General features: G+C 35.7%; 6 protein-coding genes across 7 annotated transcripts; 4 read left to right on the top strand and 2 right to left on the bottom strand.

Annotated features, from left to right (window-relative positions):
- Nucleotides 1–3,152: 3,152 nt before the first annotated feature.
- On the top strand, nucleotides 3,153–15,990 carry LOC120125581 (mechanosensitive ion channel protein 2, chloroplastic-like). The gene is made up of 15 exons (XM_039143982.1): nucleotides 3,153–3,302; nucleotides 3,564–3,793; nucleotides 3,887–3,946; nucleotides 4,544–4,707; nucleotides 5,028–5,151; nucleotides 5,266–5,363; nucleotides 5,492–5,605; nucleotides 5,830–5,890; nucleotides 6,147–6,296; nucleotides 7,272–7,382; nucleotides 7,578–7,666; nucleotides 7,704–7,782; nucleotides 7,888–8,001; nucleotides 14,828–14,884; nucleotides 15,003–15,990. The coding sequence occupies exons 2-15, from the start codon at nucleotides 3,716–3,718 to the stop codon at nucleotides 15,936–15,938; spliced, it is 2,235 nt and encodes a 744-aa protein (XP_038999913.1). The 5' UTR covers nucleotides 3,153–3,302; nucleotides 3,564–3,715; the 3' UTR covers nucleotides 15,939–15,990.
- A 541-nt stretch (nucleotides 15,991–16,531) lies between these two features.
- Nucleotides 16,532–20,650, bottom strand: LOC120125580 (O-fucosyltransferase 39-like). The gene is made up of 10 exons (XM_039143981.1): nucleotides 20,280–20,650; nucleotides 19,614–19,676; nucleotides 19,395–19,476; nucleotides 19,170–19,240; nucleotides 18,935–19,023; nucleotides 18,630–18,833; nucleotides 18,132–18,402; nucleotides 17,628–17,855; nucleotides 17,332–17,529; nucleotides 16,532–17,145 (listed from the first exon to the last, which is right to left on the bottom strand). The coding sequence occupies exons 1-10, from the start codon at nucleotides 20,418–20,420 to the stop codon at nucleotides 16,936–16,938; spliced, it is 1,557 nt and encodes a 518-aa protein (XP_038999912.1). The 5' UTR covers nucleotides 20,421–20,650; the 3' UTR covers nucleotides 16,532–16,935.
- Nucleotides 20,651–33,226: 12,576 nt separating this feature from the next.
- LOC120125542 (MADS-box protein SVP-like) lies at nucleotides 33,227–35,323 on the bottom strand. Of its 2 annotated transcripts, none has more exons than XM_039143948.1 (8): nucleotides 34,916–35,323; nucleotides 34,420–34,498; nucleotides 34,119–34,183; nucleotides 33,947–34,046; nucleotides 33,821–33,862; nucleotides 33,704–33,745; nucleotides 33,465–33,616; nucleotides 33,227–33,375 (listed from the first exon to the last, which is right to left on the bottom strand). In XM_039143948.1, exons 1-8 carry the CDS (start codon nucleotides 35,095–35,097, stop codon nucleotides 33,357–33,359), a joined length of 681 nt encoding a protein of 226 aa, XP_038999879.1. In that variant the 5' UTR covers nucleotides 35,098–35,323; the 3' UTR covers nucleotides 33,227–33,356. The 2 variants fall into 2 exon arrangements, with proteins under 2 accessions (XP_038999879.1, XP_038999880.1); XM_039143949.1 differs by having other exon boundaries at nucleotides 33,230–33,375; nucleotides 33,465–33,607; nucleotides 34,916–35,316.
- Nucleotides 35,324–37,726: 2,403 nt separating this feature from the next.
- LOC120125533 lies at nucleotides 37,727–38,952 on the top strand. Its single transcript, XM_039143942.1, has 4 exons — nucleotides 37,727–37,809; nucleotides 37,896–38,159; nucleotides 38,283–38,407; nucleotides 38,516–38,952. Exons 1-4 carry the CDS (start codon nucleotides 37,727–37,729, stop codon nucleotides 38,950–38,952), a joined length of 909 nt encoding a protein of 302 aa, XP_038999873.1.
- Nucleotides 38,953–46,644: 7,692 nt separating this feature from the next.
- LOC120125532 lies at nucleotides 46,645–52,441 on the top strand. The gene is made up of 3 exons (XM_039143941.1): nucleotides 46,645–46,997; nucleotides 52,188–52,337; nucleotides 52,414–52,441. Exons 1-3 carry the CDS (start codon nucleotides 46,645–46,647, stop codon nucleotides 52,439–52,441), a joined length of 531 nt encoding a protein of 176 aa, XP_038999872.1.
- A 4,912-nt stretch (nucleotides 52,442–57,353) lies between these two features.
- On the top strand, nucleotides 57,354–59,673 carry LOC120125554 (cyclin-D4-1-like). Its single transcript, XM_039143958.1, has 5 exons — nucleotides 57,354–57,991; nucleotides 58,327–58,413; nucleotides 58,528–58,828; nucleotides 58,928–59,049; nucleotides 59,166–59,673. The coding sequence occupies exons 1-5, from the start codon at nucleotides 57,668–57,670 to the stop codon at nucleotides 59,385–59,387; spliced, it is 1,056 nt and encodes a 351-aa protein (XP_038999889.1). The 5' UTR covers nucleotides 57,354–57,667; the 3' UTR covers nucleotides 59,388–59,673.
- The last annotated feature ends 1,275 nt before the right edge of the window (nucleotides 59,674–60,948 follow it).

Here is a 60,948-nt window from a genome sequence, read left to right as displayed (position 1 = left end):
AAATTCACTTTTATTTTAATTTTTGCATTAAATGTGATTTAAAATAAAAATAAAACATATTTATTAATCGATTATAATATTTGTTTATATATATTTTATATTTTTCATAATGTTCAGTTATTTAATGTTTGAGTCCTTATAAGGTCATTTATTACCATTAATTATATTATAAATTATATAGATTATGTTCTGTATACTTGACAAATTTAGTGGTCTAGCTTAATGGTTAGAGCACTCAACTTTTTAGCTTATGTCCCAAGTTCAAGCCCCATCAATAACAGTTATTAATATAATTTATTTTTCATTTATTCAATTGGTGACATGTGACATCATTTGATTGGAAATAAAATTTATTAAATAAAAAATATTTAAAAAATCTAATCACATAGTGACACATGTCACCATCAGATTGAGGATTAAATTTATTTAATTAAATAAAAGTTATGACAAAATTAATGGAATGTGTAAGTAATGAGGACTAAATGTATGAATATATAAATTTTATTAATTGTCACGTCACCTCCTCCGTTAATATTTAACGGCATGTAACTTGATTAACAAGATTTAAATAATTAGGTGATTCGATTGACATAATTGAAAAATTTGTGGTTAAAGTAAAAAGGGTAAATAGTTATGTGGTCAATGATATAGTTTACCCTAAAAACTAATGTTTTATAAATATTGTATTTTAATCAAGTTACTTTTAGATTTTTAACTAATTTATAATTCTACGTTTAGTACTTTATAATTTAGCGTTTTATATATTAATTTAATGGTACTTATTATTAAAGATGCTCATCCATACTCATCGAGCGTGGCAGTATCATCCTATTTTTATACTATTTTTAAACAAATAAGTTTCAATTTTATGTTATATTATTTTTTTAATAGAAGTAGCTTGTTTTATTAAAAATGAAATATTTATGATTATAATGAATGTTTACAACTATAATCGTAAATTAAACACATACTTAAGATACTTTTCTATAACTATTAATATAATAAACTAACCACTTAAGACCATACAAGGACTATATAATGAAAATGTTAAAAATCCAACCAAAATACTCGATCAAATATAATAAATATAGTTGACTGCATCGACAAATGTATCACAAAAGGGATGAAAACTACTAAAAGATAACCAACAAACCGTATATCAGAGTTAAGCAATGTGAGAAAACTATGCACGAATACAACCGCCTATCCCAATCCAATTCGATAGTCCAAAACATGAAATATCATTAGGATAACAAATAAACATCATCTTGATCAGCCAAGGAATCGTCAAATCTAATCCTGAGAAAAATATAAAAAAACGACTAAACAATAAAAAGCATACCAAAATGCATAAAAATATTTCATAAAAGCAGAGAAAAACATGTAACAAAGACATGATCATTAAAAATTTAAAATCAAAAAGAAAATAAAGACTTCATATAAAAATATAAGCGAAATAAAAAAGTAATATCGATCAACAGCCAACACTAAAATTAATGTTGTCGTCGACCAAATAAAACTGAAAAACAGTGAATGGGGCAAAGGAAAAAACCTGGAGGGTGAGCGACACAAGGAAAATGCTAATTTTTCTTGTTAATAAACCAAATATTAATTTTGATTTGTTTATTTGCATGTGTTTTTAAATTTATGATTTTAAAAAAATTTATGATTTATATTTTTTTTGCAAAATAATTTTTTTCATGTAAATATAATTTAAATATATAAATATGTTCTACAAATTAATAATTATTTTACTTATTTTATAAAATTATAAGTGAAAACTTTATACTAATTAATATGATTTGAAATGGTGTAAAATTGTGATTAATATATTTTCTTAGTTTTATTTTTCCCCAAAATCTTACTTGTTTATCAAGTATTACAATAAGAATGTATTTATATATGGATGAGTATTACTTGTTTATATATTTTCAGTGTACAATTCATATCGAAACACACTACTGATATGACATACTGAAACATACCATTAATTAAATTATTCTTATTATGTAAATAATAAAAAAGTAAACTATACGTTTAGTACATAAATGATCACTTTTGTTTTATTTTAGTATCTAATTTTTTTAAATCATATCTAACGTGTATTTTAAATCTCAATTTAATACATTGTCATTAAAAATTAACGATAATACTAACGTGGCATGATATGCCAAATTTTTTTATTTTCACATCACTTTTCTTTTTCTCAATCATATTTAACTTGTATTCTTATTATGTGATGATAAATGTCACCACCTATAAGGATAAAATGAAAGAAATCATTCTTACTCCCACTATAATTGAGTAATATTAAAAAAAGATCCACACTATAATTGACTAGTTAAGCTTTTGGTCATTAATTTAAAGTGTATTATATTCGAATATTATAATTATCAAAAAATATTTCTTTTATTTTTTTGAATAAATCGATTGTATTATATCTAAATGAAAAACAACAAGATGCTACAACGAAAAGAGTATTAACTTAAAATTTGCAAAATCTTCCCTATTAATGTCTCAATCATATAATCTATCTCGTATAGTGAACTTCACTAAATAAATATTAACTTAAATGATAACTTGACTTGACTCAACGATTGAGTGTAAAAATGATTCTTCCATTTTATTCTTATAGGTAGTGGCACATATAACTACTTAACCGATTGAATAAAATTAATTAAAAAATTCTAATAGAGAAAAAGAAAGGTGATGTGAGAATTAAAAAATGACATGTCATACCACATAAATATTATCGTTAAATTTTTAACAATGAGTATCAAATTGAAATTTAAACAAACGTTAAGTATGTTAAAAAATACAGTTTATCTACTAAAATAAAATAAATATGATAATTTAAATATTAAATATTAAATATATAATTTATCATTTAATATTTATATAATAAAAATAATTTAATTAATAATGTATTTTGATACATCGCATTAATAATATGTTTTGACATGAGACGTGCTGATTTCCCATATATATATATATATATTCATATTCCATCTTCGGATCCAATTTATTTCTCCGCCATGGAACACAACGTGGCAATCCACGTGGCTTAATATTCACCACCTTTAACAAAAACAAAACAAAAAATAAATAAATTTAGCGAGAGTATTATTTTGCGAATAGAACGGAATCCTTGTTCGCTCTTTCCTTGTGCCATTTCTCCTCTACGAATCTCCGCGAGGGGAGAAAAATATCAAGAAAGAGCCAATCTCGAAATTTCTGCAAAAATATTGTCGAAAACTGAAATTCTCCGCTTCAGGATAAACTGTCATTCCGTGGCCTTTCAGGTTTTCAATTTATGCTTATTTATTCTCTAAGAGATTCTTCATTTCCTTTTATGGAGTTTTTTTTATCGTTATTTATGTAAATTCGTTCCCCCCCCCCCACAAATTACTGCTCAAAATTATGTTTTATCATATCTGATTGGTGGAATTTTGAAATTTTCGGTATAAAATTTTCTCTTACAGGTTCCAGGAAAGTTTTATTGTTCTTGTAAATTGAATTTTAATCTTCTGTTGGCGCATCAAAGTTTTAATTTTCTCTTGCAGGCTCGAGGCTTGTGAATTGTGAGAAATTGAACAAGAGTTTCACTTTAATAATACCCATTCTGAGTTTGAAGCTTAGCTTTTATTGGAATATATTAAGATCTTATTGTACTGGTGATACCCTGCAAACGACTGGTTTCACTTCAAGTTCAACAATGTCTCTTTCTGGTTCTTTGCAGTTGTCCTATGATTTGGGACTGTGCAGGAACCAGGTATACAAGAAAAAGTTTAAGGTACAGGATTCCCCATGCCCATAAAGCATTTTGTATTCTGCGTTGCAATTTTATTTGTATATTGAAAACTTATTCTCTCTTTTATGTTTTCAGTTTCCATTTGGAAGGGGGAAGCTGGATTTATTGAGCCCCGACCTCTCATCCCGTGATTCGGTGTGATTTCGGTGCTTCTTGTTTAGGATACTATTTTTCTGCTATTTGTTAACTGTGACCATGAACATTGAATTGTTTAAAACAAGAAAAAGTGTCACTTGATTAATGCATGCATATGTGCAATATACACGCTGGATTTTGCTTCTGAAGTATTCTTAGCATTCTTATCTTGCTATTTGTGGTTTGTGTAGGATTTGGTTTAAGCCAAATTTATAATGGATGTTTTTTCTTCACGTATGAACAGAAATATGATATATTTTTTTCTTCTTGATATCACCATTTTAAAGTGCATGGAACTTGTAATTGTCTATTTCAATCCCTTAGTCTCTCAATATTTATCAATGCTGTGATTGTACCATGTTGTCATGAGTTTGCTGGATCTAAACACTAGATTTACGTTCTGTTTTTAAATATCATACAACATTGCATTCATAAAAGCAGAAACTTTTCATTCTTTTGTCTATATTTGTGATTACTCAATTGCAATTGTACTTTTAGATATAAATTATAGAGAGATTCTTTATTTAATGGCATTGGTGATTTATGTTCTTTAAGTGATGTTTGGGGATATATTTTCTTCTTCACTTCTTGCCACATTTCGTGCGACAGGATGCCTGGAGAAGTCATCTCTCCAACAATTTGTACAGGACAATGCATTCTGTTCCATACAGAGACAATGCCTTTAGGTGTCATGCTTTTGGAGTGCCTCCCCAAATTCTTGAACTACCTGGTGTAAAAACTGCGTCCATTGCATTGACAAGGTGCTCTTTTTCCCCTGCTCTGTCGTCAGTTTAAGTGTGAAGGCATATATACTGAACCTTCAGATTGTTGTGATCATTTTCATACTCAAAATGTGCTCGGTCATTAGTTCAGCGTTTCAAGTGTTAACTTTTTATTTAGGTTCAAGTTCTAACATATGTCTCTAACTATTATTTAAGAGATTTGCTTTGTTCTGCTTTAGATAATTGATACACATGGTTTCATGTTTCTTAAAACAGTACTGCTGCTGTGGTGATTATCTTTATGTTTAGTGACTACAATGTTTTTGTATGCATTTAATAATTAGTCCTTTGTAATACAGGTCATACAATAACTTACAAGCTAGTCCTACTGTTCTTAAGTTGATTCCAGCTGTTAGTATTATAATTTTTGCCCTATGTGGTGTTGAACCACTTATTCGACAGGGCAGAAACTTACTTCTCCATGTAAGTATGCGCCTGTGGGCTCTACTCATTCTTTTTTTGGTTATTACCATGGATCAAGAAACATTTAACCAGATTGGGTCAATGCATTATCTAATATTCTACGATTACCTGCAGAGGAGTGAGAGTAGTTGGAAGAAGAGTAGAACACATTATGTTACAACTTCTTATGTTCAACCTTTGCTTCTGTGGACTGGAGCAATACTCATGTGCAGGTTCCAAAATATTATATATATTTATATATTGAATGTAAAACGTGTCCTATATTTTTACTGTTATAAAATGCAAAATCTGTTTTCCAGTTCTTCAACTCAAGTCCATGTTATTGGTGTACTTCTTGCAGAACACTGGATCCATTAGTTCTCCCTACAGAAGCTAGCCAAATTGTTAAACAACGGCTTTTACATTTTGTAAGATCATTGTCAACTGTGCTGGCCTTCGCGCTTTGCTTATCGAGGTGAGCATTCATTCTTCTTTTCTTTTTTGGTTCTTGATGAGGATGGTCACTGACTTTTAAAATGATGAAGTATGAAGTACAGTTTGATTTGTTGTATTTATAGTGTTTCAGAATCTTATTCAACTGAAGTTGATATTTTATTGTTGATAATGCTTTTCCTAGTTGTAGTCTCCATGAAAGTTGTTTTGTTGACCACTAAACATGGTTAAATTTTTTTTATACAGAACAGTTCAGAAAATGCAGAGATTCTTCATGGAGACGAGTGAGATCAGTGATACAAGAAACGTTGGTGACATTGCTCTAACATAAACAAATTGATATTAATTGCTAATATTTAAGTAATTGCTATTGTTTGTTGCTAAAAATAGAAGTGTGTATGAAGTGCAACTCTGATGCCTCACAGTAGAGAGATACCTACAATACAAATTAGTTCTCTTTCATTGATTTTCTTTATTTACATATTTTTATGGTTGTTGCTAAGACATCCTGAACTGATGTGTGACCCTTCTAACTAAATCATCATCTCTTTCTTTTTTGGCAGATGGGTTTCCAGTTTGCAGGGAAAGCTATTTACTCTGCAGTTTGGGTCGCTGCTGTTTCATTGTTCATGGAGTTGCTGGGTTTCTCTACACAGAGGTGGCTAACCGCTGGAGGTCTAGGGACAGTTTTGCTGACTCTTGCTGGTCGTGAGGTACACCTGAATAACATTTTCATGTTAATGCATTACAACTTATATGCACATTGAATGTATGTTCTCCTTGATATCAATTTTTATCAATGTACAGTTCTTTCTTTTCTTTAGATAGTATGGGACTGGAATGTAAACTTAGTAACTTACAGATTTCAAATTGGTGATTATTCAATTGGAAAGAACTTTTCGTTGTAGGGTTTAATTGAGTAAGAGAAGATAGTTACCTTTGCAGGTTTGTTTGGAAAGGAACTCAGCTTTGAGAGTGAAAAACCTACAAATGGGAAATGACCTACCTGTCGTCTTGGTTTTGGAAGCTCTAACCATGGGAAATGATTAGGGTTTGCAGTTGAAGCTTGTAAATTGCTTTTGGTGTTTGATTTGGTAGAAGTTTGATAGGTTTAAAGAGACTGATTTAGTGTTCGCTGTAATTTTTGAACAATGCTAGAAAGATGGATAAGAAGATAAAGATAACACTTCACACCTACAGCTAAAACTTTCTTCATACAATTGGAAGGCATCGTAACTTATCGTGCATCAATAGCATCTTTGAAATTATATTGTTCTTGTCAACTGAAAGAGTTTACATACTTATGGTGTTCTACTTATACAATTTAGTGATGGGATACCACTGAAATTTGTTCTCTCTTAAAATATAACAGAAGGAAACCCCAAAATAAAATCTTCAAACTCAAATCATGAGATTTTTCAGCAAATTTAGAGATCGGCGAAATACCACTGAGAATAAACCCCAAGAAAACAAGAAATGATAATCTCATATTTTAACCTAAGGAAACATACAATTAGTTTTTGTTCAATCTTGTTCATTTCCTAAATCAGTCCAAGGTCAAACAAAGATCAACGGAGTTCCAAACTTTTTTGTTCCTATTCTATCCTGATCTCTTCTTTGATCCCTTTGTTACCTGTTTCAGTAAATGCATTTTCCAAGGCTTGACATTTTGTTTTTTGTTGATGTAGATATTCACAAATTTTCTTTCTAGTGCAATGATTCATGCAACTCGACCTTTTGTTCTGAATGAATGGATTCAAACAAAGATTGAGGGATATGAAGTTTCCGGTACTGTTGAGGTTTGTATCTGAGCCTTGTCTCTGAATAAGTTATTTAGAAAAAAAGGCGGAGCTCTTAGATATATACTTTACGGTTATAGTGCTGGTATTAGATATCAAAATTATGATTGGGTTTGCATGATGTAATTCCCTTAGTCACTTAAAAAAATGTTCCATCTGAGGATTTTCTTATGTTCTATCTTTTGCCATTTTTAGCATGTTGGTTGGTGGTCGCCAACAATAATAAGAGGGGAAGATCGTGAAGCAGTACACATTCCAAACCATAAAATGGCTGTCCCTTTTTTCCCATATGTATGGGGTAAGGGGGAGGTAAGATAGTAGGCTGTCCCTTTTTTCCGGTACTCATTGGCGCATTAAAACTCACCTGGCCATCAGTCACGTGGATGTCCATAAGATTAATGTAAGGAGTTATTTTACCATGTCAAAGTTTCTACTGCACCTATCGGAGACATTCAATTGCCATTTCCATTTTTATAGTTTTCTTGGATTGCTTTTGTCTATGCAGAATATAGTTGCTGACATGCGCAAGGTCTTGGCTAAGAATCCTCAGGTCGAGCAGCAGAGATTGCACAGAAGAGTATTTCTGGAAAATATCAATCCCGAGAATCAGGCTCTTTTGGTTTGTATCTTTAGAAAACCTTTCTTTATTCGCCACTTGATAAAAAAAAATTATAAGCCATGTCAAGTGACGCTAAAAGAATTAGCCTCATCCAGTGTCCTTTTTATATGCCGGTAATGTAAGTGTGATGTGGTATCATGCCTGTTCCACTCAAATCTAACCAACCAAAATGACATCTTTCAAATTGTTTACACTAGTGGGTACTTTATTTAAAAGTCCAATCATATTAACCTCTTAGTGAAAAATTCATTTAGAAAAATCAACTTCAGGAGGGTACAGAGAAAATGGAGAGAGCGAGAGAGCAGATATTCTGATGGCAAAGATGGAGAGGTTCATGGAGGGGGTACTTGGTCTGCGTTCGTTGATTACCTTAGTAGAAGAGTGAACAGAAGAACATTAGGGGAACATTTTAGTTATCATGGAAAAGTTACTAGGGTGTTTATTCCTTTTATTAACAACATACCAAAATACAAGGATTGTACGTTTGCATTCGTCCATTTTGCTAGCAGGAAGGATCTGTGCAATGCGGTGGAGAAGATGAACAATGTCAGGATCGATGGGAAGATAATTTCTGTTTCAGTTGCTAAATATGACAAGTTAGCTGGGATGAAGAATCGTGAAGGGAATACTGAGGAGGGCTTCAAAAGGGTAGAAAAAGGGGAGCGGAAGGGCAGACGAATGGCTTCTTCAGCACAAGTGAATGAGAAAATGGAACGAATGAACAAGTTCAATGATGGAAGAACTTATAGAGACATTGTGGTTGGGGTGAAAAAAGTTCCAGAAGGTCATCAAGTAAACAGTCAAAGGAATACAAAGGAAGAGAAGAAATCTTTGGATGTCTTTATTCCGATGGAAGAGAGATTATGGTTGAAATCTTCACTTACTGGCATTTGCAAAGATATTTTTGAAGTAGAATTTGTGCAGAAAGCCTTACGAAATGAGGGCTTCAAAGTTAAGGTGATAAGGTGGGGATGTGCGAAGAATGCGTGTCTGGTGGTGTTTCAGTCGGTTGATGAGAGAAGAATTGCAATGGAAGAAAAATGGGAAGCTTTAACGTTCTGGTTTGATATATTGGAGCCGGTGGTAGAGGAGGGGGGTATCCCATTAGCTTATTGTGCGATTTCAATAATTGGTGTCCCATTAATTTGTTGGTCGGTCCCGTTCTTTACTAGCTTAGCATCCAGATGGGGTAAGGTTGTAAAAATCCAAGATCAAATTGCGCATAGAGTGGATTGCAGAGTGGCGCAGCTGCTACTAAGGGTTGAGAGTCCTTTTGACATTCCAGAACAAACCATCATCACTACGTATGGGAGAAAATTCATGATTAAAATTAAAGTTGATGGTGCTGAGGATTTTTTCCCAGAATTAACAGATATGGAGGTAGAAGAAGCTGCAGAGAATCCATGGGAGGAAAGCTCTTCGGAGTGGAGCAATGAAGACGTGCAGAATCAGCAAGAAGAGCAGGAGGCAGTACAGGAGCTGTCAGTACCCCAAAATAGGATTGAGTATGGGGTTAGAAGTTCTCAACAAGGCAAAAACACAACTACCGAGGGAGGTTTGAATTTAAACATAGGAAGGGAAAATACATTTGACTTGTGCAAAGAAGTGACAGAAGTAGGTGATGTCTCTACACAGCGGGAAAAGTCAGAAGAAGTTAATGAAGGGAGAGAAAATGAGAAAAGTTTGGGAGGTGTCCTTAGAGAGCATGATATAGTTGACTGCGAAAATGGGCTTATTAGGGGCTCGGTTTTAAATTTCAGGAGTGGGCTGGAGCAAGAGGAGGAGAGATTAAGCAAGGGTGGCTGTTTCGAAATAACAGAAAATAATGCTGTGCAAGGTCAAACTCCTGTGCAAGTGGGATCTGTTTCCCTGACCTCCAAAAGAAATTCGGGGACTGTATCTGGGAGTAGATTGAGGAGGGGCATATACAAACATGTTTATTCAAGATCTAGGTCGAGGGGAACTAGGAGCTGTTTAGGTACAAGTTCGGATTATGTATTTGGCAACGAGGAGGAGGAGGGGGCAGAGGCATTGGAGAGCTGGAATGTTAGTAAATTGTTAGGGGTCACATTTAGAGGGGGGGGGGAAAAACTTTTATGAACAGAGCAATTCCATTGATTAAGGAGAGAGGAGTACATGGGGGAAATTAAGGGGTGATGGTTTCCAAGGTTTTGATAGGATATAGATGATTAGTTGGAATTTACTGACTTGGAATGTTAGAGGTTTGGGTAGGAGGATAAAGGCTAGAGCTGTAAGGAGGGTTGTTGATGAGATAAAGCCTTTAATTTTTTTCATTCAGGAATCAAAAAAGGAAGTGTTGACCCCGTCGGTAGTGAGGAAAATGGGAGGTAATTTGTTGACAGCTTCGGTAATTTCAGCAGCTGAAGGTTCTGCTGGAGGTCTGATTACTTTGTGGAATGAGGTCGAGTGTAAGGTTATAGAGGAGGTCATTCATAGGAGATATGTAGCAGTTAAGGGTGTTATTGATGAGGCACAAGGAGCATGTTGGTTTATAAATGTGTATGGTCCAAGTGTTGATTCAGAAAAGGAGGCGTTTTTTGGGGAGCTGTTATCATTCTTAGAGAATATAGACTGTCTAATGTGTCTTGGAGGAGACTTCAATGTGGTAATGTCAGAGGAAGAGAAGATCGGAGGTGCAGTTAACTTAGCTACAATGTTTGCTTTCAAAGATTTCGTGAGCAAAGCTAATCTTCTGGATTTGCCTATGGTTGGAGGCAGATTTACATGGTGCAACAATATAGATATCCCAACTTATGAGAGGCTAGATCGTTTCCTAGTGGACCAAAGATTTTTATCTTTGTTCCCTATGATCACTCAAAGACTCCTAGAAAGGTCTGTTTCTGACCATAACAGCATCTTGCTGGAAAATAGGGGCTGGAATTGGGGCCCTAAACCGTTCAAATTGTTTAATTATGTCTTGGAAGAGGATGGGTTTTGTAAGATGATGGAGGGAGAACTTGTCAAGCTTTGTGATGTGGAGAATAGGCAACCAATCTCTAGTGTACTAAAAGGAGTGCAGGGAGCAGTGAAGAAATGGTCTGGGAAGGGCTATCTTGAGATCCCTGGGAAAATAAATAGGTTGGAGAAAGAAATTCAGGTGATGGAACTTAATTTGCAACAAGGTCTCTCCATGGTGTCTATGAAGAACCTAGTGGAAGCAAAGAAAGAGCTGTGGGACTTGAATAAAAAAGATGAACTGATTTGGTTTCAAAAGTCAAGATTGAAGTGGAATTTGAATGGGGATAAGAACACCAGATTTTTCCACCAGTGTGCAAGAGGTAGAGGAAGGAGAAATAATATCAAATCCATCAAAGTTGATAATGAAGACATTTCAGATCCAAAACTAATTAAAGATTCGGTGGTGCACTTTTTCAAGGGGTTGTTAAACCAGGAAAATACATTGGAAGTTGAGGAACTGGACTTGGATTTTTTAAAGCTCTCGAATCAGCAGAGTATGGCCCTCGAGAAGCCTTTCTCTGAAGAGGAAATTTGGGGTGTAATCGCTAATTCGGATAGTAACAAAGCACCTGGCCCTGATGGACTGAATTTAGGCTTTTTTAAGAAGTTTTGGCCAAGTCTGAAGGAAGTTTTGCTGCTGTTTTTTAAGGAATTTTATGAGGGAAAGGAATGGGACATGGAAATCAACCACTCTTTCCTCTCTCTTATTCCAAAGAGGGACAATCCGGAGGGGCTTGAAGACTTTAGGCCTATTAGTCTTGTTGGGGGTTTCTACAAAATTCTTTCAAAAGTTCTAGCTAGAAGGTTAAGCTTGTGTATTAATGATGTTATTAGTCCATCACAATTCGCATTTATTCCGGGGAGACACATTTTAGATTGTACGTTTATAGCAAATGAAGGCATCGATTGTTGGAGGAAAAAAGGATTGAAGGGAGTTTTCTTTAAGGTGAACTTCAAAAGAGCTTTTGATTCGGTTGATTGGAAGATCTTGTTGAAAATAATGAGTAAAATGGGGTTTGGAGCTAGATGGAGTTCTTGGATGTATAAATGTGTTTCAACAGCTTCCATTTCAGTCTTGGTAAATGGCACTCCTACGGAGAAAATCAACATTACTAGAGGTCTAAGGCAGGGCTGCTCGTTATCCCCTTTGTTGTTCAATTTGGGAGGGGAATTGCTACATTTAATGTTGGTGAAAGCAGTGAACAAGGGGCTTTTCTCGGGGTTTGAATTAGGCTCTAATGATCGTTCTTTCATGTTATCTCATTTGCAATTCGCGGATGACTTAATAATTTTTAGTAAGGCTTTTAGTCATGATTTGGTGAATATTAGGAGGGTGCTTCTAATTTATGAACTGCTGGTGGGTTTGAAGTTGAATTTGTCCAAGAGTAGAATTTTTGGAATTAACGTGGGAGAGGAGGAGTTAGTTTCATGGGCAAAGGAAATAGGGTGTGTAAAGGGAGTTTTTCCATCGAAGTACTTAGGTCTTCCATTGGGGGCCAAGAGGAATTCTTTTTCCATGTGGGAACCGGTCGTACAAAAATTTTATAAGAGTTTGGCTGGTTGGAAGGCCAAGTCTTTATCTCTGGCTGGAAGGGCTGTCTTGGTCAAATCCGTGTTGTGCTCTCTTCCAATATACTACCTTTCTATTTTTCGGATCCCTATTAGCGTTCTCAACAAATTAAACTCTATCATGGCATCGTTTTTATGGGGGGAGCATCAAAGAAAAAGAACATTCATTGGATCAAGTGGGATTTGGTGTGTAAGCCAAAGAAGTTGGGGGGTTTAGGGATCCCGAATCTGTTGTTATTAAACAGGGCTCTTTTGGGGAAATGGGTGTGGAAATTTGCTGCAGAGAAAAATTCTTGGTGGAAATCTGTTGTGTGTTGTGTTTACAATATGGATCCTAATTCTTTGATGATCCGGAATTCTTGGACAGCTCGTACTTCTTGGATTTGGAGAGGAGTTGTTAAGAATTTCTTTTCATGTGATGTATTTGGAGACTGTTTTAGGAGAAATTTGTGTGTTAGAGCAGGAAATGGAGAAACAGTTAAGTTTTGGCATGATGTTTGGTTGGGTTCGGTTCCTCTTAAAGATAGGTTTCCAAGGTTATTTGCTCTCTCGAATAACAAAGAGGGTAAGGTTGCAAAATTCAGATTGCATTATGATGCGGGTTGGGTTTGGGATATTCAAACGAGAAGGAATTTGGTAGATTGGGAGGTTGAGCAGTGGCTGCAAATTATCTCTCTGTTGAACAACTCTTCTTTGTCCCTAGTAGAGGAAGATTGTTGGATTTGGTTGGGAAATGGAGAGGGCTGTTTTACAGCAAAATCATGCGTGAAAGCTTATTTTGATAGAGAGGGTAATGTTGAATTAGAAAGCAATTGGGAAAGATATGTTTGGAAAGGAGTAGCTCCACCACGTGTGGAATCTTTCGTTTGACAACTTGCTCATCATAGAGTTGCGGTGAAAGAGGAACTGCTGAAGAGAGGAGTTACTGGGGTTGAAGACTCTGTCTGCCCTATGTGCAGGAAGTACAATGAGTCGGTCGCTCATTTGTTTCTTCACTGCGAAGTGGTATGGGTTTTGTGGGCTAAGTTTTTAAAGTTAGGAATGTTTTCTTTATGGTTCCTGGTTCGTTGATGGATTTCTTTATGGCCTGGGATGATCTAGTGCCACTATCTCACATATGGAAGTTTATTCCAAGAGCAGTGTTGTGGTCTGTTTGGAAATGTAGGAATGAGGTGATTTTTCAGAATGGGAAGGTTGATCCAGCCTTGTTGTTCTTCATTACACGTTTCAGAACTGTTTCTTGGTTTGAAACATCAGTTAAGGATGTTCACTTTCATTTCGATTCTTTGATGGGGGATTTAAAACTAGCAGATCAACTTGGCAATTCGCATAAGAAGAATCTTCCTTCTTCCAGGTGGAGTCCTCCTCCGGAAGGGTTTTTAAAAGTAAATGTTGATGGTGCAATGGTTAAAGATTGGTATAAGGGTGGAATAGGTGGCTTAATTAGGGATGGCAGCGGGTTGGTGCTTGGGTCATTTTCAGAGAAGGTTGGGAGAGGTCCTCCTTTACTCGCTGAGCTTTTGGCTATTAATAGAGGGTTGATTCTTATTGAGGAAGTTGAAGCTGATTTCTTTCCAAATCAGAGGATCATTTTGGAATCGGACTCTTCTAATGCTCTGAAGTGGATTAATAATCCGAACCTTAGTTCTACTTTGTTCCAATCCTTGGTAACGGATATAGCTTCTACTGTGGAGAGGAAGGGTATTATCACAAGGCACATCTCGAGAGCAGCTAATTGGGAAGCGGATGAATTAGCTAAAGCTGGCATAGGCTGATTTTAGTTGTGTAATTGTTAAGGTGTTTTGTCTCGGTTGTTACTATTTAAAGTGTATTAGGGTGTTTTATGCTTTCAGAATTATGGTTGTTCTATTTTGTAAGAAGTTGTTGTTGTTGAGGTGTGGAGGTGTATTATTGTTCCTATTAATAAAAGTTAGAGGCACTCTTTCCCTCCTTCCAATGTCCTTCATGTTATGTTTGTAACATGGAGGATAAGAAGGGGGTTTTAATGAGGCCTTATTCTATCAAAAAAATATTAACCTCTTAGTATTGACCTTTTCCTAACGCCTTTAAGTATTTCCGAGCACTTTATAACCCAAGAATGTCCTCTTCTGGTAATGAGGAACAAATCTATTAGATTTTGCTAAACAGGAAAAGAAGAAATGTGCCCCTTGTTTCTGGCCGTGATACCTGACATATAAGATGTGTTAGTTGTGTTACTGTTGTCTCTATAGTCTATGCCTTATCATCCTTCTTTCCCCCTTTCTGTCTTGTTTGACAGATACTGGTGTCCTGTTTTGTAAAGACTTCCCATCTTGAAGAGTACCTATGTGTCAAGGTAAGAATCGTCCACCGAAGCTTATACATTTCAATATTCCCTGTCTTTGACAGTATCCTGAGTTAAGTTTGTTATATTTGAATGGATGCCTTATAAGTCTCTTTGGTTGATAATGCAGGAAGCTATACTTATGGATCTCCTTAGAGTCATCAGCCATCACCGTGCGCGGCTTGCCACACCAATTCGCACTGTGCAGAAACTATATGGTGATTCCGACTTGGAGAATATACCATTTGCAGACTTAATGTATAACCGTGATGGAGGAGCATCTAACAGGCCACTTTTACTGATTGAACCCTCTTACAAGATTAATGGTGAAGACATAACTAAAGGTCGTTCCTCACGTCCAGCTGGAGAACAAGACAGTAAAACCACAGTGCGGCCTACTGCAGACGCTAAAGTAGACAACAAAGCAGGAACGACACCAAAGCCCGACTCCAAGTCCAAAGGAACACCGGCAATTGAACCTGAAGCAGATGCCAAGATTGGAGAAATTCCAAATTCCGACACCAAGGAGGAATTTAAGGCAGCATCCGAATCAACATCCGATCCCAGGACAGATGATAAAGTGCCCTTGAAATCACCATCAAAATCTGTCCCCAAAACAAGTTCTAAAGCTGCAGAAGCATCTGGTCCCAACCGAAAAGTTCTGGATTCAATCTCTGATAATCTGCTCAAAAACAAAAAGGTCACTGACAAGCAACAGAAAATTGCAAGGCGGAGTAGCAAGTCGGATAATCCTTCAGTATCCTCACCAGAAACTGGTATAGACAAAGTTGGTGTACCACAAGAACAGTTCCAATCAAAGCAGGAAGGTGAGAAGCTGGCGGTCTCTCGGCCACCAAAAGCAAGACATGACTTGGAGGAAAATATGGTTCTTGGCGTAGCACTAGAGGGCTCAAAGAGAACACTACCTATCGAGGAAGAATTGCCTCCATCCTCAGCAGATGCAAAAGAACTGGCTTCTGCAGGCCGGAATGGAAACGGATCCACTACCGAGGACAGGAAAGATGGTCAGATACGATCCACTCTAAAGACCCTTGATAATCAGTGATGTATTCGAGACGTGACAATCGATCCTCAGAGGTAACAACCGATCTCTTCATGGATTTAAAGAATTGAATCAGATCAGTTACTTAAACTGGGAAGTGGCAAGTATATTTATTTTAAATTCAACTGTTTCATGAAAAATATTTTTAATTTTTAATATTAAGTGTTTAGTAAATTTTAGACTTCAAGAGTTGTTCGAGGCAAGCCAAAAAAAAGTATACATGAATAAAGAAGATAGAAAATTTCGAACCACAACCCAATTCAACATAGGCCGTGATCTCTATGTATATATTATTTTGTAATTGAAATTTGAACATTTGATCTTTCAATAATATCTATAAATTAAATAGATTTTATCTATTTTAATATTTAAATCCATTTTTGAATATTCGATTTCTATAAGGGAAATGGTCGGTCAAATTGTTTAATTCATCTGATGGAAAATTACAAATTGCTATCAACAAGAGCGAGCGAAGCATCGTTCATGTTCTGCATTGTCCATAACTACTATGTTGTCTACAAAAGTTCTTTCCTCTCCAGGTCTCAACAAAATAACCAGAACAACAGCATATTGCTTCCATCTACTGCGTTAAAACATCAAAAAATCTGTTGCAAAAAACATAGACGTTTGATGCAATTTTGATACAATAAAAAAGGTTGTACAGACAGCTTCACCGGTGGAGATAAGCAACAAACAAAGCTGAGATCCATCGACGACTTATGTAACATACTCTACTCCACAGTCCATGCTAAATAGGATCCCCGATAAATTTGATGCCGATAGCCCCCTTCTCGATGTAAATACCACTGTCAATACGCTACAACAATACCTACTAAGAACACTAAATGTAATGCATATATCCAAGGGAGAGAAATTGGGCTACCGCTTATTCATGACATCAATAGCACAAGCTGCAAATAATAGCTGCAGTAGTAAAATCAACAAGATATTGATAGTAATCTCACTTCTTTTAGCAAATAGATAACTGAGCATTAGGAACTTAAGCTCGGCACATGCAATCAGGCGCAGGATATGTATACAAGGACTGTTTTGGTTTCCTTAACCTGAGTTGCCCTAGTCTGTTCTGGTGCCCTTCTGCCACTGCCTGACGGAATTCAGACCATGTAATGTTTTTGTTAAGGAAGAGTTGGCCCAACAAAGCCATATTTGGTCTTATGGTCTTCTTGTTCTCGAAAGTTCGATGTCCCACCTGTTTGCATCATTGCAACTGTCATCTATTGTGCAACGGTTGAAATATATGCCATTTATTTAGCACAAGGGAATAACAACTATAGAATCACCGAATTTGCACAATATCATTTGAAAATTTAATACTGCCCTGCGGATTGCAACAAAATAAAGCACTGTTGCCTGTGCATTGGACAGAAAAACTCACCAATGCATTGTGCATGTTCCCAGGAGATGCAGAGACAAAGATGTCACTATGCACACCAACATAGTAATCAACTGCAGCTAACAAAGAAGCCTTTCCGTTTATATGAACCCTTTCTTCCGAAGAGGCAAGGCTCTTTTTGTTTTCCATCAGCGGAAACAGCTCACGTAGGGTGGAAATCCTAGCTTCCCCACCATATACCTAAAATGAATGGCCATTCGGTGAATAGATTGTAGGAAAACTGGACGTTATGTTTGAAGATGAGGAGATTGAAAATGAAAATTCCTACGATAAAGGACCTTGTGCGAGGCAAGATAAAGTCGGGTACTATTGTCGAAACCCAAAGCTGCTAGCAGCAGTCCGATTTCTTCAGGAGTCAACGGGCAACGCCCCTGGCTTCTCAACTCTTCATCAGTAAACTGAGAATTGAGAACCCTCCCTCCCCAAATTGTTTGTCGATACTTGGCCAGAGCCAATTTTTCAGCTTTACCCCCACCAAAATCACAGGCTGAATGGGCTGCCATATCCTGCACATGTAAAAGGCTAGTGAGTAAGCCGGTGGCCTAAAAGTTGCATGCATAAGTTATGCAGGCACACTGTGTACGATTTTTGAAAAATGAAATATAAATTTAACCAATAGAGTTATAGATTACGAGCAACAAAGCTTAAACATATGGAAAACAAAAAAATTACACTTCCGGTCTTTTAATAAGTTGAATCGCATTTCAAGGTAAAGCCTATGCAAAAACCGATGCCACCTAGTTAAAAACAGGTATACTAATCTACATATGAGCAGGGTATACCTTATCAAACCGAAGATGTACCACAACAAATTTGTGGGGCTTTTGTTTTTCATATTGATCAGTGGTCGCCCAGAGATAGTTACTGCTAACTGCTTCACTTTCACCAGGAGGATATCTGAGGCGATGGACAATTGCATCTCCAAGTGCTCTGATGTGCGGAACAAACACAAGAGCTTTAAAGTTGACTTTACAACGTAATTTCTGGATCTCACTCGGCATGTTGTCAAAAGATAAACGGTGAGAGAATGGAGAAATCGCAGCAATCCCATTACTACACAAAAATAAGACAAATTCATTAGATCGGACAAGTTGGCAACTGAAAGGAACTGAGCTAAAATCATTAAACATGCAAAACAGGTCAGCACACGTTTTCCAAATGGTCCATGACAGGAACAGGCATGAAAGTGTACTTGATTTGGACCAAAAGTCCTTAGGCCCGAAACTTATAAAAGAAACTAAAGTGCAGATTCAAACCGAATGTTTCAAGATGCTACCAACCTCTGTAATACGGGCAAGACATACTCGAGATACCAGTTTACAGATGCATGAACGGGTGCTCTTTTAATTCTGGTTGCCCGAGTAGCAGTGGCATAATACTCCCTTGTGCTCCAAGAGAATTCATCAGGCAACTCTTTGACTATTGAAACGTCATCCTTCAATACATTAATAAAGTGATCCACATCAAATATATCCATGAATGAGCTGCAGGGAAAATAATTACTTCAGAAAAATGGCCCCTTAAAAACGAGGCAAAAGCTGCACATTCCACCTGGAATAAGAAACTGAAAGGGTAAATTCCTTACCTCGAGTCTTGCCAAACGGGATTTACTTCAAGATGTGGGATCACAAGTGCTGCATTCAGTATTTTTGCAACCGCAACGGCATCACATATCTAAAACAACGGAATTTAGTATCTGATTATCAGATCGGTTGTCTGGAACATATAAGTGACTAAAATATTTAATCAGGAGGACTAGAATTACTGAATGTTTTCCGAATTCTCGACTATTCTAATGTATAATGAAAATGAATACCTACCCCCATTCTTTGCTGGTTGAGTCCACCGTCAAGAAACACCTGAAGATATCCTTCAGATTTCTGTGGCAATGCTGCATTAGGTAATCAAAGAAATCGAAGAAAAATTAAATATCGTTATCTGAAAATAATAGTTTAAAATCATCAATACCAAACCTGAGTCTCATAGCTCGAAATACCAACAATGTAGAGAAACCAAAACTAGAAATCTCATTACAGGTCACTCACAGAGGACATTTGCAGATTCAATAAACGGTCTCCACCCTTGGTCGGCCAAAGGAGCCCAGAGATCAGACTGCTCTCCATTGGACTGAAGAAGTAAATCAGACAGCAAAATTACAAGTCAGAATACATGCTGAAAAGGAAAATCACAAGTCACAACATATGCATTATACATGTGCAGGAACACGCACATACACAGATGCTACTTAAGGAACATCTACTCACACTTTCGCGTTCTAAGGCACTCCCGAGTAAAGATAAATGTCTAGGTTTAGGAACATTCCATTCCTGCAACAAGTGTCAAAGGGCACAATTAGTCAATTTCCTTCCCAAAAAGCAAATTATGATCATGTATCGTGCTAACACTAAGCACTCAGCAGCACAAATTACTACATTGATGACTTTACCTTATTTCCTGACGAATTGTAAAAGGATACAATCTCAGTTCCATGCACCAAAACTGATAAAAGTAGGAATTGTGCCCCCAAGACGATAAAGAATTGGTCTAACAGTTACCGAAGCTTGCTATTTTTTGTGAATTTGGGACTACTAGCAAAAGCCAAAGTTTACAAGAATGGAAGAAAAGATGAATTGTTGGCCACCAATTTCATTTTCCCAATTAAAGCAAATTAACCATATCTTACCAAGACATAAGTACTAGGTTGGCCTAATTTCCAATAAAGCAATCTGATTATCAAACAATTGGCTACATAATCTTGCCACTAATGCAAACTAAACTCAAACTGATCCTTTCTATCTTTAGTAACTGCAACTTTTTCATTTAACATACCATGAAGCTCCCATTTCCCATTTCCATGGATATTTCACAATGAAAAATTAAACCCAGAAGCCATATTCAATTGAACAAAAAGAACTCAAGTATGAACATACCGAGAATGTAGAAGGGGAAGCATGGGCGAATGGTGTGAACAAACAACGCCAAAGAACTGGGAAAAGCAACAGAAATAACCCAGAAACTGCTTCTCTCCGAAGAGGCTGATAACAATGACTATGGTAATGAAACCTCATCATGTTTTCCCCACCTTAAAGCTGAAAAACACAGATCTCCAAGACGACCACTTTCCTCAATTTGTTTTCTTCTATGTTGGCTTTGATTGGCATTTAATGGTAAGCAGTGAGCACCACTCAAATCAGCAACACACCAAAACAAAATCTAACCAACAGCCAAAAAAAAAAAGAAGCAGCGCAGCTCAAGCACCCAACATCATACGAATCTCTATCTATTGCTCTCTCTTTTTTTTTCTTTCTTTTTCTGATCGAATTCTTTCTCTCACTTTCAAGCCTTAGTTATGGCATCTCACATGGACACCTGTTCAATTTGATTATAGAAAACCGTGTCCTTTTTTTTCTAATGGGACCCCTTCCAAAAAAGATAAACCCATTGAAACCAAGCAACTCTTTTGTTGATTTACAGGGAGGACTTGGCTCGGAATATAAAAGTAACCTTGAGAATAGGATTTTGGAAATGTATTATTAATGATAAGGATATGATATTTTGTTTAATTTATTTGATAGTAATGTTTTTTATTGAAAAAAATATAAAATTATATAAAAATAAATTTTATCAAATTGAATTTATGGTTTATATTTTTTAGTTATTTAAATTTTTATATTAAATTAAAAATATTTACATAAAATTCATATAATTAATTTTATCATGTTATCTAAATGTTATAAAAATATTATACTTAACATATTATTAATATAATTATTATATTAAATAACGTTAAAAATTTTACATAAATAAATATTTTGTATTCAATTTGATCATAGTATTAAATTGATTATTTTAATAATTAAAAACTTGTTTAAGTTAATAAATCATTAATTGAGAGTGAGAATCTCTATTTTAAATTAATAATTAATAATTTATGGTGAGCAATTCAGGGGAGTGAGAATGGAACAGATTTCAGCACCTATTACCGGTGCACATAGCAATCAAAGGACCAGGAGCTATAGCCGCGGAACATACAATAGGATAGAAAGGCACTGCCAATCACCTTTTCTAGATCAAATCAGCATATGGGTTAAGACTTGGCCCGTACGAGGGTAACAATGAGATATTATGGAAGACACTTAATAAATTTAGGGGATTGCGAAGATTGAAAATCTTCATATGGCTTGCGTGTAACAACAAAATCATGACGAACGCGGAATGAGCCCGTAAAAACTTCACGACCGACAGTAGATGTCCCGTTTGTGCAAAGGCCCCAGAATACGTGAACCATGTGTTGCGCTGGTGCTCGCAAGCGTCAAGCATTTGGATGGCACTAGTTAAATCGGACAAAATATGGGAATTCCTCTACATAGAGATACAGCCCCGGGTTTTAAACAACCTTTCCAACCCAAGCTATTTTGAACAGAAATGGAAACAACCTTTCCAACCCAAGCTATTTTGATCAGAACTGGGACATATTGTATGGATCGATTCTGTGGAATTTATGGATCAATAGGAATGCAATGGCGTTTGACTCTCCAATGGAAGAAGCTGGGACAATGCTTGAGAAAAGTCGCAGACTTCAAGCATGGAGCGTTAAAGATTATAACCCCGATGCAGCAGGTAAAAAAAATCACACCAAGCACTTGGTCCCGACCACAAGCAGATTGGTTAAAGGCCAACACTGATGCAAGTCGGAGTTCGGTAGACTGCAGCTCATCATGTGGAGGCGTAATAAGAGACCACGATAGTAAATAGATATTAGGTTTTTACAAATACATTGGAAAATGCTCAACTCTTGAAGCAGAGCTCTGGGGTATATATACCGGGATGATTTGTGGCCGAAACCTGGGAATCACACAGCTGGAGACAGTCTTGACGCTATTAACCTACTGCAGAACAAGAAGGATCGGCAAGTTGTGCTGAGTATCACTCTACTTATCGAGAAGTTATGCAAGTATCCAATTGAAGATTTGCCCAAGGTGACTGTTATTTCTAACATTGACGAATTCATTTATTTAAGATGTAAACATGATCCGAGTTTGTGTTTTATGAGCATGCCAACAAGAATTTGCTAGTCTTAAAACCAGAATTTAGCACCATTTGAATTTTTTACGAGTCAAATATCTATAGTTTTTTATCATTTGAATCTGAATTAATAAAGGGATAGGATATTGTTACACAATATAAAATTATTTTAGTTTTACATAGATTTTGAATCGTTGAATGAGTAAAAATAGATGCTAAGATTAATAGTAGTGAATGAAAAGATATTCACTGAAAAAAAAATGAGTCAATCTCAACCATCTATTTTCACTCATCAAATAATCATAAATCTATGTAAAACTAGAGAGTTTTATATTATGTAAGTGGATCTTAACTCAGTTATAAGTTTTTTTTATAAATCATTTAAATATTATTATTATTATTTATAATATATCTTACTTTTTTAAAAATTGAATTGAAAATTTTAATTTATATGTCAAATATTTAAATCCTCCTAAATTCATATTCGAATTCGTTAAAATTAAATTATCAAGCTTCAGATCTCCTTCAAAATAAATACATTTTCTATTTTGAAATTCAAAATCAAGTTCCACAGTTAATATATGCATAAATAATGCATGTTTGGATAATGAATGTTTGATGGCTATGTCCATAATGGATAGTAAATTTAAGAGAAAATCGCCTCAGTGACCAAAAAAAAGTTATAATATACGATTTTAACCAACTTTTTTTTGGATTTGCCAAAATGACCAACAAAATCGCAACGCGAAATAAAAATCGCAACGCGATCCCCAGAATCGCAAATCAGTTTCCAAAATCGCAACGCGATTCTTGAAAATCGCAATGCGATAGTACAAATTCGCATTGCGATTTTCCAAAATCGCAACGCGAATATGAAAATCGCAACGCGAACACATAAATCGCAACGCGTATCCGTAAATCGCAACGCGTATCCGTAAATCGCAACGCATATGGGTAAATCGCAATGCGTATCCGTATATCGCAACGCGTATCCGTAAATCGCAACGAGAATCTGTAAATCGCAACGATAATCCGTAAATCGCAACGAGAATCTGTAAATCACAACACTGAAATTTTGGGTATATAACACTGAAATCATAAACTAAATCCCTAAATCGCAACTCATTCCATCTCCATCTATCACTCTCTCCGGCGACATCCGTTCCTATATCCAACGACACAACAGGTTTTAGTTTCGCAGCTCGTCTGTTTAGTAAATTAATTTACAACCATGAAATCATCTAATGTTGATCATGTTTGGATAGATTTGTGTTTTGGAGGGTCATGGGATAATGTTCATGGTGTTTTACAATATATGCCTTTACCCATGAATCTTCAACTAAAATTGTCTTTACAAAAGTTAACTTATGAAACTCTAATGCTACGTGTTTCAAATAAATTGAATTTAGAGCCCCTAAGTGGATTTAGGCTATCTTATCAGAGAAATGGTAAAGTTTATTTGTTAACCGACAATGAAGATGTTGAACGATTCATTGCTTACATTAGTGTTTCACAAGATGATGTTACATTGTATGTTGTTGAACCTAGAAGTAGTATTGTTGGGTCAGTAGCGGGTAGTAATCAACTAAGTTTTTCTCAAAACCCACAACCTTTCTCTAATCCAAATCCCAATCAACTTTCAGCACCAAATTCCGGTTTTCGTATTGACCAGTTAGACGATGATGAGCCAACAGAAAAAATTGTGAGTACTAGTCAGTATTCGAAATTTGGTCTTGGTCAATATCCGGACTTTGATATTGGTCAATACACGGATTTTGATGATGTTTCAGAAGAAGAAACAGACCATGTGTGTAATGATTTTCATATTGGTCAATACCCGAATTTTGATGATGAAACACCCGTTGCCGAGGAAGATGTTGTTGATGATAATGAGGAGGAAGTTACGACTGTGAATGAACATGTTGAACATCCATTCTGTAATTCATATAATCCTGAAGAAGAAAAAGAAGAAGAAAAAGTCCCCGAAGAAAAGAAAATGCCACGGGAGTATAACTGGAATATGCCAGAATTACTTCAGTTACCGGAAGAAGAGTTGGCAAAGAAAGCAGTTGATTGTTACACAAAAGTTATTCGTGTCAAGAAAGATGATTGTTTTGATACAAAGGAAGACTTGAAGATAGCTTTGTATACGAAATGTGTGGAAGATGGCTATCAACTAAAAGTTAACAAATCAAGCAAAGATCGTTTCGAAACAAGGTGTATGATTGACAAAAACTGTACGTGGCGTATGATTGCAAAGAGAATAAAAGATTGCAAAATGTTTCAAGTTAGGACTTTTATTGATAAACATACATGTTCAAGAACCCAAGTTTTTCCTCACCATAGACAGGCAAACAAAAAGGTGTTGGGTGGTTTTCTGGCTGAGTTAATGTTTTTGAATGGCAGGGTATATCGGGGACATGAAATTATGACTGACATGAATGCTCGGTTCAATATTAGTATATCATATTCTCAAGCTTGGAGAGCCAAATGTTATGCCTTGGAATTGTTGAGGGGGTCGCCAGAAGCATCGTTTGCCCAACTGCCGGCTTATTGTCACAATTTAAAGCTGAAAAATCCTGGGTCGGTAACTCATATCAAAACAGATAGAGATGGACGCTTTGAGTTGCTGTTTATCGCCATTGGTGCTACGGTTAGTAAATCAATATAATTTTGTTGACTCATTTTTGTTAGTTACATGCATTTCACATTTAAATGATTATATTTCTTGTGTATATTATTTTGTAGATTCGTTCGTTTATTACTTGCATGCGCCCAGTTATTATAGTTGACGGAGCACATTTGAAAGGTCGATACCTTGGAGTAAACTTATTAGCAGTAGCCATGGATGCTAACAATGGGATATTGCCAATAGCTTACGGGGTTGGCAAATCTGAAACCTCTGATTCATGGACATGGTTTATGGGGCATCTTAGGGATTGCATAGGTCCTATTAGCAATCTGACAATCATATCCGATAGGGCAAACTCAATTGACAACGCTGTTAGAAGGTGTTTCCCAGATGCTTTTCATGGACTTTGTGGTGTTCATTTGTATAGAAATCTAAAATCAAGGTCTGCTGGTATAAAAAAGCACAAATGGACATACTGGAAGGCTGTAAAAGCTTATCGGGAAGTGGATTTCAATAAGCATATAAATTGTTTAAGACGTGTTTTGCCTCAGTGTGCTCAAACACTAGAAGATGTCGGGTTTGAAAGATGGTCAAGAGTACATCAACTTGGAGCAAGATATGGTTTCATGACGTCTAATAGTGCAGAATCAATCAACGCTCTAAGTCGTCATTCCCGGAAATTACCCATTACTATGTTAATGGAGTTTTTTCGAGCCTCTATTCAACAGTGGTACTACAAGAAAAGAAACCATGCAGGTATTATTTCTTTGAATTCGTAACTTATCATATTATATTTTACTAAGTATTGTTTATTTAAATTTACAGGAACATTGGAACATCGTGTTACACCATGGACTGAAAAAAGATAACGAAACGTGTTGTGAAGTCAACGTCATGGAGAGTTGAACCATGTTCAAACACTTTGTTTCAAGTACTGGATAATAACTTAAATGGGCTAGTCGATCTAAATGCAAAGACGTGTAGTTGTATGAAATGGCAAACATCTGGTTATCCGTGTGGCCATGTTATAAAAGTTGCTCTTCATTTAAACCAAGATGATTCAAGCGCATACGCTATGGATTGCTACACTACAGAAGTTTATCGACAGACTTATGCCGAGATTGTCTACCCTATTCCACATCCTTCTGAGTGGGACATACCAGATGACTTACAAACAGTTTTGCCACCAGCCATGGACAGAAGGCTACCTGGCCGACCAAAAAGTCACGATCGTATACCGTCTAAGGGTGAAGAGAAGAAGAGATCGACATGTAGTCGGTGCAAGGAAAGTGGTCATACAAGGTTGACATGTGGATCACCAGTGCCATCAAAATCATCTTTTCCTCTACCAAAATATGGATCCTCATCAAAATCCAAAGCTCATATGGTGTCAAGCAAAAGGCAACCATCTTTAAAATCCCAATCACAATTGGCTTCACCTTTTGGGACTGTTAACTTAGGTGATTTTTAAATGCAAACGTTGTATTATGTGGATTTATGTGTGAACTTTTAACATTTTCAGTTGAATTAATGACTCAGGCCAACCATTTTGACTTAACCAACTCTTGTTATTCAGTTGTTATCACTATTAGGCATGCATTTGACTATCGCAACACGGAAATTACAATCGCAACGAGAGAATCGCAATGCGAAATGAAAATCGCATTGCGATTATCTCGTTGCGATTTTCATTTCCGCATTGCGATTTTCATTTCGCATTGCGATTCTCTCGTTGCGATTTTCATTTCGCATTGCGATTTTCATTTCGCATTGCGATAGTCAATTTTGCCTTCAACATAATGCAGATTGAAATCAACAAAATCAACCATTACATTTCGCAATGCGGAAATGAAAATCGCAACGAGAGAATCGCAATGCGAAATGAAAATCGCAACGAGAGAATCGCAATGCGAAATGAAAATCGCAATGCGAAATGAAAATCGCAACGAGATAATCGCAATGCGAAATTAAAATCGCATTGCGATTCTCCCATTGCGATTTTCATTTCCGCATTGCGATTTTCATTTCGCATTGCGATTCTCTCGTTGCGATTTTCATTTCGCATTGCGATTTTCATTTCGCATTGCGATTTTCATTTCGCATTGCGATAGTCAATTTTGCCTTCAACATAATGCAGATTGAAATCAACAAAATCAACCATTACATTTCAATCAATTAAACAAGCACAAATAAGAATTATATTCGCATCAATTACACAAATCAACTTTTACAAATCATCTTACAAATCAATTAAACAATCAAAAATAAGCAATAATTCTTATTTCCGATCATCTACTATTGAATCAACTTTTACAAATCAATTAAACAATCAAAAAACAATCAATTAAACTATTGAATCAACTTTTGCAGCTCGACATCATTTTCACGCAGTTCACTTATGAGATTAACCTGCAGAAACCAAACATTTGTTCAAACAACACTTTCTACACATCTAAAACCTACAAACAGCAAATTATTGAATTCTAGGTACTTAACCAAACATTTTCAAACCAAAAGTATATAAACTTACCAATTGTTTATGGACATTTTTATAACGCGGATGCAGGTAGGCAGCGTCTCGTATATATCGATTTAGCCATATAATGCCGAAACCACAAGCCTACTGCAGCTTTATCTCTATCGGTGGGAGGTAGATACTTGATGCTTCCCGTCGTCAAACGCTCCAACGCCAAGCATACGAGAGGACCACAATCTCCTCTGGCTCCGCTCGTTTGTTGTGGCGCGGTCTCGTCTCTAATAACTGTAATATTGAGCTTCTTTGGCTTTTTGTTTCCAGAACGAGTCCAATAATTGATCGCATCCAAGAATTTAGCCAAATGAGAGCTCCATCCCTTAATAACATCTCTTAAATCAGCCAATGATATGTAATTTATCATGCTGTCATACACTATTGTCTTAAGGGATGGGAGCTGAAGCTCGACGAGAATCCAATGTTTACGTTCCAAAACAGGGATAAACACCTGCAATCATAAGTAATAATTCATTCATTTGCGCACTTATTTCATAAAACCTTTAAACTCAATCTAAAATAAATACTAACCTTATCGACCTCCCACCATGCAGGATAAAGTTTAGCTTGTCCATTGCCCAAATCAAATGATTCATTTCGTGCATTCTTCAAGTGAACGGCGTGAAAAGACGTCGGCATAATTGTATATCGTATATTTTTATTTTTCTTAAGTTTTCTTATTATTAGAAGACGTGTCACCCACGCATCGATATGCTGTTTTACAAAAAAAGACATATATTAGTGACTTACATAAATTTAAAAAAAAATTAATCAAATTGAAATATAAGAAAAATATAAGACTTACCCCCCCCATCGAAATAGCCATTGTCTTCGACCCCTAATAATACGCCCCACCAAGACCGATCAAGCAACAAATAGATATCATCGGTGAGCTTGCATATGTCAGTGAAACACCCCTGGCTCCGCTCATGTAGATAAAAATCAACAGCGGTCTTAGCCCAAAGGGTGTTATCCAGAATTGTGTCCGGTAGTTGTTCCCTCTCCTCTTCAGATACCGGTATGGTACTGGCCGGTAACTCATACAAGAGCCAACTTGAATCCATCATGTCCGGCACGTCAGAGGGTTTCTCAAGAAGCCTACATATGACGCCATGTGAATCGGGCTCTTGAATGGTGGGAGGGACCTCTTCAATGATGACAGTGGCCTCTTGAACGGTGGGAGGGGACTCTCGAGGAATGATAGGGGGGCCTCTTCAACGATAGGAGTGGACTCTTGAGGGATGACAGGCGAGTCGAGCTTCTTCTTGCGGTGTCTTCGCACTATTGGGGTGTACGGAGACTTAATAGCACGTGCACGCTGTCTGATGCGTGAACTCCGTCGTGCAAGCATAACCCGACGTAAAGCATCCACTCTATCGGGCCGCTAAATAATTAAATACAAAATCAGTAAATAAACAGACATGATATTTAAACAGTGAAAACAAAGACAAATATGTTTCAAACTTGCATTGTATTCACCCAAGTCATTATTCTATCATAGTTCACAAAATGCATCAGATAACAAAGAAAAATATGTTTCAAACTAATACCCTGAAGTTAGTATTTGTCTTTGTTTTGTCTTTTGGTTGAAAGTAAATTTATCCATTCAAGTTTCAATTTGCAGAAGAAGAAATAGTTTACTTTCGCAACACGAAACTTAAAATCGCAACGCGAAACCAAAATCGCAACGCGAAATGAAAATCGCAACGACAGAATCGCAATGCGAAATGAAATCGCAACGAAAGAATCGCAACGCGAAATGAAAATCGCAATGCGATTTTGGTTTCGCGTTGCGATCTTGTCGTTGCGATTTTGGTTTCGCGTTGCGATTCTGTCGTTGCGATTTCATTTCGCGTTGCGATTTTGGTTTCGCGTTGCGATTTTAAGTTTCGTGTTGCGAAAGTAAACTATTTCTTCTTCTGCAAATTGAAACTTGAATGGATAAATTTACTTTCAACCAAAAGACAAAACAAAGACAAATACTATTTCACAGTGTTAAAGAATACACAGTTTAGCAATTGGCAGCAACCGAACAAATTTACTTTCAACCAAAAGACAAAACAAAGACAAATACTATTTCACAGTGTTATAGAATACACAGTTTAGCAGAATTGGCAGCAACCGAACAAATTTACTTTCAACCAAAAGACAAAACAAAGACAAATACTATTTCACAGTGTTAAAGAATACACAGTTTAGCAGAATTGGCAGCAACCGAACAAATTTACTTTCAACCAAAAGACAAAACAAAGACAAATACTATTTCACAGTGTTAAAGAATACACAGTTTAGCAGAATTGGCAGCAACCGAACAAATTTACTTTCAACCAAAAGACAAAACAAAGACAAATACTATTTCACAGTGTTAAAGAATACACAGTTTAGCAGAATTGGCAGCAACCGAATAAATTTACTAAGCAATCTAAGTGAAATGGCTAATCTAAGTGAAATTACGAGTAAATTTATCATTAAGTTAAATATGGAAAATCTTAAACTTACCTCGTTGCGTAGAGTATGAACCTCATTCTGCAACGATACTATCATCTCACGTAGAGCGGCAACCTCACCACGTAAAGTTGACACCTCCACACGCCATGCACCATCGTTATCGCGTAGAGTACCGATCTCCTCACGCAAGGCATTGACCTCATCACGTAACTCCCTTGACTCATCCCGTTGAGGTGGAGGTGGAGAACAGGGAGATAGAGTCGTGGCATCTTTGCCGGTCGCCTATCATGAGGTGATGGTGGAGAAGAGGCTCGATGATGTGACGGGATAGGTGATGGCTCTCGTTCTAGAGGTGTATAGTCGGGTCGATCGGGTGATGTCTCTAGGTGAGGTGATGGCTCTCGAATTGGAGGAAGTGGATGCTGCTCATCATCCGTGCCATCAAAAAAATTCAGACTAGCTTGCCACCAATCAGTGGAAAGCTCTTCCTCCGTGGGTGTCAGTCTTTGTAATGGAATGTTAGCCTCCTAAAATATAAAACTCAAACAAAGTTAAACGTCTACTATTAATAACTTGTTTATATATTATATGAAAGTATTTGTGTTAACTTACATTATTTATTGTGGCATATGGTATTAAGTCTTCCCAATCCAACAGAGTTTTCCTCTTCCAGGAAATAGCACTGGGAATATCATTTGACGTTTTTATTGCATATGTACGCATGCTGGGGAAAGCCTCGAATATCCAAATCTACAAACAATATAATAACAAAATTAGTAATTGTTAAATAATTAATTATAATTTTAGAAACATTATATAGAAATTCTTACCTTAAAGGCCCAAACAAAGCCTGACAAAGTGTATTTGGACCCATCGCCCCGCAAACTTTTGCGGTCATCAAAGGCAGACGACAACTTAGTCCAGGTAGCTTTCCATATATACGAACCCCACGGAAACAGATTCCATGCATTCAGGTCCTCTACCAATATTATTAGCTCCCGATGAATAGGTTGTCTGGCCTCTCTGCCTAAAAAGCCGGCATACACAAGTAGTAGAAGGCATACTCGGACAACATCGACGTCATCCATACGAGTGAAACCAGCTTTCTTATTAAACAATTTCTTCAGGTCGTCGACATGTAGGTTCGGCTTCTCCATTGACTCATCCGGAAAAACCCGGGATAACCATGATGGGCGGGCGATATGACGAGTGTACCGGCCTACATCATCGTGTCCGAATCGTAGACCAGTGATTAAGCAGAACTCCTTCCGCCCAAAACAAGTATACGCTGGTGGAAAATGAAACCATATCTCTTCCTCACCACGTTGTATACTGTCGGGTAGATTTGATGTCATGGTCTGAAGCCACAAATGGGTCAAATTAGCATCTCCACCCGGATGCTGTACTCTCAGCCATGGCCCGAAGCAGGTTTCCTCAAACAATTGTCTTTGAGCAGGTGAAAGCTTCTTTGCAATTGTAGTGGCCAGGCTGACTTTATTTCTCAAGGTCAATTGAGCCGAAAAAAATTTCTACAAAAACAATAAACATACCAAGTTAGATATACCAAAAACTACACTGTGAAGATATACCAAAAACAATAAACATAAAAAGTAGTAGTTTATTCTTGAAACTAAAATTTGCAACACTGTTTTGTCTTTTGGTTGAAATGAAAATCGCAACGAGAGAATCGCAACGCGAGATGACAATCGCAACGAGAGAATCGCAACGCGAAATGACAATCGCAACGAGAGAATCGCAACGCGAAATGAAAATCGCAATGCGATTTTGGTTTCGCGTTGCGATTCTCTCGTTGCGATTTTCATTTCGCGTTGCGATTCTCTCGTTGCGATTGTCATTTCTCTCGTTGCGACAGTCATTCTCTCGTTGCGATTTTCATTTATCTCGTTGCGACTCTTCTGCAAATTGAAACTTGAATGGATTGCATTACTTCAACCAAAAGACAGAACAAAGACAAAGACAAATACTAACTTGAAAATCGGAACGAGAGAATAGCAACGCGAAATGAAAATCGCAACGACAGAATCGTAACGCGAAATGAAATCTAAGTGAAATGGTTAATCTATTATTGAAATGACCAGTAAACTTATCATCAGTTTCAATATGAAAAACCTACAATAATGCAAACATTTCAAAATAAAAATAATTAAAAAAACTAACCCTCGGAGGTTGATTTTCCATTTCTGAATATTGTGAGGGATTTCTGACCGTGAATGGTTGTGAGGGATTTCGCCGGAGATGGGGACGGAAATCTTCGGAGATGGGGACGGATTTCTTCGCCGTAGAGAGTGAGAGATGGAGATGGGACTGAGTTGTGATTTTAGGTTTTAGGTTATGAGTTGCGATTACGGGATTTTGTCTTAATATTCTTTTTGTAATTTGAAAATAAAATACGCGTAGCGATTATAATGGCGCTTTAAATATCGCGTTGCGATTTACGGATTATCGTTGCGATTTACAGATTCTCGTTGCGATTTACGGATACGCGTTGCGATATACGGATACGCATTGCGATTTACCCATACGCGTTGCGATTTACGGATACGCGTTGCGATTTACGGATACGCGTTGCGATTTATGTGTTCGCGTTGCGATTTTCATATTCGCGTTGCGATTTTGGAAAATCGCAATGCGAATTTGTACTATCGCATTGCGATTTTCAATAATCGCGTTGCGATTTTGGAAACTGATTTGCGATTCTGGGGATCGCGTTGCGATTTTTATTTCGCGTTGCGATTTTGTTGGTCATTTTGGCAAATCCAAAAAAAGTTGGTTAAAATCGTATATTATAACTTTTTTTGGTCACTGAGGCGATTTTCTCTAAATTTAACAATCAAATCCATAAATTATTTGAATCTTTATTATATGAGTTCACAAAAGATGATTAATTATCTAAATTCACGTGAGTTACCATCCGTGTTGGCTTAAACAAATTTTATTGTCTATGATATGAATGTAACACATTACGTTAGTAGCATCGCTACGATAATTGATCTCTAAAGTTTATGATCTAAATTAATCGATCAATGAGTTAGGCATCCATGATTATATTAAGATATTCAATGTATCAACGGTATATAATTCTATAAATCACTAGTGAATTAGATGATTACATATCATAAGTTAATTTCAACAAATATGCCTCTTCAATTACGAAACATTATGCTACAAATTTTGGAGTAGGAAAGTGAGGTACATCGCATCCTCTAACCGTTACCAAATTTGATTAGAATAAATTCATATCAACAAACATGCAGGTGAGTTAGCTACCTTTGCATCTCAATATAAAACCAACTCGCCAATCATATCCTACGAAAACTTCTATCATAACTTCCTACCTCAAACCCTCCCCAGTTAACCAGAATACGGTAACCTGCAAAACATCAAGCCAAAAGAAAACAAACGGTTTGGCCATTGGCTTTTAACAATAAATTTAGTATTTGTTTCTGGATTTGTACTCACCCTAATTTCAAGGATGTATTGGAGCTTTCATAGTCTTGCAGATTACCATTGGACGTACAAACGTTGGTCACTGACTCCGACGAGTGACCTTCCTCGAAGATGTTCTCCGAGTCACCAACAACTTGTCTTCGGCCATCAGATATCTGCAATACCTGCAGTGATGAAACCTTGTGACTATACCTATACTAATAACTTAATAGCATGGGAATAGTATTATATATGAAACGGGAAAACCATACTTGCTGCTTCAATCGTTCATTTTCTTCCAACAATTCCGTTCTCTGCGTGCATCAAAAGACTCTCTTATGTCTGTTTTCATGCTCCTTTTACTGCTATTTGTATGTTTAAATACTGACCTTTCTTTGAAGGTCACTGATTTCGCTCATAATCCTTTGACCCTGAAATCCATTAAAGAAGATAATAATTTCAAATATTTAATCACGTGTACATACTCCTTAAAACTTTGCAGAGATTTTATGAACCTTTTTCTCCATCACACGGCTCAACCCTACTTCCATAGACTTTTCTAGCTGCTGTAGTTCTTCAACATTTAATCCTTGGAGTTCCTCGCCCCTCATTTGCCTGTTTTAATGCAGAACCCACTTTTTCATATATGAATAAATTTTTTAAGAAAGAACAAAAAGAAATGCATACCTCAGTTGACGACTTTTCTCTGCTATTTCCATAGTCAGCAGGGACTGGTTGCTGTCTTCTACGAGCTGCAGATTAGAAAAGGAATGAAAAAGGTCAATGACGTATAAATACATGGACTTCAATGGTGAAAATACCATAATCATACTCAAATAATAGGCCCATGTATCATATATATATATGGTTATATTAATTTTTTAAGGGGAAAAAAACCGAAATTTCCATTCATCCTCCATGTAATTTTGCAGCCAACTGATTAAATATCGACATAAAAACGAAAAGAGGAGTATAGAAGACAACAAACCTGCAACTCAAGACATGGCTGTTCCAGCTTCTCCAGGATCTTTGAGCGCAAATGGTACCTTTCTAATATCTCCTTTACGCTGAAGATTAAAGCCAAACATAATAAAATCGAGCTTATCTTCTTTCCGTACAGCATAACACAGAGAACTAACTATAGATTCTCATAAAATGTAAAAAAGAAAAACCAATATATACACACACAAACTGTAAACTTATCTTTCAAAACTCAATTTTTCATTACTCGTTTCGTTCTTCCATCAAACTTCCAGGGTACGTATTTTTAAAACACACACGCACACACGTAAATACAGAAGAAGGAACAGACTTCCCCCTCTCAAAGATCTTATAACACATTTCTCTCCAAGTTAAAAAAAAACCTGCCCTTTCTCCCACTACGAAAGAGTAAAATGTTACACAACTACAACAGGATAATTTTATATTTAAAAAAAAATAAAAGTAATTCAAAACACGTGTTTGGAAAGTGATAAGAAGAGTACCTTGAGTTAGCATACTCAAAGAGCTTCCCAGTAGAAGAGAAAATGATAAGGGCAACATCTGCATCACAAAGAATGGCCAGCTCCTCGGCTTTCTTAAACAGACCTCTTCTCCTTTTGGCAAAAGTCACTTGTCTTGCTGTACTGCTATCAATTTTCTTAATCTGAATCTTTTCTCTTGTCATTTTTTTTCTTTTCTTGTTTAAGCTGTTGATCTTTTTTCCCTGCCCTGTAAACCATCGCCAAAAACAAAAGGTTGGCTTCCGTTTTAGAGAACTTGAGCAATCAAACTTCTATTTAGGGAATAACTCAAGCATGGAATCAAGTAAATCTGAAAACCCAAAAAAAAAAACCAAAAGGATGTTTCTATAAATAGAGTAGTTAAGACTTACAAAAGAGAAAAGGCAAAGTTAAAGAAGGCAAATGTAGGGTAAAAATGTCGGTAATTTGCCAAATTTAGCTTTGAAGATACAAAACCCTGAAAGAAATAGCAGAAACGATAATTGTTTTTTTTTTAAAAAAAAAAAACCCTTCCAACTTGAGAAATTGATATTTAACCATTTCTCTATGCATGCTTTATTTTTCTGGTAAATTTATTGTTTCAGTACCTTTAATTTTAGAGTATTTTTATATTTTGGTCACTGCATCTTTTATTTCTATTTATTTTTTATTTTGGCATGTATTTTTATTTTATTTCGATTTAGTACTTATTAGTCTTAATGTAGTTACTGAATTTTATTTTCTTGTATTTTGGTCCATGTTTACTTTTTATTGAATTACTTTCTTTTATTTTCTCGCAATTTAGTCATTATATTTAAATTTTATTATATTTAGATCTTTGTATTTTAATTTTCTTTATTATTTGTAATTTTTATTATTTTGTTTAATTTTAGTATTTATTTAATTTATTTTGTAATTTTATCTTAATTAGGATTAATATTCGAATCAAAATCATAAATTAGGATGACACTGTAGTTTAATTAGGGGGCAATTTGAGTCGAGTTTTCGAATTATACCCCCGAATACTCGAATCAATTGTTCGATTAAAATTAATTAATGATTGATATTTTCTAAAAAATTTTGTTTAATAAGTAGGTTAATCCTTTCACTTTTAAAACGTTCAATTTAGGTCTTTAGATTTTTAAATATTTTAGAGCCCGTTATTTTAGTTCTCTGATTTTTTAGTTCCCGAACTTTAATTAGACTTTAAATATTGACATAATTAAATAGGCTAAATAGAGCCTCCATTTTATCTTAGATTTTAAAGTAGTCTTTTAATTTAGGGGATAATTTGAGTCGTCCCTCGCGTAAACGCTCGAGGGACCATCTCAGTTATTCGATTCAATAACTAATTAAAATTAAATAGGATTAATATTAGAGCCTACATTTTATATTTAAGCCCTTAGATTCTTTAATTTTCATAATTTGACACCGTTGGTTAGAAAAGAGCCTTAATTTATTTTTAGTATAATTAGGATTAAATAAAATTTTGCTTGATCGTATTATTTTTATAAATATAAGGCATTGTTCACTTATTAAGGAATTAATAGTATATCTCCCGCGATCACGCTCAGGGGGTGACTACTGGTAATTCCCTAAATAAGTCGACATCCTTTTCAAAACCACATCATGTTTTAAAAAAATGAGGCAATGTTTGGTTATTAGGCACAATAACTGATCTCCCGCATTTACGCTCGGGGGAAAATGTTATCGGTCTCAATAAACGAATATCCTTTTCAAACTTTGCATCCTTAATGATTTTTAAATTAAATAAAGATCGAACTCAAAATTTCTGATTTTAAATATAGGGTAATCAACTAGGTACCAATTTTTGGCCACTTGTGGGGGTGATAATCCTTCCCCACGCGTAACTGACTCCCGAACCTGATTTTTGGATTTTTCGCATACCTAAAGCTCGGTATTTTATTAATGAAATGTTTTATTGGTGGAGACTCCTCACATTTTTAAACGATTTTCAAAAAGAAAACCCCGAGTCGATATCGGTATTTTCCCGCCCGGGCGAAAAATTGTATCGACAGCTTGGCGACTCCACTAGGGTCGTTTTGTTTTTTAAACAAATTGAGAGTCGAGCCACGAGTTGGTTACCCTACATTTACTATTTTGGAAATTATGAGTTCAATCTTATTTAATTTACAGTTCATTATGTTATTTAAAAAAAAAGATTTTCTTTCTGGTTAATGCTTACACTTCTATGAAATATTTAAGATTGTTGCATAGCATAGCTCTAAACCCGAGCTCAATCCCGATTTATCTAAGTAGGGAGAAACATCACACCTCACGAGGAGCATCGGGCTTCCTTGTGTGGGTCTGACAAAGTATCTCTAGAAAACACCCTAAGTTTCCTATCCGGATATCAGTTCTGAGGTACGCTTTTAGTGGTGTGATCCCCTGAGTGGAACACGATTCGCAAGTCTGTAATGGGCCAAAATCGGGGTCAACCTTAGCAGGTTGTGAAATTACTCGGGAACCCTTGCTAGAACCCTCCCACATATAGAGAATTTAGTAAACCAACCCCGTTAAAGCCACGTGGTTAACTTAAGAGAACTAAATCGTATGATGTTAGGATTTTCGGTTTTTTATTATTATTTCGCATTCGATAATTTAAATCTTCGCTAATTATTCCTTTATTTTTCGATTATTCTGATATACTAACTTGTTGCTTTATTTTTTTGATTACATGTATCATTATCATATCGCATCATTTCATAAACGATATTGATTCCCAGATTATCTAGTTATTATAAAAAGAGCTTAAGGTAGCAATGTCTTCCGATGGGATTGAGAATGCAATAAATGTTCAGACCTGGTTCAAATACGGACAGACGCGATTCGGAGATAGCCTTGTTACTAATGAATAATCAGTTTTACCGGAGAAGGTAATTATCCAAGTCAGACAGATGCATTGGGCTGAGTTATCAAGAATTTGAGCCGCTTGGGATGATAACGAGAAAACACTGTTCAGAGAAATATACGACGACCTAGTAGAGCTGCTCAGAGTTCCAATAGACACAGTGGTTATTCGAGCCCTGGCCGAGTGTTGGAATCCAGCTTACCGGTGTTTCACTTTCGGAAAAGTAGATATGACCCCTACCTTTGAGGAGTATACGACTTTACTGAATATCCCAAATATCAGAAGACATTCCATTTACACCAAGGCGATCCGACCTAAGGGATTTATTACCAAGATGATCACGCTGACCGGGAAGACCAAGGAATGGGTCGAAGAGTATATTCGTGATGAGGAAATCTCTTGGCCTTAACTGAAGAGTTTGATTTATAAGCAGACTCCATCAAAAAGAAGAAAAGATCACTTTGCACTTGCATTATATGGCTTGGTTATTTTCCCCAGGAATGAGGATCACTTCGACATCGCTTTAATTGATTTTGTCGAAGCTATTGCCAGAAACAATCCCGCACCAACCATCATTGCGGAAATATTCTTGTCACTGAACCAGTGTAGACAATTAGGGGGAGGTCAGTTCACCAGATGTGTCTCATTGTTACTAGTTTGGTGGTAGAGTCACTCCTGGATAGTCGAGAAAGGTTGGGCTCAGAGACATCAATCAAATTTTTTGCCTCTAGTGGACTTCCTTAGCAAGTGTCAAATACCAGAGCATCGCAAGAGGAAGGAATGGGTTGAAGCTCTCCGTAACATAAAAGATACCGAGATAGTATGGAAGGCTTACTGGTTACCCAAAAAAGACATACTTTTCAGATGCGGCAACGATAGTTTTGTAATGCTACACGGGTTATGGGGAGCGATCGGGTATACTCCGCTAATTACACTCAGACAGTTCAGTACCCGACAGTTCGTACCCGCTACCCACGGCCTGAAGGAGGCGGAGTTTTCTTTCTCCACTCCAGGTTACCGAGAGCAGATTTCAAAGATTTATACGGCTTGGCAAAAACCTCACTGCATGAGCTTCAAGATGATAGAGCTTGTATTCACGTCAGCCTATGAGGTTTGGAGGTTGCAAATGATTAATAACAATACACCGAAGCCAAAATTAGAAGATTAGTTGATTATGGAAGAGCGTTTGAAGAGGCTCTTGACAGAGGCTGAATTGTTAAGAGAGGAAATGCGACTGATAAATATGGAGAGAGAAAAAGAAAATAGAAAGTTCTCAGATGAGAAGACAATGTGGGAGCTCGAGCTGATTAAGAAGGATGGAGTGATAAAACAATTGTCCAAAGATAAAGAGAATGTTTAGGGAAGTTTTGATGCGCTAAATAAAGATTTTCGGGACTTAGAGAAGAATATGAGAGCCCATAGTCTACATCATACTGCCAAGACCCTAAAAATAAAACTCGACGGGATAGAAAGAAGCGCAAGAAAATATCAAGAATAAAAGAAACGAGCCATGCAGCATGCCCAAAGACTAAAAGAGCAAAGAGATGAGGCTAACCAAGAATTGACACAGAGGTGGGCACAGATTGAACGGCTCGAAGCACAGTTGCTTAGTATGGATGAGATTTTTCAGAACTCGTACAGTAGCGATGGGTCATGTCTTCAAAAAGAAAATGAGAGGTTAAAGAAAAGGGTAGCAGAGTTAGAAGAAGCAAAGTTGATCCACTCATCCGCACATGATATAGCCATGCAAGAGAACGAGGCCTTAAAATTCAAGATTACTGAGCTAGAAGTTGCAGTACATAAAGGACATCAGCGAATCCAACAATTAGAAGAAAGTCGACCATTGACTAATTCAGAGCTTGAAACCGCACTACGGCAGGCTCAGGATACCATTCATAGTCAACATGAAGCAATGGGGAGAGCCATGAGTCAGGCCCGTAGTGTTTCTCACCAAGTATCGAATTATCTGAAGAAGCGGCAGCCCTGAGAGTTTTTGTAGTCCCGGAGTCAGTAGAAGAACGACGCATCATCAGATTGATGATAGAGCTCAAAAGATTAGGGGATATGGTAAGATTTTATGTGTAGTTTCCATGATTGATGTATTCTCTTTGCCTAAGTGCTTAGACATTGTGTGTTGTTGAGTACCTTTTTTTAAAACTAAGTTATTTCGGAATCAATATCGGGTTGCATTTGCGTTTTCATATGTTTTTCTCATATTTAAAAGACTAAATAATTATATTATAACAATTCATTCATTTATTAAAATTCACCAAATAATAAAATATAATTTCCATCCAATTGTAGTTATCCTGGCACTCGCCTCACACCCGTACGGTACTCGAAGAACGACCAAGAAAATGGAGGCAAGAATGGCTCAGCTTGAACAAGGCCAAAGGCAAGCCCAAGAAGGAATGAGAGAGAGACTAAATGAGATGGAAGCAGAGATAGAAAACTCGCAAGTCGGTATCTTGCAAAAGATCGAAGAAATGTTTAAGAAACATGCTACGAACGGAAAGACGAAGGTTGACCAACGAGCGTTATCAGAAGAAGATCCCCTGCATCCTCCAGGGTTTGAACCAGAAGCATCATATCTTGATGTGTTTACATCTGATCTCTAACATCCACCGGGGTTTACACCAGGTCCTTCACATCATCCCGATTTTACCCCAGTACACATTTCTGTTAGATTGCCAACCCAGAATCATATTGAGCCCGTATATCAAGCTAATTACCCATCGGCTGCCAGGGTAAGACTGTTGAGTCAGGCATGTAAGAGTTACCTCATGACTTTCAGGAAATATCAGCAAAAGGAAAGGTTGACAGCGAAATAACTCAACAACTGAAAAGTCTGGAGGAAAGGGTAAGGTCGGTAGAGGTGGAGTCATTCTACGGAATGGACGCGAGGGAGCTAAGCTTGGTTCCTGATCTCATATTGCCCTCGAAGTTCAAAACGCCAGATTTTAAAAAGTACGACGGGACCACTTGCCCATCTGTCCATCTTACTATGTTCTGTAGGAGGATGGTTGGCTATACTGAGAACGAGAAGCTTCTGATACATTGCTTCCAAGACAGTTTGACTGGATCGATGACCAAATGGTACAACCAGTTGACCAAGTCTCATATTAAATCATGGAGGGATTTGGCCCGAGCATTTTTAGAGTAGTATCGTCACGTCACTGACCTGGTACCTGATCGGTAGACGCTGCAAAATATGGAGAAACGACAAAGTGAAACCTTTAGGCAATATGCCCAAAGGTGGTGTGATGTGGCATCCCAAGTGCAATCCTCATTATTGGAAAAAGAGGCTACAATCATTTTTGTGAATACTCTAAAAGCTCTGTATTTAGGGCATCTCTTAGGAAATGCTACCAAGAATTTTGCTGACTTGGTCATTTCTGGTGAGCTAATTGAGAATGCCGTTAGAAATGGCAAGATTGAAGGAGGTGAAGGGTCAAAGAAGCCCTATTTTAAGAAAAGAGAAAGCTAGGTGAACAATACGAACACTCACCATAAGAACTGTGCTGCCAGTGTTACAATCACCCAGCCTAGGGTAGAGAAGGCAAACACTTATGATAACAGGGGTCCAAGGAGAGAGAATACGAGGCAAACTTTCTCACCAGTACCAGTACCGTACTCAGAAATTTACGCCTCACTTTTGAAGGCAGATCTAGTGCGTCCTTATAAGTTAATGCCGCTGCAGCCACCTTATTCGCATTGGTATAATGCCAACGCTCAGTGTGATTATCACGCAGGGATCGCTGGGCATGATATCGAGAACTGATCAGCTTTCAAGAGAGTTGTACAAAGCTTCATCAATGATGGAGATTTGGAATTCAAAACACCAACTGTAAATGCTCACCCCCTTCCTAATCACTGAGGGCAAGGAATCAATATGATAGATGAAAGAGAGATCCGAACGACGAAGAGAAATGTATCAGAAATCCGATCTCCTCTCAGTTGGGTGTTTGGACAGTTTTACATGTCGGGGATGATTAAAGATAGTCTCAAGCCAAGGCCTTGGGGACGTAAAACATACTGCGAATATCACCAAGAGGAGGACCACAACATACAGAGTTGCCACGAATTTCGAGGATTACTTCAGAGAATGATGGACAACGGGAAAGTGGAATTTTTTGAAGAAAGACCCCGAGAAATGGACGTTTGCACGATGGATGGCTCTGACAGGATGCCTGGAGCGAGAAAACCGGTGGTCATCACTGTTAGACCAAGACATGAGAGCTCATCATCAACAACTCCGAAAGTGGTGATCATAACTCCGTCCCCCTTTCCGTTTAAGGACACCGACAGGTTCCTTGGAATTACGCAGCTAGTGTGTCCATACTAGAGGGACCAAAAATTGTTGAAATGATGAAAGAAGAAAGCAAGTTAATCCCAGAAGAAGTAGGTGAGGTAGGCCACTTCACTAGAAGCGGAATATGCTACTCACCTGAGACATCCACCGAAGCAGATAAAGCAAAGGCCAAAGCCAAGACAGTGGTAATGCCAAAAATTTTCAATGAAAAACCTCCACCAGTTATTAACGAGCCTGTGACCGAAGCTCAGGGTCGTGAATTCCTAAGATTTCTAAAGCATAGTAAATACAACATAGTGGAGCAGCTTCACAAACAGCATGTAAAAATCTCGATCTTGGATCTTTTGATCAACTCAGAAATACACAGGAACGCCATGTTGAAAGTACTTAACCAAACTTTTGTCCATGATGATATCTCAACGCATAAATTGGACCGAATCGTATGCCACATAGCTACTGACAACTACATTACCTTCACTGATGATGAGATCCCAGAAGGAGGAATGGGGTCCATCAAGGCTTTAAATATCACGGTACACTGCCACAACCAAGTCTTACTGGGAGTTCTGATAGATAATGGGTCTGCACTGAACGTAATGCCTTTGGCTACACTATAAAGAATGCCCATTGATAGCTCACACATGAGAGCTTATCATAACATCGTCAGAGCATTTGACGAAACCCATAAGAACGTGATGGGAAAGTTAGAAATACCCTTGATGATCGGACTTGCTATTTACAACATTGACTTTGTAATAATGGACATCCACCCGACATACAATTGCTTACTAGGGAGACCTTGGATCCACACTGCAGGGGCAGTTCCTTCGTCCTTACATCAGAAGCTGAAATTCGTAATTGATGGAAGGTTGGTCAGCATCAGAGTTGAACAAGAAATCATAGCTTCTGTGACGACAGATACCCCATACATCGAAGTCAATGAAGACGCCTTAGAATGTTCCTTCAGGGCGTTAGAATTTATCAACGCAACCTATGTGGCTGAAGGAAGCATGATTCCTTGACCCACACTCTCATATTGCACTAAGATGACAGTAAGGCAAACCCTGGGAAGAGGAGCGAGAACCGGCAAAGGACTGGGAAAAAATCTGCAGGGACAAGTACGACCCATAACTCTTGAATGGAAGAGAGACTGTTTTGGGCTTGGGTTTAAGCCCACTTTCCAATAGCGTGGCCAAGAACTGAAAAAGAGGGCCGAGGTAAGGAAAACCAGATTGAGAAGAGGGGATGTCCCCGGAGAACGTATGTTCTTCCCTCCTTTGTAGAGCTCTTTCAAATTTGGAGGAGTGTATGACGTAGAGCAAGAACTGGCCAGCGCTATCGAGATCGAAAGGCTAGAAAAAAAAGAAGAGTGGATGGGAAAGACCCTGAAGGGACTGTCTATCAACATGGTTACTGGAGGCAACCAACCCGGAAAGTTTCTATATGGAATCCGTCTTTGTTTCCCCGGTGAAAGCTCGACAACTGGACAGTCGAAGATCTTCCCGTAATTTTTAGGGTCAATCCAAAGTAATGCCCGAGAATAATTTGTATTAGCATCTTCAAAGTATCTATTCAACCTTTTGTAAAACTCAATGATTATTCAGTCAATTAATGAAAGATACTTTTCCCTCAAATGATAATCACTTTCATTCTTCACATTTTTGCATTACAACATATTCTTTACATTCCAATATATCCGAACCAAATTTCATGCATATGTCACAATGATGCTAGCATAATTGTTCCTGAGGCCAGTTATAAGATAGATCTCGAACAACCATTGTGTCTGGAAGAAGTCAATGAGTGTGAAGATGAAGAAAACTGTGAAGTCCCTAATGAGCTATTGAGATTAGTGGAAAGAGATGAAAAACATATTCTACCCCCACAAAGAAGAAATAGAACTCGTGAATTTGGGGGAAATGGAATTGCAGAGGGAAATAAAAATTGGCACTTCTCTATCCGTAGAAATAAGGCTAGATTTGATAAGCTTGCTCTAAGAGTTTAAAGACATTTTCGCTTGGTCATATCAAGATATGCCGGGGATGAGCATTGATATAGTTGTCCACACGTTGCCCATTAGACCAGAATGCAATCCAGTTCAACAAAAACTCAGAAAAATGAAACCGGAGATGTTATTAAAGATTAAAGATGAGGTAACCAAACAGATCGATGCAGGTTTCCTTCAGGAGGTGAAATACCCCGAATGGGTAGCAAATATAGTTCCAGTACCTAAGAATGATGAGAAGGTCCGCATGTGTGTGGATTATCGAGATCTTAACAGGGCTAGCCCGAAAAAGAATTTTCCCTTACCTCATATAGACACTCTAGTAGACAATACTGCGGGGCATTCTTGGTTTTCCTTCATGGATGACTTCTCAGGGTATAACCAGATCAAAAGGAAGCTTAAGGATATGGAGAAAACAACGTTTATAACTGCGTGGGGAACTTTCTGTTACAAAGTGATGCCATTCGGGTTGAAAAATACTGGGGCAACCTATCAGAGAACCATGGTGACTCTCTTCCATGACATGATGCATAAGGAAATAAAAGTGTACGTAGATGACATGATTGCCAAGTCCCGAACGGAATAGGAACATGTGAAAAATTTGAGAAAATTGTTCCAAAGATTAAGGAAGTACCAACTAAATCTCAATCCAGCTAAATGCACTTTCGGAGTAAAATCAAGAAAACTATTGGGCTTTGTGGTAAGCCAGGAAGGAATTAAGATCGATCCAGATAAGGTCAAGGTAATTCAAGACCTTTATGTACCTCGTATACAGAAAGAGGTTCGAGTGTTCTTGGGAAGACTAAATTATTTATCGCGATTCATTTCGCAACTGACCGATAAGTGTGATCCAGTGTTCAAATTGCTCAAAAAGAATAATCCGGAGGTATGGAATAATGAATGCCAGGAGACTCTAGAAATCATCAAGAAATATCTGTCAAATGCCCCCATATTGGTAGCACCAGTACCAGGCAGACCACTAATTCTCTACCTAACGGTTTTCGAGAATTCAATGGGTTGTGTACTAGGGCAACATGATGAATCAAGAAGAAAGGAAAGAGCCGTCTATTACTTGAACAAGAAGTTTACCGACTGTGAGACTCGATACTCACCAATTCAAAAGCTGTGTTGTGCCTTATTTTGGGCAACCCGGAGACTCAGGCAGTACATGTTATACCATACCACATGGTTGATATCAAGATTGGATCCACTAGAATTTTTGATGGAGTCCCCTGCTCTGACTGGCAGACTGGCTAGATGGCAGATGTTGTTATCTGAGTTTGATATTGTCTGTGTGAGCCAAAAGGCAATAAAAAGAAGCGTCATAGCCGACTTTCTTGCAAGTCGTGCCTCAGAAGACTACAAAGGTTTGAACTTTAATTTTCCAGATGAGAATTTGATGTGCATCTCTATCGATGAAGAGAGCTCTAGGGGTAAAAAATCTTGGACCTTGTACTTTGATGGAGCCTCTAACGCTTTAGAAAATGGAATTGGGGCAGTGTTGATTTCCCCTAAGGAAATGTACTATCCTTTCACAAGCATATTAGAATTCTTTTACACCAACAATATGGCTAAATACGAAGCTTGTATTATGAGGTTAAAAGCAGCCATTGAAAGAAAGGTCAAGGCACTCAAAGTATACGGAGATTCCTCATTAGTAGTGTACCAACTAAAGGGAGAATGGGAGACGAAAGATTCAAAGCTAGTGGAATATCAAAATTTGGTCCTTGAACTGCTGAAAGAATTTGAGGATGCCACCTTCAAGTACCTCTCTCGAGAGGACAATCAGATGGAAGATGCTTTAGCTACCCTAGCAGCGATGTTTAAAGCTAATAAGAGAACAGACATTATGCCCATAATGATGCAAGTATACGAGACCCCAGCCCACTGCTATCACATAGAAGAAGAAATAGATGGCCATCTATGGTACTATGATATCTTACAGTACATGAGATACCAGATGTATCCTCCCAGCGCATCTGAAGTTGACAAGAGAACCATCAGAAGAATGGCAGCCGAATACTTGCTTGATGGGGAAATCCTATACAGAAGGGGGAGAGACCAAGTTTTACTGAGATGTGTAACTGCCAAAAAAGCAAAAAAATGTTATGGAAGAAGTGCATGGCAGAACGTGCAGAACACATGCAAATGGTTTGTCCATGGCTAGAAAGATTATGAGATATGAATACTATTGGGCCACGATGCAGACATATTACGTCAATTACGTGAGAAGATGCCATAAATGCCATATATATGCACATAAAATTCAAGCATCGCCTTCTCCTTTGCATGTCATGAGCTCACCCTGGCCATTCTCTATGTGGGGCATGGACTTCATTGGGGCAATCACACCAAAAGCTTCAAATGGGCATCGATTCATCTTAGTAGCAATCGATTACTTCACAAAATGGGTAGAGGCTGCTTCATATTCCAGTATCATAATATCCACAGTTTGCAGATTCATAAAGAGGAAAATAATATGTTGATATGGGTTGCCAGAAAGAATCATCGCGGACAATGCTACTAATCTAAACAACAAGATGATGGAGGAACTTTGTGTGCAGTTCAAGATAAAGCATGACAACTCTGTTACCTATCGCCCTAAAATGAATGGGGAAGTAGAGGCAACAAACAAGAACATCAAAAGGATTATTACGAAGGCTACAGAAACTTACCGGGATTGGCATGAGAAATTACCTTTCGCTCTTTATGGTTATAGAACGACTGTGCGAACATCGACAGGGGCAACGCCTTTCTCTCTGGTATATGGAACAGAGGCAGTCGTACCTATTGAGGTTGAAATTCCATCACTTCGAGTCTTGAAGAAAGTAGAATTGGATGAAGCAGAATGGATTCAATCTCGCCTCGATCAACTGAATCTTATTGAAGAGAAAAGGTTGAATTTTATATGTCACGGGCAGATGTACCAAAAGAGAATGATGAGAGCCCATTACAAGAAATTACACCCAAGAGAGTTCTGAGAAGGGGATATAGCACTTAAAAAGATTTTGCCAATCCAGAAGGACTTCCACGGAAAATGGATGCCCAATTGGGAGGTGCCCTACGTTGTCAAAAAGGTCTTCTCCGGGGGGGCCCAAACAAATTCAGACTCTGTCAAGAAATACTATGCCTAAAAAAGAAAAAGGAAAAAAAAAGAGGTTCAAGGTGAAAACCCGTAAAGGGCGCCTTGAAACCAATGAAGGATTTGAGTTGAAAACCCAAAAGGGCGGCTCAAATGTATTTTTGATGTGGAGGCATCCAACAAGTAACCTCCTCTAAAGACTAGTTGTTCGTGAATGACTTCACTTTTGCAAACAGCTCTGCCACCTTGAGATCTCCCAGACAAATGATTAACTCGGGACGTTAAATTAACTGATTCAGGAACACTTGTGCTAGAATTTGTTATGACATATTCTTTTGATTTCCAGAATCTTTGTTCAATTCTTTTACCATGACTTTGTGTAAAACTCAATTCAATCAATAAATTCCCTGATTATCATTTCAATTTTCAAAACATTCATTTTCACGCGCCATAAAAAGCATATGAATTCTAAACAAATGATTTTTTTGGTATTACTTTGCGATTAACCCATGAAAATATTGGAAATCCAAGGTCGTCCATCCGGTCGATATTTGCACTAGTTGAAGTGAGTGATTGATGAGAGGGCGAGACAAGAAATTACAAAAAGATTACGAATCAGACACTGAGTCAGGAAAAACGAAGACTTGACGAGGATAAAGAAAAAAGGGCCTGTGAAACCCTTAAAACCCAAAAACTCACCATACACACTCATGCATTCATCAAATAAGAGCATACACATACATTTACATCAAGTTTTGAAAACATGATGAGAAGAACTCATCCAACAAGGGAGAAGAAGTACATAATGAGAAGAATTTGTTCAACATTGGTTTAAGATTTCCAGTGGGGAGTTCATAATGAGAAGAACTCATCCAACAAGGGAGAAGAAGTTCATAATGAGAAGAACTTGTTCAACCTTAGTTCAAGATTTCCAGTGGAGAGTTCATAATGAGAAGAACTCATCCAACAGAGGTAAAATAAGTTCATAATGAGAAGAACTTGTTCAACCTTAGTTCAAGATTTCCAGTGGAGAGTTCATAATGAGAAGAACTCATCCAACAGAGGTAAAATAAGTTCATAATGAGAAGAATTTGTTCAACCTTGCATCAATATTTACAGCGGGGAGTTCATAATGAGAAGAACCCATCCGATGAGGGAGAATATGTTCATAATGAGAAGAATTTGTTCAACTTGGGTGATTCCATCACGGAAGGAAGTGGATTGATATCCCCCAACGAAGAGTTCATAATGAGAAGAACTCGTCCGATCAGAAGAAATTGGAACTCAAAATTTCACTGATGGACCAAACAGATGAAAATTGGTGCTTTCGTTTTTGCTCTATTCTTGTTTCACAACATCAAGCAAAGAGGGGCAGCTGTAATCCCTAATTTTCAAATCAGAAGTCAAATGCAGTTTACCCACTTCACCTATTCCCATCATCCCTTGATTCCTGCAGAGATATGCGGAAAATCACCGAAACATTTGTAATATTTTATGATTATATTATGTAAACATTTGGCTATAAAAGCCAAGAAAGATAATATGAAGGGATCGGTTTTTTTTTGTTTCCAGTAGAAATACAAAGCAGTTTTGCAAGGTAGTGGTTTTTTAGTTTTTATACTTTATTTCGAAACAACAACGTTCAATTTATTTTTTTATTTTATTTCGAAATAACAATAATATTTGATTTTTTCCGTTTAATTTCAGAATAATAAAAAACATAAATAATGTGTATTTTATAGTAAGAAAATAAAAGAAGTAGGAATCGAGGCTTACTTGAGCCAAAGGGGGCCTCGTCGGAGGTCGCCGGAATCCGGGAAAATCGAGCGATTTCGGGGTGTTTTCGGGTACTTTAAGGCTTTATTTGGTGGTTTTATTCCCAATGGGGGTTCCTAATGGGTAGATCTATTGTTTCGGGGCGATTTGAGTCGATTTTAGAATTTCCAACCACCGTGTACGGAGGCTGGAGTGGCGGTCGGCCGGTAGTCGAGGGTTGAGCAAGTTTGTCAACGGTAGAATGGTTGAGAGAGCTATCAAGAACTCTTTCCTTTTTTTGTGTTTTAGGTAAAAAAAAAAGTAAAGGTTAATATATGTAGGCTAGATTAATGGTAAAATTACATCTTAAATGCCTCTAATTTCCCCTTTTTTTACATTTTAGTCATTGTAAGGATCGAAATTGATGTTTAACCATTTCTCTATGCATGCTTTATTTTTCTGGTAAATTAACTATTTCAGTACCTTTAATTTTAGAGTGTTTTTACACTTTGGTCACTGCATCTTTTATTTCTATTTATTTTTTATTTTGGCATGTATTTTTATTTTATTTTGATTTAGTACTTATTAGTCTTAATGTAGTTACTGAATTTTATTTTCTTACATTTTGGTCCCTGTTTACTTTTTATTGAGTTACTTTCTTTTATTTTCTCGCAATTTAGTCATTATATTTAAATTTTATTATATTTAGATCTTTGTATTTTATTTTTCTTTATTATTTGTAATTTTTATTATTTTGTTTAATTTTAGTATTTATTTAATTTATTTTGTAATTTTATCTTAATTAGGATTAATATTCGAATCAAAATCATAAATTAGGATGACATTGTAGTTTAATTAGGGGCAATGCGAGTCGAGTTTTCGTATTATACCCCCGAATACTCGAATCAATTGTTCGGTTAAAATTAATTAATGATTGATATTTTCTAAAATTTTTAGTTTAATAAGTAGGTTAATCCCTTCACTTTAAAAACGTTCAATTTAGGTCTTTAGATTTTTAAATCTTTTAGAGCCCGTTATTTTAGTTCTCTGGTTTTTTAGTTCTCGAACTTCAATTAGACTTTAAATATTGACATAATTAAATAGGTTAAATAGAGCCTCCATTTTATCTTAGATTTTAAAGTAGTCTTTTAATTTAGGGGATAATTTGAGTCTGCCCTCGCGTAAACGATCGAGAGACCATCTCAGTTATTCGATTCAATAATTAATTAAAATTAAATAGGATTAATATTAGAACCTACATTTTAGATTTAAGCCCTTAGATTATTTAATTTTCATAATTTGACACCGTAGGTTAGAAAAGAGCCTTAATTTATTTTTAATATAATTAGGATTAAATAAAATTTTGCTTGATCGTATTATTTTTATAAATCTAAGGCACTGTTTACTTATTAAGGAATTAATAGTATATCTCTCGCGATCACGCTCAGGGGTTGACTACTGGTAATTCCCTAAATAAGTCGATATCCTTTTCAAAACCACATCATGTTTTAAAAAAAAAACGAGACAATGTTCGGTTATTAGGCACAATAACTGATCTCCCGCATTTACGCTCGGGGGCAAATGTTATCGGTCTCAATAAACGAATATCCTTTTCAAACTTTGCATCCTTAATGATTTTTAAATTAAATAAAGATCGAACTCAAAATTTTTGATTTTAAATATAGGGTAATCAACTAGGTACCAATTTTTGGGCGCTTGTGGGGGTGCTAATCCTTCCCCACGCGTAACTGACTCCCGAACCTGATTTTTGGATTTTTCGCAGACCTAAAGCTCGATATTTTATTAAAATGAAATGTTTTATTAAAATCACCCGATTTTTACGGTGTTTCAATCTCACTTTAAATGATTGGTGGCGATTCCTCACATTTTTAAACGATTTTCAAAAAGAAAATCTCGAGTCGGTATCGACCTTTCCCCGCCTGGGCGAAAAACGGTGTCGACATTTGCCACGAATGAAGGCATTCTTTATTCAAGGAAAAAATCAACTTTCATGTATACATTATTGTGAAGTTTTATAATATTAAAAAAATAAATAACTATTTATTTTTTATTTATCTTTTTGTATGTATTTACTACGTTTATTTTTAATTTTATAAGTCTTATAATTATCATTTATCCTTATATTGTAAATACATATTTAAAGTTAATGAAAAATAATAATAAAGAGATATATTGCCTAGTCTTTTCTGTTTTTCTCTACTCTTTTATTTCTTTATATTTGATTAAATTTCTTTTAGTTTTACAACATGTAATTATCTTGTTTAAGAGTAGTAGTTCATTTACATCAAATGTTAAATTTCCATCTAATCTAAGATTATTTACTTATCCAAATTTATACCGTAAATACGTGATTCAAATAAATGAGAATGTATTATATAGGTTCCTCTTTACTTTCTTTTTGAGCTAAGCTAATTATATGAATGATTATTTTTTTATCATTAATTTTGAAAAAGTTATATTTCGATCACTTATTTTATTGTTCTATTAAATTTTAATCACTTACGTTATCAATTATTATATTTTATCCATTGAACGTTTAATTCATGTTAGTTTGATGACATAACACATTACGGAAAAAAAGGTTAAATTTTAATTTGAACTTTGGACTTTAGATTAATATTAAAATAATATTAAACTTTGATTAAAATATCATTCTTACCTTTAAACTTTAGATAAATTATCAATTTAACCTTTGAATTCGACCAAAACTTTCAGTGGTTGGCCATCATTCACCGTCATCGTTATCAGTTACCATTGCTGCCAACAGTTGTTGCAGATCAAAATTTTTAATTCACTATTTTTTGTTATTTAAACATTAATTTAGTGTCTGTTTCACTAAAAAAACTTCAAACTCGATAAATTTAATATAAAGTCCTTCATTTTTTAAAATTAAATATCATTTATATTATTTTTATCCTAAAACCCTTTTATTTAAATCGGATACAATCTCACAATGAGTTTTAAGTATATTAATCCAATTTTATTGATATTTCTTTTTTGATAAATTATTTTAAATCCATTTTCTAATTTACATATAATATTATTTGTTCAAAATTAAATATTTATATTTAGGTATGTAATTCCATTGATAAGAAGATATATATATATAACAAAACGACTATTTAAGATTTATTTATCTTTATAAATGAGTTACTCCGTTTTACTAAGTTTGTTTCATGAGTTTACATGCATTAATCGTATGTGATTTTGCTTGTCGCCTTATTGCAGTTTGCAGGCTGCAATTTTAGGAGTCAGGCAGTGGGGATCTGGCACGGGTGCTGGCGAGATGGATTCTTTTATTCATGGTGTTGCTCGGGAGTCTCGGGGTTATCTCATTTGCTCTTACGTGTGGCAGCTACTGGTCTCCTCTGCTGGAAGGTCTTGGGCACATAGAGTATGGAGTTGGAGTGTTGTTTTGCTTCTTTGGAGTTTTGTGTGTGTGCTCCTTTTTAAGGCAGTACAAAATTGGGGTTTGGCTCTGAGCCCCATTTGTGTGTGTGCTTTGTTCGATTGTGGCTTTGTATTCTTGATCTATTGTTGGTTTTCTTTCATGGCAACTCATTGTGCACACTTTTTCCTCCATTTAGGTTTAGAGAGGGTTTTTTTTATCAAGGCTTGTGATGTTGTTTAGTTTTGTATTCTATACATCTTGAATACAAAATCCCTTTAAAAAAAACGTATGACGTATTTTATTAATGAGCGCTTGCATAGTGTAAGAGATACCGAATTAGGATGATTGATATGAAAAAGTACATATCGTATATTCTTCAACTTACTTTTTTATTTTTTACATTTCCGATAACATTTTTCTTTAATGGCTACTTTTTCTTATACATCCTTTTTTTTTACATCCACTTATATTGACTAAAGCATGCTACACATGGCCAAGCATGTCCTGCAACTCTCACTGCTCTTCCTCATATATATAATATTTATATCCAAATATATTCTTGATTTTGTATTCATAAGGAAAGACATTTCTTTAAAGAAAAGACTTAAAAAAAGTGTTATTATATAAATGTGTTTTCGTACTATGTGACAAAAGTATATATTATTCTAAAAAGTTAAATTGTTTAAGTACTATTTTAATTAAAAATAAAAGAATAATATTTTAATAATTTAACCCTTTTAACCGTTCATTGCATTTTTCAACTAAAATAGAATAATACTATTGAAATTGAACTGTATAACTAAAATAGTTCTAAAAAGACATGATCTCAATCGGATATTTGACATATCCTCTATTCTCACAAATAAAAACAAAATCCAAAATTTATTTCATTCGCCATTAAACACAAAGTATGAGTGAATAAAATATTTTTCAAAAGTATCAATACATGACATGAATAGTATTGAGTTCTCTTAAATTTAATATCATTACCAAGTTGATAATGATCCCTTATTGCCTCATGTAGCACCCACAAAACAAGATAGGAAATGCTAGCCTAGCCCACTGGGAAGGACTCCATCCAAATTAAATATTTAAGATATATATTCAAGTTTATGTTTGAAAAAGTAAAAATAGTTCGAGTTCCGAATATGTTAAATTTAACTATTCTAAAGATTATTCGAGTAATTCGTGAGTTTAATAAAAAAATTAATGATATATATCATTTAAATTAATATTAAAATTGAACTCAAACTCAAGTTCAAGCACTAACTAGTTAAATTTTAAGTTGAACACGGGATTTGAATTGATTTAAATCAAATAAATAATTAAATTGTGTGAGATTCAGTATTATTAATTTAACTTAAAATTAAATTAGCCACGAGATTGATAAAACTAATAAAACTAGTATATAGTTTTATAACCCTTAACAATTATATTGAATTGATTTTGTGTCATACTTCATCTGTAGATGAATCCAAATCGTTACCAGCCGTAATTCACATATTAAAATATTTTGTTAAAATCAGGAGTAAAAACGTCAATAGATGTAAAACACACACATATATAGACCCTAATCTAAATGACACAAAAATTAGTAATACTTTACATGAACCCCGTCAAAACCTGATTCTATCGGTCCCAAGTATAATCTCCGATAAAACTATATCAGTTTATGGTTTTGGAAAGGGGGGAAATGAAGTAAAATATCTGATTCAATTGTCATGAAATGAAGAAAAAGTAGGGCTATAAACTACGTTGGCTGAGGCCGTGGGCTGGTTCCTGTAAATTCCTGGCGTTCAGGTCCATTGGGTTAAAAGTTATCAGCGGAGGAGAGATGGTGGTTTCAAAAGCAGATGAATGAAAAATATGGAATTCAGCAATGGCATGGATGGAAGCAGACATGTGGAGCCAAAGATGCAGTTTTTTTATAATAAATAAAAAAGTATTGGGTGGTTGAGCGGATTGCAGGAGCCATGGCTTTTGATGATATCTATATGAAGAATAAGGAAGCAGTGTCCAGAACTCGAATATCAAACACACTAACCCCCAAATAAGAAACGACTCGTCCTTTTTGCAGTGTTCCATGTTTGGTCCTGGAGAATTTTTGGGAGAAAACCCCCACCCTCAATTGGAATCCATCTCTTGCAAAAGTATTATAAACCACATGTGTCTCTCTCCTTTTTATTTGGAAGCTTCTCTCTTCAATGCAACATTCATGAACATACACGATCAATTTTATATCCTCCACAAATTGTTGGAAAATGTGGTCATGAATTATTATTTTTACATAGCTTTGAGAATTCGAAATAAATTAAAATAATAATTAAAATTTAAAAGATATTATTTTATAAAAATTCATCTAAATCTGATTTAATATGAATTGAATGTACGGAGTTGGATGGAGAATCCAACCCCAGTAAGCAGGCTAGGCTACATTGTTAATAATAGAAGGTGATGCCACAACCGTACCAATAATGTTGTACCAGTAAATTATTCAACCCATTTGGAGGAAACATGAATGTAATGGGATTTCAATTTCGTCAATTCCCATAATAATATTATTCATACATTACTTCATCAAAAACGAATTATTATTCATACATTGCATTCTTCCATAACTATGATTTGACACAACGTGCCATCTTGGAACTTCTTCTACCCTCCTAGCTCTTACTATACCTTTTAAATAATTGGATTCCATATACCACACCTTCCATTTTTCTCACTAATTTTGCTACAATTTTCATCCATTATAGTCAAAAACAAAATCACCAAACGCCTCCCTCTACTTAGAGGTGGCCAATTAAATCGAGCTAAGTTTGGATCTCATCTAGTCTTAATATATTTATTAAAAAATAATTTTAATTGTATAACTATTTTTATATTTTTTATTCAAATATCTCCTACTTTTCTTAATTATCGTGTACCATATACTTGTTTTAGTTTTATAAAGATTAATAGCATAAAAATATTATCGTGCAACACATGTACTATTATAATGTTATGATGATCTAACAACTTTTCATAATTATATATATATTATCAAAATCCAAGAAGGAAGTTGGAAAACATTTGCCATTTTTTGCATGTATTTTTAGTACAATGATTGAAGGAATGGAGGGGTATTTGAAGAATTTGATGAAAGCTTGCCTTTAACATGTATAATTATAATTAATAACAAATATTATGATATGAAACTCAATGCACGGCCTTTTTTATTTTCTCATTTCTTCCACAATTCCTCTGTTCTGAATCTGCAACTCGGAAACCTTTTGTTTTTAATAGTTAAACATCGATGTATTAGAACAATATGACATTACCTTTTAAATATTTTTCAATTATTATTATATATTTTTATCATATTATATGTTAATTCATAAGATTGAATCTTTATATACAATGATTTAATATTTCTTTACTAATATGTACAACCAATCCGTACATCACGACAATAAAAAAATAATTATATATATATATATATTAAATGATAAAATATTTTCAAGTGCACACAACTTAATCTTAAATGATTATTGTCGTTGAAATTTGATTATACTGTACTCAAATAAAGATGAACGAGCATGTGACTTCCTAGGCATTGAACAAGGATTTTGCGTATATGCCATGCTTATTCACCAATCCCTCCCTTTAAAATTTAAAACATATATTTTATAATATTTTCTCATTTTTTCAACATTACGATCCCTTTAAAATTTAAAACGTTTTCTAATAGTTTGATTGAATACCAAATATGGAATTTGGTCAAGTTGTTGAGGACTTGAGGCTCATCCATTATTAACTTTGATTCCTCTCCAATACAAATTCTTCTTTAATATGTTTCCCCCTCAACCAGGGACAACATGTTAGATTTATTAAATTAAATTAAAATTATAACTAAATTGATAGACTGTATAATTCTTTTAACAACTGATAATTTAATTGGCAACGCTTAAATAATTAAGTGATTTGATTGACAAAAGTGAAAGACCAGTGATTAAAATGAAATCCACCCATAAGTAAATGGTCATTGGTGTGTTATATACCCTAAAAGTTTTCATCATTTATGATGTGGTGTATAAAAGATAATATATATGTATATGGTAGCAAAAGTACCACGGTCAAGTTACAAACACAAATTCTAATTGTCCATTGAAATTACCATTATTTTATTGTCTTACCATTGCTGAATTTTGATGCCACCGGCAAATCTATAAATGTGTTACATTTTAAAATATAAAATAATGTATTAATCGAATATTAATTTTTTTCTTAACAGTAAAATTCATTTTTTTTTTATAACAAAATGAAATGAATAATACAAGTCCACTACACGTTTAGTATACTAGACTAAGAAATACCTATACAAATGAAACGTAGACCAACACCAACATGACGCAATAATAATAAGCCAACAACGAAACAAAACAAATGGAATTACCACCTATACAACAGCCTCCAACGGCACTGTTAATTAAATTAACATTGTTATTATTATAATAATTCATAAAATATTAATTTAAATATGTTTTTTTTAATTTAAGATTTAAAAGTTATAAGTAATTTAAATTTTCACATTAAAATAATTTAATGTACAATATAATTATTTAGATATAGTAACTAGAATATGGTTAATAGTAGACAAACACACAAATTATTGTAGTCTATTGGAATTCTTATTTGCAATTATTATATCCACGGTTTCAGCATTTTCGTACTGGTAGGGTGATGGGCAGAAGGAAGGTATTCTTCTAAAAAACACTTGTTATTACATTTTAATAAAAACAACTGTCTCTTAAATTAATTAAATAAGCAATGTTTACATTAAAATACAGGTCTTTTAATTCAAACATTTTCATTTTTTTCTTCAATTTACACTCTATTAATATATAAATTTGTATATATAATTTCCAAAATATATATATTTTTAATGGAAAAACTTCAAAATACAAGCTTAATAATAATATATATAAAAGTTTCTTACATATATAATCTATTTTTTTATTTAATTATATGGTTTTTCCTTTGTGTTTTTCTTTTTCTCATTGTTATGTCAGCCCTCTCCTCTTTCACTGATTTTTTCAATTACACTTACAAGTTGTCTTCCCCAACTTCTCTCATTAAAACAGTCTCTCTTCAGCCCCATTCTCTTTCACTCTCTCTTTTTCTCTTTATTGTATAATGAACAAAATGCTCTTACCCACAAGCCACTGATAAACCCTTTTTCACACAAAGCTTTCCCCTTGATGAATTGAGTGGTTTTCTCTCTCTCTCTCGAGGTTTTATAATTACCTCAACCTTTTTAGCCCCCCTCTGATATGAAATGGAAGAAAATCTCGACTGTTCAGACTCAAATATTCTCTGTTCAGACACCACGAGCTCTTGCTTGGATGAGTTTGGGGTTTCCACTGCTTGTGACCACCACCTTAAAATTCAAGTATTTAATCAACAAGACAACTTTTTTATAAACAACAGATCAACTCCTTTGGTGGGCTGTTCCGATTTTGGAATTCAGGGTGATGATAGAATCAAAGACATGGTTGAAAAAGAGGTGCAGCATTTGCCTGAAGATGATTATCTCAAGAGACTGAGAAGTGGGGATTTGAACTTGAGTGTTAGGAGAGAGGCTCTTGATTGGATTTTGAAGGTCTGTTTGTTTGGGGTTTTTTTTTTTTGATCCATTTCATCACATTGTTTTTTTTATGATCAAGTTTTATTCTTGGATCAAACAATTTCCAACCCATCATAAATTTTTGTTTTAAAGTTCTATTTCTTAGTTAGCTTCTGTTTTTACTTTTGTCGTTAATGGAAACCAGAAATCAGAATTGTGTTTTCTTTTCTGTGATTCCGCTTGTCATTCTGTATCTTTTATAATGCCTAATTGGACTATGATAATGTGTCAATGAATGATGATCTCACAGTTGATTATGAAAAAAAAAGATCATCTTTGATTTGATTTTTTTTTCATTTGTGATCAAACAGGCTTCTGCTTATTACCATTTTGGACCTGTGAGTTTTTGCCTATCCATTAATTACTTGGATCGGTTCCTATCAGTTTATGACTTACCTGTAAGTTCATCAACTTTGATTCCTTCTTTTTTCTTACATCATAAATCACAGCCACTGATCTTTGTCTTGAATCCTTGGTTTTGTTTTCTGTGTTTCGGGATAAACATTACACAGAGAGGTAAAACATGGACAATACAATTGCTGGCTGTTGCTTGTCTATCAATTGCAGCCAAAATGGAGGAGACAAAGGTGCCTCAAGCATCAGATTTGCAGATGGGAGAACCGAAGTTTGTGTTTGAAGCTAAAACAATATACAGAATGGAGGTTTTGGTTTTAAGCACATTGAAGTGGAGAATGCAAGCCATTACTCCTTGTTCTTTCATTGACTACTTCCTGTGTAGAATCTGCAATGATCAATATCCATCATCAAGTTCAATGTGCAGATCATTACAAATGATATTGAACACAGTCAAAGGTTGCTTTCTATCTCAATGTCCGAATTAATCTTATCTGTCTGATTTTCATTGTACAGGATTAATGGGTGTTGGTGGGGGGGGGGGGGGAATGGATGCAGGTATTGACTTCTTGGAATTCAGGCCATCTGAAATAGCAGCAGCAGTGGCAATTTCTGTTTCGGGAGATATGCAAACAGTAGCCATTGACAAGGCAATTTCATCTTTCACCTATGTAGAAAAGGTAAAAAAAAAGCAGTAAAAAATAACAAAAACAAAGATCTTGGCATTGTTCATTTTTTACTATTTTGATGATTCAGTAAAAAGGATGTGGATGTGGGATTATTATTTTTTTTGCAGGGTAGAGTACTGAAATGTGTTGAACTCATGAAAAAGTTGTTCATTAATGGGGCTGCTACCGCTGCTGTGACAACTCAACAACGCTCATCAGCTTCTTCCACTGTGCCCCAAAGCCCCATTGGGGTGTTGGATGCAGCCTCATGCATGAGCTATAAAAGTGGTGAAATAACAGTTGATCCGAATGCCAATCTTTCAAAGGAGGAAACACGGCAACGACAATGACGACTACGACAACAAAAAAGCTTCACAATCACAAGATGATTTCAAGTGACCTTACCCTTTTCCTCCATTTTTTTTAAATAATTAGGTCCAAAATCAATTTGGTTGAATGGGAACTTTGGTGTGGTTTTGGAGCTCTGAAAGAGAAATGGGGAAAATACAAAAAGAAAAAAAAAAGGATTTCCATGTTGTTCAATGCTAAAAGCATGAAAAGGTTGTCACCAGCTGTTTATATAAATCAAGATGGCCTCAAATTACAGCTATTGGTTTCACAGGCAGAAGAAGTGAATTGAATGTTGGCGTTTTAGTTTTTACATTTATTTTAATTACTACAGTATTATTATTATTTTTGGAAACAGCTCCTGGATAACTCAAAATGTATTAGTAATAGATAATTAATTGTCCAAAAAAGGCCTTGTAATTACAAATATGCCCCCATTTCAATTTTAGCTGCCCCAACTGTGCTTACTTTCAAGCAGGAGACGGTGCCGTTTCTTCGTTGGATATTGGGATCACAAAGGGCCATGATTTGGTCCCATCCAACACCTTTCGCTTTAGTTCAATTGGAGTTTTGAGTTTGGTGTCTGAATTCTGAAACGATAAAGGAAGAAGGGAGAAATCCAAAAGCCATACAGTAGATAAAAAAGAAAGCCATTAATGGATAAATTAAAAGAAGCCTTTATTTATTTGCAAAAAAAAAAGTAAGCTATTTAAATATTGCACAGATCTTTATACATGGAGAATTTGTTTGTCTCATTGACTGTAATATATTACCTACTGACAGTATATTTTTATATTCAATTTTCGTTATTAAAAACACTTACATTTGATTCTGTTGCATTAAAAACAGTACTACATACATGGTTTCAATTATAATTTAACTCAATCAATTTATGTACATTAAGTTGCGCCTCAATTTTTAAACTTTATTTAGGGAATCACTATGGTTTGTTTCCATACATATATATAATTATCGTATCACACAAACAGAAAAAAAAACAATACCAATAATCTCCATGTGCTTAATGGCAGGATTAAATTGGGTTAGTAGCATAAAATTATATATATATATATATATAACACTATTTTTTTATGCATAAAATTCAAACTTAAATCTTATACCCACACAACATGGGTTAAAATAGAGATAATATCAGGAACTCCGAAAGCTGTCCTCTGAGATTCTGATGTACTTTTTTTTTGGGGAAAAAATCATGAAACTTCCATCCAATGAGTGCAGCCTTTTACCTCAAAAGTGAAACTAAAAAAGCAGCCACGCCTTAAAAAATCCAACAGGCGACAGAGAGTTAAAACAGTAAAATTGTAGAGGGATTATAAAACACAGCTAAGCATGGTGAATTAGGCTAATATATTAGACAAAAATACATAAAAGAAGAGGAAACCCTAAATTTGTAAATGACAATGCCATTAAAGGCAGGGATCCCAATGGCATAAACATCACCTTTTTCTTTTCATCTCTCTGTCTGCAATAGAAGACATTTGAAAGGGAGGGGAGAATACCAACAGAATAAGTAAATGACATACGACTGTCTCCACACTGTTA

The sequence above is a fragment of the Hibiscus syriacus genome, unplaced genomic scaffold, assembly GCF_006381635.1.
Source record: "Hibiscus syriacus cultivar Baekdansim isolate YM2019G1 unplaced genomic scaffold, ASM638163v2 tig00110432_pilon, whole genome shotgun sequence".
In the NCBI taxonomy this organism is placed as follows: Eukaryota; Viridiplantae; Streptophyta; class Magnoliopsida; order Malvales; family Malvaceae; genus Hibiscus; species Hibiscus syriacus.
The sequence above is the reverse complement of the archived record's forward strand: the minus strand, read 5'-3'. Positions and strand labels throughout refer to the sequence as shown.

Coding starts and splice junctions, on each gene's coding strand:
- LOC120125554 (XM_039143958.1), top strand. CDS start 57,668: ATGGAAGAAAATCTCGACTGTTCAGACTCAAATATTCTCTGTTCAGAC. Junction 58,414..58,527: donor TATCAGTTTATGACTTACCT/GTAAGTTCATCA, acceptor AACATTACACAG/AGAGGTAAAACATGGACAAT. Junction 58,829..58,927: donor GATATTGAACACAGTCAAAG/GTTGCTTTCTAT, acceptor GAATGGATGCAG/GTATTGACTTCTTGGAATTC.
- LOC120125532 (XM_039143941.1), top strand. CDS start 46,645: ATGGAGGAACTTTGTGTGCAGTTCAAGATAAAGCATGACAACTCTGTT. Junction 46,998..52,187: donor AATCTTATTGAAGAGAAAAG/GTTGAATTTTAT, acceptor GCCTTATTGCAG/TTTGCAGGCTGCAATTTTAG. Junction 52,338..52,413: donor CTGGTCTCCTCTGCTGGAAG/GTCTTGGGCACA, acceptor CTCCTTTTTAAG/GCAGTACAAAATTGGGGTTT.
- LOC120125533 (XM_039143942.1), top strand. CDS start 37,727: ATGTTCAGACCTGGTTCAAATACGGACAGACGCGATTCGGAGATAGCC. Junction 37,810..37,895: donor AATCAGTTTTACCGGAGAAG/GTAATTATCCAA, acceptor AACACTGTTCAG/AGAAATATACGACGACCTAG. Junction 38,408..38,515: donor GTGTAGACAATTAGGGGGAG/GTCAGTTCACCA, acceptor TTTTGCCTCTAG/TGGACTTCCTTAGCAAGTGT.
- LOC120125580 (XM_039143981.1), bottom strand. CDS start 20,420: ATGATGAGGTTTCATTACCATAGTCATTGTTATCAGCCTCTTCGGAGA. Junction 19,241..19,394: donor TGAATCTGCAAATGTCCTCT/GTGAGTGACCTG, acceptor TACCTAATGCAG/CATTGCCACAGAAATCTGAA. Junction 17,146..17,331: donor GGAACATGCACAATGCATTG/GTGAGTTTTTCT, acceptor TGATGCAAACAG/GTGGGACATCGAACTTTCGA.
- LOC120125542 (XM_039143948.1), bottom strand. CDS start 35,097: ATGACAAGAGAAAAGATTCAGATTAAGAAAATTGATAGCAGTACAGCA. Junction 34,047..34,118: donor GAGAAAAGTCGTCAACTGAG/GTATGCATTTCT, acceptor GCATTAAAACAG/GCAAATGAGGGGCGAGGAAC. Junction 33,863..33,946: donor GCCGTGTGATGGAGAAAAAG/GTTCATAAAATC, acceptor AATGGATTTCAG/GGTCAAAGGATTATGAGCGA.
- LOC120125581 (XM_039143982.1), top strand. CDS start 3,716: ATGTCTCTTTCTGGTTCTTTGCAGTTGTCCTATGATTTGGGACTGTGC. Junction 5,152..5,265: donor GCAGAAACTTACTTCTCCAT/GTAAGTATGCGC, acceptor GATTACCTGCAG/AGGAGTGAGAGTAGTTGGAA. Junction 7,783..7,887: donor TGGATGTCCATAAGATTAAT/GTAAGGAGTTAT, acceptor TTGTCTATGCAG/AATATAGTTGCTGACATGCG.